The sequence below is a fragment of the Haemorhous mexicanus genome, chromosome 2 (assembly GCF_027477595.1).
Source record: "Haemorhous mexicanus isolate bHaeMex1 chromosome 2, bHaeMex1.pri, whole genome shotgun sequence".
In the NCBI taxonomy this organism is placed as follows: domain Eukaryota; kingdom Metazoa; phylum Chordata; class Aves; order Passeriformes; family Fringillidae; genus Haemorhous; species Haemorhous mexicanus.
Window position 1 is genome coordinate 14,135,723 of NC_082342.1, and position 72,089 is coordinate 14,207,811.

Sequence of the window (72,089 nt, forward strand, 5' to 3'; positions counted from 1 at the left end):
TGAGCATTCTCTTCTCAAGCCTGTGCTGCACAGTTTAAGACTAATTAAGACTGGAACCAATGTAGTTTTATCTACAGCACCATTTTACCATTTGTGTGTGGCAGGATATGTTCTTTTTTTTCCATGGCATTGTCTGTCGTGTGGGACATTCACTCCAGCACTGGACTCAAGATCCCTTCCAGCTCAGACTATTCTGTGGCTCTGTGTAGCACACACAAGGGCAGAGGGGAGAGGAAGAATGCAGTGTGCCTTGTAAAAAGCTGGCAGTCAAGTGACTCCATTACAAGTGAAGTAGATGTCCAGGATGTGTTGTCTGTATTGCTTATAAAAGAGGATGCAATACTAGCATAAACCCAAACTGATTCTGGCTTTATCCCCTGAAACCAAAATAATTGTTGTGGGGTTTCACCAATATTTAAAATACAACAATTTTTCAGATACACATTTGAAACTTAAGTGGTCCTAATTCTCTGATGATTTATCTTGGCATAATGCCCTTGCAGTCAATAGGCAGTTTGATGAGACCGGGCTCATTTGTTGTCTCTCTCAGTTTAAGATCACTTTGCGTATACTAGCAAGTAAAGTATCAAACACTGTTTATACCATGTTGAGCCTGGCTGGAAGTTCACAAATGCTATCTGAGTTTACACATATAAGTATACACATAAATGCATGCAGTTACAATTACCACTGTCTTACCTGGGGTGAAAAAAACCCCAACAATTAGGGATTCAAGTTTCAGGAACAGAACCAGTAAAACTGTTTCAGGAACAGAACCAGTAAAACTGTGAATTTTTTTGGTTTTTATTCATCTTGCTCTATGTCATATGACCTTCTTCTCCATTTCTTTCCATATTGGCTACCTACAGTCAGCATGCAGGATCTTGACCTGTTTTTGCAAAGATCCTGCTATCAAGCAAAAAAGTGTATATCTCTGAAAGGAAAGAAATGAAAATTATTAAAATCATTTAACAGAACATTGCAATGTAATATTCAAAAAGCTAAAATTATTTCCCTTTGCATTCTGCAGCTCTAGCAGTTCTCTCATTGACAGCCCTTGTATTTCTGCATTGGCCAGAGCAGCCAGGACTTTGTTGTCTCAGGTTTAATTTATGGGTAATCTTCCTTTCCCCAGAGGCATTTCCTTTGCTTTCAATATGGTTAAACCTGCAGATAAGCCTCCCATCATAGACAGCAGTTCCCAGAACAAGCAGTTGCTGCCACTGTGTTGCTCACAGTGTATCCATTAATTCATTGAGTAGTTCCTTTGTCTTTTGTTTTGGGGTTTTTTTTCATCTTGCAATAATATTGGGCAGAGACTGTTCATTACTGTGTATTCCTACTTCCAATACATTGCTGCACACTGGTCCTTATGCACATGTGTAATAACTGTAATTTATAATCATATTTAGCATTGTAAAGTAATCTCTACACCTTGCTGGTTTTTTTTTTTCCTAATTCTCCATTTTTCCTTCCGAGATACCATAGTTCTTGCTGTATTATATACCTTAAAACATGTTGCTCATAACCAAAACCATATAGAAAAAAAGTTGAACATTAATGTTCCCAAGAGTACAGTTACAATATTTCGCTAACTTTCATCAAATAAGCAATGTTCCAAGTAGCCTTCAGATCCATTGCTGAAGAGAAGTTACTTTTGTTTTCACTCCAGGAGAAATCAAATCGGTTAAATTAACCAAAACTCAATCATTTTGCTCTTTGAAAGTAAACAATCAGAAAATTAAGTATAAGAAGAGTTTATAAGATGGATTTTTCCTCACAAGGCCAGTGTATTCTTCATGAATGACCTGTATTACACATTATTTGCTTCTTAACAGGAATAATATCCTCAAAGCATTTCTACACGATTAGGAAATAACTTTTTGTGTCTTATATTGATTTCCACAAGAGTTCTCTTCCCTTGGTACAAGAAAAACTTACAACTTTGAGTGCTGTTATTTCATTATAAATACCTGTAATATTTTACCAAATCCTTATTATATTAACAGATGTCTAACTATTGAATGATAGAAGTACTTATATTGCCATCTGATAGATACATTCCAGACAGAGAAAACTTCTACCCCTGGTACAAAAGCACCACATTCAATAAGTATAGGAAATTAGTGAAGACACAGCAAAAAAGAACTCCAAAGAGACTCAAATTATAAATCCTTTGTGGGTATTGCCATGGTAGATAATTGTATATATTGTATATGATAAAACTACAGAAAAATTAATTTTCTTCTGTACTTTTATAGTAGTAAGAAGGCTGAGGATGAGGTTTTTACCTTTTGCACCTATTTTTTAATAGACAAAGTATGGAGAGATACTTGAGTAGTAAAACATACCTGTGAAGATAGGCAGGCCAGTAGTTTAAAATATGAAAGAACAAACAAAACTGAAAAGTACATGAGCTAAGAAAATACTGGAAATGGAGCTGAAATATAACAGTAAAATAAAATTTTTAAAAAGTAAAATAAAATAAAATTAAATTAAAAATCAAAACAAAAAAACCCAAAGCAAAACAAAAAAGACCACCAAAACAAGTAGTGAACCTAAAAGTAAACCACCAAATTATTTCAAAGGGTGAGAAAATCATTCCTCGTAAGAAAGAGACACACATATTTGGAAAGCTAAGAAAACCAGGATTTGACAGAAATCAAAGTAGAATAAAGGCAAAGATCAAAAAAAAACTTTTTACAGTGGTTAAGAAAGAAAATATAAGCCCATGAGTTTTGGAGAGATACTGAAACTTTGATGACAGCACAAAAAACTCCAGCTATAGAGAACTTTTTTTTGTCGAATAAGTCTGAAAAACCACATTTCACTGTTTTTTTAGAGTACATGATTATATATTATTATTCAATATATGGTATTTTTTTAGTTCCAAAAATCAAACAAACAGAAAAAGTGCGCAAAAGCAGTTGGGAAAGAAATCAAAACTGATTTTTTAGGTAGACTACTTCAGATCTTTCCTCTTTATCAATTCAGTTTCATAAATTATTACTTTTATTAGCTATTTTTAAAAAAAAATTTTTTTTTGTTTACAATAATTTAGAAACTACTTTCACCAATTAGAGATAGGAAATTAGCTGAAATTGTTTCATCCCCATGAAGAGTTTCAATGACTCAAAAAATTTCAGTAAGAGTTGTTAAGTCCCTATCAGCTCTCCTGCCAAACCTTAACAAATTATTCTCACTTCATGTTAAACTATTGATTCCCTTGCATTGAAAGGCTGGTAATGAACCCTATAATTATGGAGGAAGACTATCCTAGTATTTCTGCCCAAAGAAAATATTAAAATAGACCTTCAGAGAATAACCTGGCTTCTGTACAAATCATCATTATATTTGTGTGTATTCAGAACATATAATTTCTGAGAGTTTAAAGAATGATGCCTAAATTGCAAGAATAGGTCAACTTAGAATTGAACATTACAAAGTATATGCATAATTTTTATTATCTTTCTCATCTGAAGATGATGGGACTCACACAACACTCAGGAAAGAAAGTATATTAAATTTGTTCAGTTGGTATGACTGAAGCATGCTTGTTGGGGGTTTTTAAATGTTTTGGGGATAGCAGGATACAGTGTATTATGCCATGGAAAGTAAAAGACACAGGAACATCAACAACTCAATTAGATGACTCTTCTGTTCTAGACTAGTAACACAAATACTCTTGCCAAGAACAGTTATGGGGAAGACCCAATTCCCAGAGGTAAGCAGTGGAAAAAAAGAAATTGAGGTTAATTTTTGAAGCAATTGAAACATGGTAGATGTGTTTCTAGAACTGAAAGTTTTAAAGTTTTGGGGAAATAAAAAAAAAGAGGAAAACAGACCAACAAATTAATATTAATCTAGTTTCCCTTCAATCAATAGGACTCCTACCCTAGTAGGGAATTAGGTGAAACATGTTCTAAATTCCAGCACAGTGTACAGATCATTCCTGGGGAAAAATAAAAATCAAACAATCTTGCAACAAAACTCAGCTTCACCAAAAGCATCTCATCCCTCAACTTCAGTTTTTTAGTGATTGCCAAAGTCAAATCCCATCTATGCATATTCCCTTTAATAAAATATATAGTTAAACAAGAAGATACTGAAACCAAAAAACAGGTATTCATCAGCCTCAATAACTTTGAGTAAGATCTGTAAACAATGAGTTCTCCATTTGCTATTTAACAGCATTTCCAGTAGAATAAAGGGTTGTTGTTTGTTTTTCTTTTCCAGAAAAATAAATAATATTTTTATGAAGAGAAGACATATGAAAGACAATCATAACAAAATATTGTCAAAGGTTTTTTGCTGTTGCTGAACAAAAAGTTCACAATTCTGGGATGCAGTAAACAGGATTCCAGGTACTAAATCATCTTGGTATGTTACTTTTGATGGAAATACTTTATGCATTTTTTTACTCTATGAATATTTTTGTGCGTTTTTTTTCTCTTTCATAATGTCTTTTAGAACATTCTGTGAATATTGTTTGAATAACATTTGGCTTAATGAAAACTCTGAGAGATGAAAATGTGTACAAAACATTAACTTATTTTATGTTTAAGAAAAGACCAGAAGGTCATTTGCAAAAGCCACTAGGATTTTTTAGATTAGAGAAAGCTTATAGAGGTCATTCATTATGAATCCCCTGCATTTTAAGAGCAAAATATTTATTCAGCATTTCAAAAACCAAAAATGTTTATTATCTTTATAATATAAAATATTATATCAATTCATAATCTTATAATTATTTGAAGCTCAGTGTGGCTCTTACTAGAAAAATATCACAATTGGACAGATGCCAAAGAGGGAAAGGAATGTATAAACATACCAACTAATTGTCAAATAGATCAGAAGAGTGCCAATTAAAGTTAGGAGTACTTACAAACCCCTTTTATTATTTAATATTTTATTTTATTAACTAAAAAGAATTTTAAATTATTAAGCAGCATTATGGGTCTGAATCTATGGTGGGGAGCAGAGGACAGGAAAATCCCCATGATAAGGTGAAAAAATTGAGTGAAGCAGTAGGAACACTGACATTTCACTCAGAATACCTTCATAAAGATGATATTTTTTTTTCTTTTGTCACAAAGCTCTAAGCATTTGAAATAATAAATATTCAAATATCGTTTAGGATGCCAGAAATGCTTATTGGGATTTAAAGAGCGCTATTGATTTCCTTAATAGTCATTGAGCAATAGCTGTTGTGGAGACTGAGTTATTTTGTGACTTTGTTGTACATTACACTAGAAGAAAGACACTGAGGGGCTGGAGTAAGTCCAGAGAAAGGCGACGGAGCTGGGGGTGGGTTTGGAGCTGATGAGGGAGCAGCTGAGAGAGCTGAGCATGTTTAGCCTGCAGAAAAGGAGGCTCAGAGGAGATCTTGTCACTCTCTAAACCTCCCTACTCCTGGAGGGTGGAGCCAGGTGAGGGTTGAGCTATTCTGCCAAGTAGCAAAAGATAGGTCAGGAAAAATGGCCCCAAGTTGCACCAGAAGAGACTTAGATTGGACATTAGGAATATTTTTTTCACTGAAAGGACTGTCAAGCCCTGGAACAGGCTGCCCAGAGAATGCTGTAATCATTGTTCCTGGAGGTATTTAAAAGACTTATGGACGTGGCACTTGGGGACATTATTTCCCAGTGCTGGTGGGATGGTTACCCCTGATGGTCTTAACAGTCCTTTCCAACCTAAATCATTCTATGATAAGAAACAGGACTAGATCATCTTCTTTATCTATATATCAGTATATCTGTAGCTCTCTAAGATATCAAAGAAATTTAAGTGAGAGGGAGAGAGATAGAAGCAATGATGAAGAAAGAAAAATTCCAAGGAAAAGACAGGGCTTGACATGGTACAGGAATTCTTGGTTCTGAAGTTTGCAAATCATATTGCAAAAAAAGAACCTGACACAAGAAAGACATTCCAGATAATGGCAGTGCAAGCAGAGACAAAAAAATGTCAGTAAATATGAAGAGAGTTTGCTTTAGATGTGCCCCAGTGGAGATTTTACTTCAAGTACATTTCACAGCTGCAGTTTCAGTATTTAAAAACCCAGAACCAAAAGGAGAAGGAAGCATACTAGCCTTTCCTCAGCAATAAAAGCTGGACTAAAAGAATGTGCAGGTGCAACTAATTTGTAGATTTAACTTTTGGCTGTTTTGGTTTTGGGATTTTTTTTCCTGAAAGAAAATATCAGTATCTGGTGCCCAAAGCAAAATTATGTTAAGTTCTAGCACTCTGTTTCAAATTATCAGTATGGATGCTTTGATATTTTTCTACTACTTTAGATCTGAAAATCATGTTAATTTCTTTCTACCCCCAAAACAGTACAACAAACTCTTACAGACAGTTATTAAAAAAACCCCAAAAGCCAATTTACAGTCTTTTTACAAGACAGTATCAAATCCTACCTGACAGCAACAGAACAGAGTTACAGAACTCCTTCAGACACAGCTGGTTAGTGTAAAATATCAAGATGGTCTTGACAAAAATGCACAGTATATTACAATATTTTTATTTTAATTGTTGACTACCCCAAAATATTGCTATTAAATAATTACAGATATAAATAGCTGATATTAAAGTAAGGATGCTTCATGTTGTTCACAGGTTGACACACAACCTGAATAAAATCAAAAAGAATTTTTTCTTGTCAAGGACAGGTTAATTGAATGTACAGCTAACAACACTAGACATAAATTCCAGTTCTTTACATTAAACTTTGCTCGGCTACATACTCTTCAACACAGTTGTTTATAAAAGTCAACATCAAGATGGCTCCTTGATGTTTTTAACCAATGAGTCCTTCATAGCTTATGCACATTTTTTAGAAGTGGAAAAATATAGTACTGCAATTGTTTTTATAAAGCACCAATCTGGTTTGTAACAGAGCAGAACTGACTAACATGAATCCAGATTTCATTTTGAAACACACAGCAGGTCACCTAAACATTTAATTGATTCAGTTAAAGAGATTCATGAGTTAAAGTCATTACAACTGTATCCATACTTTTCTAATTAGTTTTATATATATACATTTTGGATTATCATTTCCTGCAGACTTCCTTTTTTTCATGGTGGAATTCACCTAAATGGCAATTAATTTTATAAGAGAATTGATAAATTAAACTTAGTTTTGAAAATAATTACAAGAATTAAAAAAAGGTAATTCGAAAGAATAAAAGACATTATCTTTTAGGGCTTTTCCCTCTCATTGTCATTCTCTATCTGTCAGAAATTGTATTCCAGATCTAGCCTTTGGTAGGTTGAGAGGAATCCCTAATAGTCTTGAACAAAGTTCAAGGAGGAAAGAAATGTTTTGCAAATGGCATATTCATAATAATCTCTATCAGTCAAATTTCTATAGATTGCTGTTGTCAGCTGCAGCTGAAAATGCACATATCTGCTTCACCTTTTGTCATGGTTTGAGCCTGGCACAATGCCAGTGCCCCCGTGAAAATGCCTCCTCCCTGGTGTCTGCTGTGAGATGTGATCAGAAATAGAGCAAAGCAGGCTCCAGCTTAGCAATAAAAGGGAAAAGAACCCTTTATTAACCTACAAATATAAAAGAAAACACACAGAACTCCTTCCAAAAACAGAAAACCCACAGAAACACACAGAAAACCTTCCAAAAACATTTCTCCTCCCCCCACCAAATTTCCAATACATTCACCCCTCAGATCACCAACTCTCATTCCATCAAGACCCTTCAGATAATCAATTCTCAGTTCATCAAGGGAGGAGTCCCTCTTGCACCATAGGCTTCCCCTGGAAACACAGTTGAAACCTCTTGTGTTTCCATGTCACGTGTGGCACCGCCCGGAGATCATTTTGCCATCATGACATCTTCCTTCCATGCCCAGTGCTCTCACCACTGTGCATGGACCAGAGCTGCTTCTAGGGTTTTCCTTTTTAAAGGGTGCCTTGCCCAGTTCCAAAAAGAGAGCACACTCTCTCACTTTTGGGACACCTGTCCCCCCCCCAGATTTCACCCCCTGGGGCCGAGGGGTCTCGAGAACAGAGATCATCTTCCTCTTCTTCCTCTCTGAAGATGGAGGGCATCACAACCACCCTCCTCACCCGTCGTCTCTGTTCACATACTCATTCACATCACATGACTGCACTCTCTTGGCTCCAAGCCATTGCCTCCCCGCTAAATGCAGTCTCTGTGTCACAGGAAAAATGGTTCTGTCCATGGCCATACAAGAAAAGTCCAGCCAAAGGCCACTCCATCACCTCCTCCCAGCCAAGATTCTTTTCAGCTTCTCTCGTGGCCCATTTCCTCTTGTCTCATGTCTGTCTCTCTTCTCATTCAACTCCAGGAGGCATCAGCATTTTCAAGGTTTCCAGCATCCAAGAAAAGGGTTAAAAGTCCCAGGCCCTGCCTGTCCAGAATTCCCAGGGCCGGGCACCTTCTCACAGCACCCCCCCTTCTCCTTCACACCGGCCGTGCTATCAAATTTCAAGGTGGCACAGGCACAGGCACCAGCTTGCTCGCTCTCTCTCCCTCGGGGGGTGGGGTGGGCTGCCCGAAGCCTCTCAGGGTTCCTCCACCCTTCCATCCTGCAGGGGCCTTCACCTCCCTTCTCTGTCCCAGGCCCGGCCTACCTCCTCCGGCCGCATGGCTCCCGTCCCCCACCCAGCTCGGAGCCGGGCAGGGGAGGGCTGATCTCTTTCACCTACGGAACCCAAGAGAGAGCTTCCCTCTGGAAGTTCTCAGCCTTTAACCCTCCTCTGTTCTCAGAGGCGTATCCATGTCCTCAGTGGCCATACCAGGTGCCAATATTCAAATCTGAGTACCTATTGGTCTGACCACAGCATCCCAAAAAATTGACTTCCTCTCAAACCACGACACCTTTATTTTAGGTGATCTACCAAGATTTTAGGTCATCTAAAATCTTGACAACAGAATGAAAAATTTCCCCACATTAAAATTCCCCCAACATTAAAATCAACTCCATAACTCTAAGAACAATTGAAAATCTTTAGTCATTTGAGGAGCTATCGAATTAATATCCTGGCCAGAATAAATAATTTATTTCAAGTTCCACTTGTCACTGTACTAATTACTTCCTTTAAATCATGGACAGCAAAAGTAATACAGCTATAAATGTCTCTGTGCTACAAAATACAAAGAATTTAATAAAAATCATGTAAACTTTAAAAGGAAGAAGAAGAAAATGCTTGACTTTCCACCTCAAATTTTTTGATAACGTAATTCATTTTATTATCATAAGCACAGCTTGGCTTCAGTTACAGCAAGGATTTGAATACCATGTAACATCTTCAATATAATACAGGGAAAAAACAGTAATTTGGCAAATACTTACCTTTTAAGTAAGTTTCTTTAAAAGTCATTGATTTATGAGGGAGAGAAAATAGAAGTTAAAGCAGTTGAAAGCACACAGTGCCCTAGTTTTGAAGCTTGTCTAAAAATCTTCACAAAATACTGTAGTCAAAGGAAAGGCATTACTGTGTACTGCATGCAATTATTATTTTTTTTATTTCTCCATTATCGATTTTAATAATGTGAAAATAAAAGTTTCGTATTTCAAAAAGGTTTTAAGAAACACCAACTAGTACATTAGTCCATAATAGATTTCTTTACTGTCAAAATAACCACCCACCCACAAACACTTTCTGGAAAGCAAATGATTCCTCTTTGTCTTCAAATTAGGATACACAGGTCTCCCTGAAATCTTATTCAAAATCAGCCTAACTATGTGCTCATGGATACAACATCCTGCCAGAGATTGCTTTCAAAAAGGTGCGTGAGGATGGCAGTAAAAAATGGCAACTGAAGCAACCTCTGCCTCATTAAAACACACATTTCCTGCTTCTCACAGGGGTGAGGTGACATAATTTTTTGTTGAAACTGCAGCCAGTTCAAGACTCTTCTCATACATTTATGAAAAGCAGAAGTCAGTACTGTGATATATAAGCACACCTTATGATATAGGCCAAAAAATATTAAAATAGAAATATTTCTTTCTGTACTGGACAAATTTCTAGTATTTCCCCCAGCAAAGGAGCATTAACATTTCTGTTGTGCTTTAGTTAACAATTTAACTTTACTATCTGTGATGAAACTGCATTTTCTGCTTTGCAAGGGGTGTCTTCTGGTTATTTAGCCAAGTATTTTGCTTCGTGGTTTTTGTATGAGAAGTGCAATTTTTAAGTAATGCAATAAAGTGATAACATTAGATTGATCTCTGTTCTCACCTCCAGCAAAAAACCACTGAAGATGTATTTTTCTTTGCCTTTCATCACAGTTTTCAGAGGCAAAGTTTTCAGGATTGCAAGCATCAGGTAAATGGCACAAGAGAACACAAAAAAATGTATCTTTTCAGTTGCTGTCTATTAAAATGGAATTTATTTATCTCCATAAACACACAGTATCTATAAAGTATTTTTTGCCTCAGTATTCACTACAAAGTATCTCCACAGCATTTTCTTTTATGTTCAATAATGATTATTATTTATCATTAATGTTAAGTATAGAACAAATGAATGGAAGAGGTAGAATTCTAAGCTTTCTATAGTCTACAGTTAACAAACATAAGAGGCCTATCCTTACAATTTTGCCATTCAACAAGTGTTTAAACTCTGAATTTATCCTGATAAATTTAAATTTGCAATATGTTCAATAATAAATAGCATTTTTAATTCCTCAAGATCCAACTTTGCTCCTAATTTTAGCCTCATTTAACTCTATTTACCATAGGTTATGTGGACTATCTGCAAACACAAAAATTCTTCAAGTCAGATTATATTCATATACAGAAGCAAAGTTAAAATCAGCTTGGATATCAGTCCAAAAAAGCCAGGATTAAGGCTTATATTAAGGATCTTATAGGGAAAAGAAAATAGTAACAATTTTGTAGCTTCATTTCAAGATAACAAATGCAGAAGATTGGTAAAACAGTACTTTCCCATTTTATCTGCACATGAATTAAACTGTATGAATCCAAAGAAGCCAAGTAATAAAAACAGAAACTGTAAAAACCAAACAAGCACGCAGAATGTACAATCAATGAAGTAAACTGCCATAAAACCAAAGGGCCTTATAAGCAAGAAAAAGAGCACTTTTATTCCTCAAAGTATTCAGAAGGGATCACCTGCAGGAATAGTGTATCTCATCTCATACTTGAGCTCCTGTATCTTTAGGCCTAGGGCCATATCAAGTGCCAGTGTTTAAGAATTTTATTCCAAATATGATTAATTATATTTAAAAATGCTTCATTTTATCAGTTTGCCTATTATCTTCTTTTCTGACTTCTTTGACAAGCATCTCCCTAACCAAGAATACTGACATTTGCAGAATAAGTATTAATCAGAAAACAAAAAATTGTTTCTTTGAGCAACATGCATCTCAAAGTAATTTTGTATTAGGACACATAGGCTTAAAGGAAAAGAGTTTTTCTGTGGAGCCTTGCTCTGAAGAGTCAGTTCACACCTATGAACATCTAAAGGGTAACAGCAGAAGATACTGGATCACTTAAAGAACACAGAAGCCAATCTCTCTCTTCACTGCTGCTGCCACAACCCCAAAAATGCCACCAGGCTTTAGAAAAGGCTTGTTTAGGCTTTTTATTATCAGTAGGATGTGGAATTTCTCCCTTCAGCTCATTGCTTCCCAAGGCATTCAAGATGTTGCTAAAATTCATATTCCACAAAATGTAAGGACTTTTCTGGTAGTGCACATTTACAGGCTTGATAGACTGTCTCCTGCTGCAAGTGAGCTGCAGCTTACACCTTGTATTTCTGTGAGCAGCAGAGGAAGGAAAGGCTGAATACTACAGCAGGATTTTTTTCACACAGTTGGAGTAGGCTGTGAGACTTGTACCACCATTTTCTGTGCTACTGCTTTTTCAGGAAAGTGTGTGTGGATTGCAGAACCACTTTCCCAGAACACTGAATTTAATCAATTTCTTAGAGAAATAGGCAGAGAAGGAAAGGAAACAGACCTATAAAACAAAAACAAGAAAAGAAATAACTTCTAAATGCCTTTTCCCACCTCAACTCCTTTGTTTTCATTAATAAGGTGTTTAATTAAGCTTTTGCTTTGTTCTCTGCAATTTTGTTCTGAGGACTCTTAGAATTAAGATTCACTTTGGACAAGAGGCTAATGAGGCTAGCAGCAATATTGTAATTCTGTGTGGAAATGACAGAAGACATTGCTTCCACCATTAAACAGAACAAATTTCAATACCTTTTTACACAATCACTTTCATTACACATTCGAGAAATTTGGTTTCCTATGTCCATATCAACAAATCTCATTTTCTGGATATGGAGAAATTCAGTCCTCCCCAAAGAGTAGCTATCAGGTTCATCCATCCCCTGTTGAAATAAAGTGCTCACAGACAAGAGCAAAGTGTTAATACAGGGAAGAAAGAGCTTTAGGGCAAAGGGAGAAACTTGACCCTGTAGTATTATTTTGGGCAGAAATAAATAAAACCACTCACGTAGGCACAGACTTGGAAAACATCACTATGCTAAAAGGCCAAAAAACCAAATAATTAGCTTGAAATCAGCCAGAACTTAGTCAGAGTCTTTAAAGTAAAAGATGTACTTAATTCTCTTATTCCTTTTATTAACTGTGATCATTTTTTTTTTAGTTTTCCTGATCTATAAGAGGGGATACTACAGAACCATGGACATCTTCTGACAAGTGAGATTACCCCTACTGATTCATGTGATTTACTGCAAAGCTATTTTTTTGATGCTAATATCCTTAATACATTCCAAAAACCAGTAGCATTAGGCTTAATTTTTTATCATTTTACCATTTTCAACCAAAGATGTTGTTTCATAGATTTCATCTTTGAACACAAAAATCAATCATCTATGTAGTATGTTAAAGGTTACATGCTGTTGCTGAGGTCAGAACAATTCTGACAACAATTAAGCAACAGTAATGTTGGCTTTGTCATTGCCTGTTATTTTTACTTAGTAGCATATTCAGAGGACATTACATTTAAATTCATTGGCCTAAAATACTCTCTAGAGACTGATTTTTGAAATAATGTGCATACTTCCCATGCACAATTGTAAAGAAACACTGCCCTCTTCTGCCAAACCAGGATGAATTTCCATAGAGACTTGCTTTGATCTGGAAAACCAAACTGGATTTAAACAGATTAAAAATGCCATGTTTTATAGAAATAAGGCTTTGTGATATGTTAAAATAATATGTATGAAAACATTAATTTCCATTTGTTGTTATTTCTACTCAATTGGTAAAATTTCTCTTTTCACCAGTTCAAAAAGATATTTAAGAACCCCTAAAATATGGAGATATATTTCAACAGTTTTGTTTCATAAACAAGCACATTAAATTCTACTGTTACTTTCTTATGTGATTAGATCTGCATATGATAGAAATCTCACAAATTCAAGTTCTAATTTTTCCTTCTTTAGAGATTTATGTATGGTGATTTCTGATTATTATTGTCATGTTATTTTGGCATCTTTATCCATTTACGAACATTTTTTAATATTTTGGTTTATTCAGAGTAGAAGAAGAGTACTTAATATAGTGTGCAAACCTAATAGCTTTACCAATATTTGAAAATTGAGCCATACTGATTTTTCAATAAAAAGCTATATTTAATTTTTAACACAGTATCCTTCACCCAGCCTGCCTTGAATATTCACTGTCTAAAGTGTGCTTCTGATATCAAAATAGAAAATATACTCTTTGGGACTACTAGATCATTTCACTAACGTAGTTATCATCAGTGATCAACAGAGAGTAAAAAAAATTCTCACTGCTTTTGCCAAAGAAAATAAATTTACAAAATAGCTTTACACATAAAATTCTGTACCTAAGATACCTCTTAAGAAATGTGTAAAAGATAAGATTTTAAGAAAAAAAAGTTTTTACAAGCATTTATAAACTTAAATCTAAGCCATCTTAAGGTATTTTTACATAAACATGTTCCTCTAAAGTGATTTCTTCACATTATTAAATTAAGAAATTTTTGATGACATATGTATACCATCCCTTCAAAGACTTTGAATTTAACTTTACTTATAAAAACCTTAGACACATAACTCTTTGGTTTAAGATATTCAAACAAAGCACCTCCAAAAGAGGGGGGATTTGCCTCCAAAACAGTTATTTCCCATGAACTGGACCTTTCTGCTGAAGTGCACAAATACTGCCAACTTCAGGATAAAATTTTTAAATTTTAAAAAAATGTGACAAACACCAAGTTCTGTGTTGAAAAATTTACAAATTATATAAAAGCATTGTAATTGAAATTTCAAAATAAACTCACGACAGTAGATCATATTTTCAGTAATGGTTAATATTCATGCTGTAATTATGAATTTGAACTCCTTTTCAAAAAATGATAAGCAAATGACATTATCTGAATATCCATTTAAGTACTTAGTTTCAAACTGGTCTAATATGAACCCACAGAAAAACTATTTCAAATGTGTTTGCCTTTTAGTGTTGTCATGTTTACTTCCCAAAGTTTTTAGAAAAGTAATTTCAACCTACCTAAAGTATATGAAAAAAAGTGACAAAATTTTCCTCCTACATTTTTGTCTCCCTGTAACAGTAAAAGGCTTTATCTCTTGGCTGCCTCCAAGCCCCCTTCAGACTGTAGATTACAGACTCTCAGACAACTCCACAAAGAATAAATAAAGGAAGAGGGTGTCTTAATTTTCTGGGTCTTTCTCTTGCTGTTCCCAGCAGGAAGGGAGACTGTATTTTACCTCTTGTAGTTTCATACTGGCCTTCAAAGCTGGATCTAAACATTCCTTCCTTCCCACTGCATCATAGGATTATAGTGTTACAGAGCATCATAAGGCTTTGGAAAATAATGCTGAAAATAATTGCATGTAATGTTTCAAGGTTTCTGAAGTAGAAAACCCAGAGTATTCCAGCCAATATTCCTGGGCAAAAAGTGCCATCTTTCACATAGTGCATGTCAGCATTTTTAAGCTTTAAAAATTCTAGAATTGTAATTTTATGAAAAGTTATTCTTTTAAAGATACTCCTTGAGGAATATATTTGGAGCCAGAAGAAACAGGGGAGGAGAACAAAAAAAACAAAGACTGGGAAGTCATATCAGAGAAAGAACAAATATATATCCTTTGCCAATGCAAATTTTTTAGACAAGCTTTTATGAATAAAGAATGTGGAATTGTAATACTTGCTAGTAATAATTAATAAATTAAATGGAGACAACCAGAAGAAGTATGTATACGGTCAGAGAAATAGGAAAAACTCATATTGAAACAGTGGGATGAGACAATGCCAGTAAATTCATAAAGCCTTACACTCCAAGATGAAAAATCTTTTAGGTATTTGCGGGGTTAAGAGAGCTATAACACTTTCAGTAGATATTTGGGGATTAAAAAAAAAAAAAACAATGACACCCAATGCAAAACCAAACAGAGGTTCCAGGTTAAAAAAGCAAGCAAACAAAGGTGTGTCCAAATTCCATTATTTAACCAAATCCTATTCATTGTAAGAAAGGCCAACAGGGTAAAAAAGTGTGTGAAAGTTAGGCAACAAAAAAAGAGATTAAAAAACCCCAAAACAAAACAAAAAACCAAACAAAGACAAAAAAAAATCCAATCCAGAAAAAGAGATCATGCCCTTGTCAGATTTAATAAAATGCCTGCTATGAGTCAGAAAAGTCACTCTCCAGTGTGATAAGATTTGAGGTGTGATTGAAGTTTTTGTTGTTTCCCTGCTCTTAAATGTCAAACTAAGGCAACAGAGAGGCCCACTTCTGACAAACAGGCAAACTGGAAGGCAGATGATTAGGCTGACAAAGCAACAAGGGAGAGTTTGCAATTGCAGTCCTTTCTCATCAATTACAAGCCTTTATGAAGTACAACATTCAGCACAATGGCAGCATGCAAATGTAAAGTCACTATTTTTAATAGGTCGCATTAAGTTATTGCATCAAAGCGATCATTCTTTTGGTGCTTATTAAATATCAACTTGCAAAATTAATTGAAATATCCATGTAAGTTTTTAAAATAACTTGAAGATACTGATACTGATACTAACTATGGATGATTTTCAACTATGTAATTTTTTTCTAGATTGCCACAGGGCTGCATATTTTTCCCCCCACTAGAATTTCTAATCCAGAACTACATTATGGCAAATGCATACAGCATTTTGCTCAGGAAAGCTCCTAACCATTGAGAGTAACTAGCAAGATATTTCTTGGTCAACAATATGTTAAAAGAAAATAAAATAGTACTTAGTCTGAAGGTTATACATAGAATATCATACACTTAAAATGTCTGTTTATCTTGATTTGATCAATGTATGGCTTTGTTGCTTAACTGGTTAAAGAGTTTAATTTTCCAGTTATAACTTGTAGTTTGAAAGACAGGTGTCTGCCAAGGATGGTGGGAACCTCCCTTTGAATGGAAAATGCAACCCTCTTCCCTCCAAATTATTGCAACTGACCGTTCTTTACAGAGATAAATATATATATACACAATGCAAGGCAGAAAAACAGCAGCAGCAGCAACAAGAAACACAAACCAGAAAACGAGTACCAGCCATCTCACGGCTGTTGAGCGCTTTCCCCTTCGGTGCAGTTCCGGTTGCGGCCAGCAGGGGCGTTGGTGGCTCCCGGCTGGGCAGGGCCGGTGCAATGATTCCCCCGCGCCTGCAGGGGGCACTGTGGCACGGGCTCAGCCATGCCTCCCTTTGGTAATGGCGGGCGGGCTGGCGGGAGAGAGAGAAAAGGGGATTCCTTTACAAACTCACCTCAGGAAGCCAATCCCTGTGCCCTTCCGATGGCGAAATGGGCTGTAGCAGGAACCTCACAGCGGTGGCTGGAATGGCAGAGGTGGGCACTCCTTGTTGACAGAATGCATCAGAAGCTCGGCAGCCCTGTCAGGGGCCCTGCAGTGTCCCGGTAGACGGGGTGCTGGATTAAAGTGTAGCAAAAAACCCAATGCAGCAGCAGAAAAAATTGGGGCTGGGCAGTGGTACCCAGGCTTCATAACCTAGTAAGTCTTTCCCTGTCTTTGATGATCAGATTTTTTTTCTCCTTAGAAAACTTGCACAGCTCTCCATAGGAGGAGCTGGACCACAGCAGCAGGTCACAGTGTCCTTGAGGCTCCCATTTGGAAGTGGGCATTTCCTGGTGACCATCAAGCAGAAAAAATTTTCTGGACTAAAATTTTCTAAGTAAATATGCAGTTTGGAAATAAACTCTTTTCTCTTGTGCTGTGAAGGGTTGGCTGAAAAGCTTCCTACTGTATTCAAAGTATTTTCTCATCAAAGATGATGAATGATGATAAAAAGAAAGCGAGACATGTCTCAGGTGTGACTGTGTCCTCCAGTTGCCTTTTGAGAGGGCTTTATTCCACCAAGATGCCTTTTAGACTATCACAATTAGGTTTAAAAGCAATTTGAATGCATAAGTTGAAAATATTACTTCAAATTAACTTCCAGAGGCACCATGGTGCAATCAACAGGGTACTAGACTGGGACACAGGAACCAGTTCAATTGTGGTTTTGCTATTGGCCTAATGGGTAACCTTGAGCAAGAGACTTCACATCTGTTTTCCTGTTAATCTTTTAATCTATTTAAACTGTAAGGACTTGAGGAGGGCATTGTGCCTTGCTCTGTGTTTGTATGGTGTTTAGCACAGTAGGACCTGCTGTAATCTGCTGCTGATGTAATTCATAAAACTAAACAGCTAATACAAAAAGCAAATAGATCTAAGAGACCAGACCCAAAGGATTGTCAAGTTTTATTATGCCATGAGATTCAAACCAGACATTTTATAGGCAAACTTAAAGCCATCTGCAAATTAATTTACAAATATGCAGTCTTCCAATGACCATACTATTAAGAAAATTTAAAAAAAGGAAATCATAAAAAGCAGTGTGATGCTTGTCCACTCCCCTTTTGTGCTCTTATCTAACAAACAAAGAGATTTGCTCTTCCTCCTGGTTCAGCCATCAACCTTGAAAAACAAAAGTGGAACCTGAAGATCAATTTAGATTCCCTGTGTTTAAAAAAGTATCAGTACAGTTAATGACTGTATTTTCAACACACTTGCATGCAGTCTACCACTGGTAATCATGCAAGAGCTAGAAAATAAATTGGGGATCCTGCCATAACAACCCTGTGCTACTGATTGAGAGGATCAATCATTCCTTTGCATACACACACTGCATCTCTGCAAGGGTATGCAAGGAAAGCTGTTGGCCCACATGACAGAAATATATTGGCAGTGACAGGCTGCCAATTTTTGTACATAGGCAAGTCACTTTTCTCACATATCCACAGACAAAATTAGTATGCTCAACACCATATAGCACAGGATGAATGTCAATGATTGCAGAGAAGCCCCTCAGGTTAGGCTTGCTTCAAGCGGAAAGCACGCAAATCATTTTCAACATATCTTTAAAGTCTGACTGCCTAATTGCAAGTATGAAGCCACCCTATGAAGCAAAGACAAAAAAAACTATATGTAGAACAATATAAATGTGCTTATTTACCACCAATTTTTCATTTTTGATATTTTTTCATCAGGGTACTGAAATGCTGCCAATTTATTCAATCCTGCAGTCTTCTCTGAAATATCTGCTCTTGCCCAAGACAACTAGTATTTCCACTCAATTTGTAACAAAACCAAAGATGAGCTTATCTGAACAGACTGAATGGCCCTGCTGAATGAAAAAGTACTTACTGAAAAACAAAATAACAAAAAGGATAAAAAATAACATATTTCAGGATTACAAAATCCATTTCTGGCAATCCAGCTCATTTTCTGCAAAGACACTTATCAGTCACTTGGCCCCAGCATATATATGGAGCTGTTCTTTAGAGTACAGGAAACTAAACACATTAAGAATTTTGTCATACATGGATTAAGTGCTCTGAATTTCTAATATATCTGATTTTAAACTAGATAAGTTTTGTCTTTTAAATGTAGCAAAATTTCAGAATCACAGAGTATGAAGATCATTGAGTCCAACTCCTGGCCCTGCACAGCACCATCCCCAAAAATGCCCCCATGTGCCTAAGATCATTGTCCAAAAACTTCTTGAACTTTATCAGGCTGGTGCTGTGACCACTGCCCTGGGGAGCCTTTTCCAATGCACAGCCACCCTCTGGGTGAAGAACCTTTTCTAATATTTAACTTAAACCTCAAATTTTCATGAATAGTGTAAAAAACTTTGCTGATATCCACCAGGTGACAAGTATGAGCAAACTTTGACAGCCAGAAGCAGAAAACATCATAGTAATCAAACCTCTATGAGATCCAAAGTGTCATTTCTTTCCAGGACAGAAAAATTATTTTCTTCACTGTGCTGGATACTTTGGGAGCTGATATCTATTAGAGTTTTTAAATCATTTTAGAGTTCCTGAAATTAATACCTACAATTTCATTATTGCCACTAGAAAACAGACTCTAAGTGCTGTTTTTACACAGCTGTAATTTTTTTAAAGGGTGAGTTTCTCTATTTCTTTTCTCTGGAGTTTCACATTTATCCACAGACAGCTTCTTTCAGCTTCCCCATGATCATTACAGCAATACCTAGTCACTTAATAAAGATAAGATTTGGTTTTTAGCCAAACAAATTATTTGTTACTGCTGGAAACTTTTCCCCAGAGGAAGAAAAATGAATGGCAGTTTTCACTTCTTTGCATGGCTAGTTTTGTGATTTTATTCATTCTCAAGCAGTAACTTTTTGAAGGAATAAATGCTATTCTGCTAAACTTTCTCAAGTATTCCTCCTTTCTCACTGCAATGTATCTTGCAAGTTAAGACTGGGATACATTTTATAAGTTTTATTTTAAATAATTTTGGACCCAAAACCTCTGCTTTATGTAAGTTTTATATGTATAAACAATATATTTACTGAAAAACCTTATAGGAAGAATATTAAAACATATTTTTCAACAAGGAAACAAGATCACCTCCAGGCAGAAGCATTACAACACAGTCTATATTTCTGTACTCTAATTTCATCAAATATAAGTGCACTAAGATCTGGCAAAAATCCTTTTGGATTAAATTCTGATCTTATTAGAGTTTACACTTTTTTTTCCCTGTGAAACTCAGATTTCATACATCTACTGCATGGACTTTATTTATTGCAGTAGATTTATGCATATACAAAATACTTTGAAGATCAGGCCATCGAGCAAGGATATACCACAACGTATTCAATTATTCGAGCTAGAAATTGATTCTGGTGCAATACTCTCAGCTTGTTGTTATTTTACATCAGGCAATTCAACTTGTGCAGGATCAGTATGAAATGAAAGGGAAAACACTCTCTGTTTAAACTTCAGTGATTCCAGATGTTCTAAGATCAAGGAGCACAAACACTTTGAAGTATTAGAAGCGTTATTATTGTGTAGCATGTGATCATAACCCTAAGGAAAAGTCACAAAAAAAGCATATTCATGGTAAAGAAAATTGACTCTCAGACTAAATTTTATATTTTTGAATTTGGGCTGGACTTTGAATTGAAAACATTACAATAACACTATAAGTACTATACTTTCTGATAGATAAATAATGAGTGCATCTTCAAATAAAAACAAAAAACAAAACAAAACAAAAAAAGCAACCAAAAAAAAAAACCACAGAACAACTACAACAAAAAAAAAGGTACTCTTTATGATAATAAAGCAATTTTGCAAACCCAAAAAGATTCCAAAAAGTCATGGGTAAAGTTCAGCATCTGAGTATTTGTGTACCTATGCACTCTAAGTATTTGACCTTTTACCTGTAATTAGTTTATTCCATCTTCCCCCACCATGGGAAACAGCAAGATGCCCGTAAAAATTTCCATCAGCAGCACGTAAGTCATTCCCTTCCCCTCCACCTCCCTCATGATGTCTCTGATTTAATAGCCATATAAAATTCCATAAGATCATTAAACCCCTGTAGTTCGTAGCATCCTTCATATGCCATAGAAACCAAGATTCTATGGACCAGTAAAATAGTAACCCATTATCCTCAGCTTCTCTTCTAGTCACATCTTGCTTTTGACATTTCTAGGGTGATGGAAAATATTTTTCCTGCCCAAAATAGCCTTTTTGTACCTGTCACTGAAAGTTTTATGAAGCCATCCATTGCCATCAGCTCATGGCAGAGAAAGAGAACGAACTCAAATAATGTGATTTGGGTCATGAAACATCTGCAAAATGGTCACATTATTCCCACTTCATGTTCAGAATTACATCAGCTTAATTTTCTAAGAAGAAATGGCAGGGAGCATTATTTGGTTGTTTTTACCACCATTACCTGTTTTGTGGAGACTATATAAACTTCAAACTGAACAACTAGGCTATAAAAGAGCAAGTCCAGTTCTTTTCATAGGCAGAGCTGTGAAGGAGAACTTTGTTCAGACTAAACTAGACAGAGAATAATTCCAGTTGTATAGGAATAACTTTTAACAGCTAAAACTGTACAACTTTGTCCCTCATCTCTGTATGATTACTTCCCATCACGCTTTTTATAAGGGGAATATTGTAGAGTTAATGTGAAATATTTTGCGAGGAATTTAGATCTGGAAGTTCTCCAGTGCCAAGAGAATTCCTTAGCCATACCACATTTACTTTCTTTTAAGTGAGATTGAAGAAATCTTGAAATCATAAGATGGAGCTCTATAAAATTCTTAGAAATATATATTCATGTAGATGAAAAATATAGAAATTTTCCATACATATATATGTATGTGTTCATGTGTGCAGATGCAAAAATTCTCATTTTCATTGGTCTTGAAAATGCATACATGTGGTGGGCAGTTGCTTTTAAAAGGGTTATTAACATAAAAGTATCAAATTTAGACCCTGACACAACAGGAACCCCCAAAACTATTTTGCTCAGCATCGTAGTGCTAAGCATTATTTATAAGAATTCACACAGAGAAAACGTGAGAACTGTCAAAAACAGGCTATCATTCCTCCTTTTAAAAGTGGACTTAAGCTGCAGAACCTGAATGTAAACAATTCAATAAATTTCAAAATGCTAGACATGAAAAGGCAAGGATGTCACTTCATTCATATGAATATTTTCTCAGGTGGGAAGATGAGACAGGCCTCATAAAACAGTGCTTTGTCAATCATCCCTTTGATAACATTATTAAAGAAAACATGTGGGTTTTCTTTAGCAAAAGCCAACAGCAATAAATTATCACTCTTATTTATAAAACTTCAAGCAGTTGTCTTATATCAGGAAGGAACAAAACTTTAGTACTAGATCAAAATATTTTAAAATATAATAATTAGAAATCAGGAAAAAATATGGTTTGCTGCTGCTGTCTTGTACTGGAGACTTTTTTCCCTCTCTTTTACAAGACCATCACCCTTGCTTCACCTTTCAGAAAATCAAAGGGGCAGCATGCACAAACATGTATAAGAATGGTTAGGTAAACTAGATAAATTATGCAAGTACCTTTAAAATGGTAGAAAAATTTAGATAAAACATTGTTTTCTCATTTCTTTAGTATGCCACATCAGGGTCCAATTCTCTCTGACCAGGTTCTTTGACATATTCTATGCAGGGAGCGTGTAACATTTCAAATCAAATTTAGTTATTTGAAGATGTTTGGTGTTCTGTGAGATTTCTGGTTTAGCAGAGATATTTAAAAAAATAAAAACACAATACAAATGTGAGTTACACAGAACAAAATATAGCAGTTCCAGCACAGAGTTCAATCACAATGCCAACATGATTCCCAGTAACATGCTCATTTGACATGACCCTGGCTGTTTCCAATCTCCAGGAAGGAATAAGAGGGTTGAAGCCAGCTCATGTCTGTTACATTCTTCCAAATGATTTTGCTAGTTATCTAGTTTTGGAGAGATTTTCTTGTCTCCAAACATAATAAAAAAACCCATCACAAACTGCATGGAGCTCTTTAGAGTAATAGGAAACACCGATCACAAGTCTGCATCTGAAAGCCAGATTTCCCTACAGAGTTTGTGAAGGACTGTGGAAGCCTAAGCCATATATTAAGAAAATAAATAGCTACACAGAGAAAGATAAGAGACTCAATACTAATGCCATAAAATAAGCTGGGTTTTGCTATGGATACGTGTTGCAAATACATCCTCTTACACAGCTGACTGAAAGATTTTTCTGTGATTTCCCTTTTCATAGACAAGCTTCAAATCCCTGTTTATTTTTGCTGCATTTAGTTTCTGTCACTATTACTTGTTCTGACAAAAATACATTAAAAATTAACATTGAGCAGCATAATATTAAGGAGGTCTGTGAAGGTCTTGGGGTCCTGGTGGGCAACAAGCTGTTCCTGTGCCATCAGTGCCCTGGGGACCAAGGAGGCCAATGGGATCCTGGGATGCATTGGGAAGAGCTTTGACAGCAGGTGAAAGGAGGTAATCCTGCTCCTCTACTCAGCCCTGGTAAGGCTGAGTCCAGTTTGGGGCTCCTCAGGGCAAGAGAGACAGGGAGCTCCTGGAGTGGGTCCAGTGGAGGTTACAAGATGATGAAGGAATGGAGCTTCTCTCTTGTGAGGAAAGGCTGAGGGAGGTGGGGCTGTTCAGCCTCAAAAAGAGACAAGTGAGAAGGGACTTTATCAGTGTCAGTGCCTGCAGGGAGGGGTCAGAGCAGGGACCAGGCTCTGCTCAGTGGTGCCCAGCAATGGGACAAGAGGCAGTGGGTAGAAATGGATGCACAGGAAGTTCCACCTGAACGCGAGGAAGAAATTTTTTCCTGTGCAGTGATCACAGCGGAACAGATTGCTCAGAGAGGGTGTGGAGTCTCTCTCACTGAAGATATTGAACTTTCTGGACACAGTCCTGTGCCATGTGATGACCCTGCTTGAACAGAGGATTAGGACTGGATGACCCACTGTGGTCCCTTCCAACCTGACCCATTCTGAGACCCTGTGATTCAAATTTCCTATTAGTACCTATTTGACCTTCTCTGATGGTCAGTACATTGGGAGAAGGTTTTATTCAGCCTTTATGAAACCATCAAAATTTTCTGATAATAGATTGCAAACACTTTGTTAAATAGAAGGAAAAATGCTCAGGGCTAAGTGGCTGTTAATATCGCCTGAGACATTGACATATCTTCAGTGGACAAAACACAGCAAAATATTAAAATTAGCTTGGGAACAACCCAAACCCAACCGAAAACCCCTCACAAGCTGTGTGGCAGTCTTATGTAAAAGTTGCTTATAAAAATAGATAATCCTATGAAACTGGCTGCCAAATTGCAAATACACAATTATTAAAAAGAAAATTAACATTTTTCATTAATTCCTAGGAGCAACAGATAATTTTTAAGACCTTCAGAATTAACAGACTGAGAGAAAAATTTCATGTTATAGAGAAATATCGATGTGTAAGTGACCTAGCAAAAGGCAAGAGACTGTATCCTGAACTCTCATCTTTCATTTCCATTAAAGTCTTGACATGCAGACAGATTTGCAAGACTGGTATAGTGACATAACAACATATTTCTCATTAGAGCACTTGTTCACCACTTAGCTTTTGTAAGTCTCCCAAGATGTTTTGCACAGGGCACATAATAAGCTTTAAAGTGCGCATAATATCCATAATTTTTATTTTACATGACACAATGATGGTAGAGCATTGTTGTTATGCATATTAAAGATTCAATATCATACTTGATGTCTTTAATGTTAAAAGAAATAGAGGGAAAGGCTACTTTACTGCAGCTTGGATAATAACTATTTTTTATTTCAAGCGCTTAAATTTGTCATCCTTATTCAAACACACATACCAGTCTTTCTTCCAATGGTGTAAGCTTCAGTTTGAGTAGATCCTGCAACACAGATTATTTTTTACATTTGAGAACTAAAAATCAGACAGAGTTAAACTCAAATAATAAACTCAAATAACTCAAACCTCAGCCCTGTTTTTCCTATGCAAAATTTATCACCATGATACTATTAGAAAGGTATACATTTCTGTGATATCAATAAATCCAGAAATATATATGCCAGTAGTGAAGGCATGTATCTTACTGTATCAGCCTGCCAGTCATTTAACAAAGCATAAATTATTAGTTACACTCTTCAATATGTTACTCCTTGGGGGCACTAAATACACGTTGGCTTTTTAAAATGAAAGAACATATACAAAAAATCATAAAAAATTTAAAAATACCCATTACACATCACTGTCTTGATATATCAAAATGCTGTTTATAGGGAAGCACTTTTGATTTACTCCTTTGTTTTTCTGCAGTCTTAGTGATTCTGGCCTTTAAGCATCTCTACCTCTTCTCATATACCAACCCACCTTCTATTTTCAAAAAACATGCAAGTGTCCCTTATTTGTTCTCTTAATGGTGAACACGGTAAGTGTCAAGGCATTCTTAGTAAAGGAAATATATAAATTCATCTTGTTCTTTTCCTCTCACATTTTTCCTGCAGTAGGACAGCAGTTAGAACCCCTAAGTAACAGCAGCCTGTATGGTTAAAATCAAAGTTCAAGGAGGCAAAGCTCCTCGTACTGATCAATTGAAGTTAATCTACCTCATCTCCATAGTGTTCACAACACATGCTATAACCAGCAAATACCTTTGTTGACATTCACTCAGCAATGCATTAAGATTATTGAACTGTTAGCTTTGAAGTTCAAACAAAAGATGGCACACACCTGTCATGACCACATTACCTCCCCTCCACTAAGAATTCCTAAACAAGCTGCTACAAAACTACAGGATATATAAATTAATATAGAAAACAAGCATTTTGTTTGAACCAGTTCACCAAGGGCAAGATCATGATGATGTTACACTCCTCAGCTTCTGGCAAAAATCCCACCCCCTCCCTGCAGCTTCAAGGGCCATTTGTCTCCCTTCCTTCCAGTGATGTGATCTAATATGGTTGGCTGAGAAGATCATTTAGCCTATCCAGTTTATTCACAGGTACATCAGACCAAGACAACCCTTCCTTTATGTACACCAGATTTTCTTTGCTTTATGGAAGGAGTTCACCATAATATGTCAGAGAGATGTTGTTTGTGGTAATAATCATCATCCTGCTCCTTTGGCTCACAGCTTTCTTATGCCATCATGCTCTCATGCTCTCAGGCAGCCCTGTGCTGGACAGCAGGAAATGCTGTTGGTTCCAATGCCCCCAGAAGCACATCAGAAAATGGAGCCCCCTGTCATTACATGCTCCTTTTGAAAGAGCCATTCCTTGCAAGTTTTCATGCTGTGTTGTGACTGACCGACACAAATTTCTTGACACTGCCATATCCACAAATTCTCAGAGGCAGTCCTGTGATTTACTGCCCCTTCCTTTGGACCAAGAAATATTCAATAAAAAAAATAGAATCATACAGTGAATCACAGAATTATTTGGGTGAAAGGGACATCTCATTCCATTCCCCTGCCTTAGGCAGATACACCTCCCACTAGACCAGGTTCCTCTGAGCCCTGTCCAACCTGGCCTTGAACACTTCCAGGGATGATGTCAGAGACTGAAATGATTATGGTTAATGTCTTAAACATTAGTCTTAAGCATTAATGTCTTAAACATTAATGTCTTAAACTGCTTCATAACAATGTCTTAAACATTGCTATGAAGCAGTTTTGCCCATTATGGCAAAACTGCATAACGAAGCTGTGACTACAGAAGCCCACCTTAAGATGCCTGACTGGAACTTTGGACTGTGAGTTAAGCTGCTGTCATGGTTTCAGCCTGGTGCAATGCCAGTGCTTTTATGAGAATACTTATTTTCTTGGTATTTACTGTGAGATGTGATTAGAGACAAAGCAGAGCAGTCTCTAAATTAAGATTGAAAGAAAAAAAAACTTTATTGACTTAAAACTACAAGGAGAAAAACACAGAACACAGGATGAAAATTTTCTAAATTTCTTTCTCCTCCCCCTACTAAATTTCTTAATTCTGTTACTACGTTTTAGATAATCAATTTTCAATTCTTTGAGAAGAGAGGAGTCTCTCTTGCACTACAGATTTCACTCAGGAAACAGTCGAAACTTTTCCTGTTTCTGTATCACGTGTGGCACCACCTGGAGAACATTTTGCTATTGTGACTTCTTCTTTCTATGTCTAGTGCTCTCACCACTGCACATGGACCAGAGCTGCTTCTAGGGTTTTTTTTTTAAGGATGCTTTGTCTTGTTCTAAAAAAGAGCACAGTCTCTCTCTTTTTGGGACACCTGTCTCTCCCAAATTTCATCCCCTGGGGCTGAGGGGTCTCTTGAACAGAGATCATCTTCCTCTTCTTCTTCTTCAAAGACGGAGAGCACTACTACTACTTTCTTCACTTGTCGTCTCTGTTCACACACTTTCACATCACCGCACTCTCCTGGCTCTGAGCCATTGCCTCCCTCTAGAATGCAGTCTCTGTGTTACAGGAACTCAAGGGTTCTGTCATGGCTATCTAAGAAAAGTCTAGCTAAAGGCTACTCTATCATCTCTTTTTACTTAGGATTCTTTTCAACTTCTCTCAATCTCACTAATTCTAGGAGGAATTAGCATTTGCAAGGTTTCTATCATCTCAAGAAGGGTTAAAAGTCTCAGGCTCTTCTGGTTTGGTTTATGAACTCTCACAGCTGCCTGCCTTGATGGGCACTCCCCCCTTCTCCTTCACTCCAGCCGTGCTATCACAAGCACAGGCTGCTCTCTCTTCTCTCCCTCCGGGGCAGGGGGTGGCGGGGGGTGAATGGGGGATGGCTGCCCGAAGCCTCGCAGTGCTTCTCCACCCTTCGGCCCAGGCCTGGCTTACCTCCCTCTGGCCGCATGGCTCCCCTCGTCCCGCACCGCCCAGCTCAGAGCCGGGCAGGGGGAGGTCTGCTCTCTTCCAAGACCGAAACCTAAAAAGAGTTTCCCCTGGGAGTTCTCAGCTTTTAACTCCCTGTGTTCTCAGAGGTGTATCCATGCCCTCAGTGGACAAACCAGGTGCCAATATTAAAATCTGAACACTGATTGGTGTGACTACACCATCTCAAAAAATCTTCATTTCTTCTTAAACCACGACAGCTGCCTAAGGGAACTTGTGATAAGATAAAGGTGACACTTATCTCAGGTCAAAGGTCCAATTATCTCAGGTCTAGGGAAAAGTAAACAAGGCTAAGGGAGAAGAATTCATCCATGAGAAAGCCAAACCCAGCAGCTGTCCTGAAAATCATCCCTGTCTGTGTTTGTGGTGAGGGGAGGCTACAGCCCACAGGCTCATCTGCTGAGGGTGGATTTGCAGCTTTGTACAGGTTCCCCCACAACCAAGGCAGGGGGAGGAGAGTTTTAGGTATATGGTGTAACCTCTGGTCAGAGACACTGAACACCCATCCTCCCTTATACAAACTGGCTCAGATCAAAAGCCCCTCACCCTGGGAAGGCCACATCCACAGGACTTCACATGAGAGGCAGCTGGGGGATGTCATCAAAGACCCCTGAAGCTCCCCTCAGAGTTCTTCCTGAGCCCTTGCATAAGAGCACTGCATGTGTTGCAAGTAATGCAACAAATTAAAACAGAGTCTGTTGCAAGACAGTGTCAAACTTGCCCACCCTCCAGGGGAGGCACCTGACCCAAATGTATATTAATCGATGGGACTCTATAATTTTTGGGAGACCCTCACAACAAGAAGACCTGATGGAGAGGATCAACAATTGGGAACCATGAAGTGGTGATATTTTCTCATTCCCAACCTCTTTTCTATTTATTTTCCTCTTTTTCTTTCTCTAGCTCTCTCATTTACTGTTAAATAAAATCCATACTATTGACTTTGGCATATGATCTTATTTGTACCTAGCTCAGGCAGAGACATTGCTCTTAAAATGTTAATAAAATTTTATGTTTATATGTTGGTTTTTCATATGCTTTTATTTTGTGTTTTTTCTGTTACTCAAGGGAGGATTGCAGTACTGAAGGGGTTAATTGTCACGATACAGCACGAAATGAGTGACACTCACATGCTGAGATGTTCAAGGCAAAAAAGAACACATTTATTTCCTGACCTCAATATTTATAGAATTGCAAAGGTGGCCATGGATTGGAGGATGAAATTGCCACCTCTCCAACCACACTGGTCAAACCAACAGTCCATCAATTCTTTCCTCCTCCAGAAAGGAATGCAAAAAAATCGTTATTTAAATGAAAAGTACATTACAAAAATGCAAACATCAGAAGGCTTAGAAGAATTTTAGAAGAGCAATTAATATGTTATTTGGGTTTCTTAAAGGGTTACCTGACCAGCCAGTTACTTATGGTGGGAGTTGAGGTTGGGGTTGTGTTAGGATTGGTTTTATGGTTGGTTTTTGGAGTTTTTTGTGTTTAATTTTAGCTATAGGGCCACTCTGCATGGGTTTTACTGTTTTTTCTGGTTTTAGTTGTGTTGGGGGAAGGGTACTTGATGGTAAGATCTTAACAATTGTGGTTAGTTATGTTCTGGTTAGGGTTCTGTAGCTATTCCTTTTTTCTTTCTTGGTAATTGTTGGGGTTTAGTTTAGTTAGAATGGTTTTTGGTGTCCCTGGAGAGGGGCTCGACCCCCCGCAGCAGAGTCTGCCTGGTCAGGTCCAGGATGGGGCTTGGTGGGCTTCCTGGAAAGGGGCTGGGCTGGCCTTGCAGCACTCTTTCTCTTGCCTGGTAGCCGATGGAGGGGCCAGCAGGTGCCCTGGAGGGAGAAAGGGCTGGCCCCCCACGGCATGGCCAAGACAAGGGGCCCGGGGTGAGTTATTTTTTTGTTGGTTAGGAAAGAAAGAGGAAGTTCTTGGGTTTCTTTTGTGTTTAACATGTGTTTTTCACAGAGGTGTTTCTAGTTTCTTAGTGGTTTAATAGATTGTTAGTTATATTAAAAGTTTCTGGTTTACTTCTCTAAATTTTTCTCGTGTTAAACTATGACACCTGATCATAAGGGATAGGGCAACCACAGCTTCTCTGGGCAACCCATTCCAGTGCCTCAGCACCCTCACAGTAAAGAATTTCTTCCATATAGCTAACCTTCATTTCTTGATAAAGAATCTGTCTCTGCCTTCCCTGTAGGCCCACTTCAGATATTGGAAGGTTCCTGTGAGGTCTCCATGCAGCTTTCTCTTCTTCAGGCTGAACAGCCCCAACTTTCTCTGCCCAGCCCCATTTTTTTTTTGTCCTGTATATAAACACCTTATATACACAGAAACATACACAGATCTGTGTGAAGGACTATACAAAGACATGTGAATTCATGTTTTTCTCTTTTATACATAGATACATTATTTAATCTATTAACATAACATCTGTATAATATATACTTTTTACACTTTATAGTATGATTAATGTGTGTAATTTATACAATACATAAATCCTTTAATCAGCATTATCCTGCTCTTGCACTTCACGGGTAGTCATGACTTTTGAAGGCAAATCTAATTTGCCTAATGTTTCACCCCTCAAGAAAATTTCATAGCTATAATAATTAATGACCTTGTTTTCAAAAGTGTGGTAGCTCCATTCCCTGTGAATGGCCACAGCCTTCCCAGCACAGTCAGCATTTCTCTTACCACCCTCACAAGTCTTTGTCATAACCCACTGTCAGCCCTTTAACCACTGGACTCCTGCTGGCTACAGAACTCCTCTGCACCAGATAATAACCGTGGTCTTTCTAGAGCTATAGCCTATTGCTTTTACTGATGTCATTCTTTATGCTTGAGGCACATGCAGCCTGTGCTCCAAAACCTGGGTCTTGCAGCTTTTGTAGCAATCAGGACAGTCTAACAGGACAGTCTTGATTTCGCACTCTGCAGCTAACTTTTGGCATTGACCTAAGAACAAAGAAACATATAGCATCAGCCTCTGCCAACAGGCTTAAAGGTAGCTCTAAGATTCCCCCAAAAACATGAGAAAGTGAATCTTTCAGCCCTGAAATTATTCTTTCCCATTTAGAAAGAAAGAATAATTTTCATTCTGCTGAGAAGCTATAAAGGGCTCTGTACAGAATTCTCTACTGGTCAGTTCCCACCACCTGCTATAAGTAAACGTCTTTCATCATATATTTAGACTATTAGCTTTCATGAGAGTGCAGATACACTAATCAAAACCCAAACCTGAGCAGCACTCAACTGCTCTAAAGGACTATGGAAAAACAATAGACTGCCTGAATATTTACAATAGTCTTCCTGAATATTTCCAATAAGTATTAAAATTCTTGAGGTCTTTAAACAGCATTCAAATAAAACCCTCCAAACAGTAAAATGATCTACACATTTTTAACTTCCCAGATGCTTCAGTATCACATTTCAAAGCCTTCTACAAAAACCCTAAAGACTTATGCAAAATAGGCCTAAAGAAATGAAAGGTAAGACTAAAGTCCTTGTCCAGGTAGAAAAGCAGAGATAACCTTCCCCAAGAAGAAATGATGAAACTACAGGATCTTGAAGATGTTTCTTGCTAGAGACATATGAAGAGGCTTTTGAATTTATTCGTCACTTGTACTCTGAAAAAAAATAGTGAAAGGAAAAAATAGACTGAGGGTCCATAATACTATAGAAGCAGAGTATGTAATCAGGTTGTCAGTTCTTTCCTCAAAAACCTGTTCCACAGCTCCAATGTATCTGCAATCAGATGTAAACTCTGGAATGTAACAAGAGGTCTTTCAAAGCCAGCAGACTTATTATATGATTCTTTTGACTCTCCCAAGAACTCCCTCCTCCCAAAAACATCCCTCATATTTTGTAGACAGAAAATCATAACTTTAGGAAAGGCACAATATATTTTAAAAAATCTGATTTAGCAAACTGTGGTCTCAAAAAGCTAGAGACAGCTATTTCTTCTGTCTCATGACTGTTATTTGAGTGGGTTTCTTTCAATACTTTTGCAGTTTCACAAGAAATGTGAAATTCTTCTCAAATATTTTTTTTGACAAATAAGTACACAGCATGCTTTCTTCAAAAGCTTCTTATTTCTAGGGTGCTATAGCTATCACTTTTTTCAGGACTTTTCAAAGCATCCAATGCCAACAGAGATAGCAATATCTAAGTCCTTACAGATACCGTACTGATGTTCCGGGTCACAGAGGCAACCAAGCCGACATAAAATTGCTGATCTTAACCTTTTGACTTCTTTGCAATTTCAAAATCTTTTGAACTCTGCAATTTTAGGGTTATTTTAGGGATTTTTGAGTTTTCTTCTCCCATCACTAACATTAAGAACTTTTCATACTACCTTTACAAGGCTCTTCTGTATGACTGCAGCAGTTTTACCGAGTGACATTCATATTGAAGGCACTAGCTTCAAAAAAAAGTCAGTTTCTAATCACACAGTTTAGTCTGTGTTTTCTCTTTTGTTTATCAGAATACTTCTAATACTTGTGGAACAGTAATAGCATCTCTTTAATTAAACATCTATTGGAAAAGCAGAAAAGAGACTTGGGTCCAAGCTTTGAGAGTGAGAATGGAAGCAGAGGGAGAAGATTAGTCACATTCTTACAAAGAGAGGTCATACCTGGGAATTAATTTCCTATTCCAATGAGTTTTGAAACATAACTTGCCTGCAGAATTCATCAGGACAAAAGCACATTTGTTGTAACTAAGTGCTATAAAATTATTTTTCAATCAGTTATTTCAATTTCTTCTCGACTACCTTGCATCAAAAAGTAAAACAATTTAACCAAAACCACTTCTATTTTAGTCTTATTTAAGCCCAAAATATGAAATGCTTATCTCCACAGAGAAATGAAGCTATTACTGTCCCCAAAGCCATATTTTTGTGAGAATTCAAATACAAGTCAGTTAACATTTGAAAACACAAAGGGGTTTTTCTAATTTTTTTTACTATTTACCTTCAAATTTCACATGGAGATTTTGTGAAAAGGTTTTTTATTGGCATAATAACACAGGGGTATTTTTCTAATGAAAACATGTATTTTTAGTCTTCAATTAAACACTGCTGTGTTTTATATTAACGCTATTTTTAATATCATCCTTGCTTATGTTTTTTTCTTGCCATCAGTATCCTAGATTGCCTTATTTGTCTACACATAAATTGTAATAATTATTGGGCATCACAGGTTTCAAATCTTGGCCAAAAGCCTCTGTATTTGATGAGGTTAAAGGCAATGCCCATGTCATAATTATATACTCTATTTATAACTGTACTTGATTGTTTCTTCCCTGCTAGGAAACTTCAGAGAAATAACCACCCAAACTATGGTGGGCTGACATTGGCCAGCTGGCTCCCACCCAGCCACCCTTTCACTCTTCCTCCTCAAACAGAGGGAGAAAATAAGATGAAAAAGCCTGTAGGTTGAGATAGACAGGGCAATCACTTAACAATTAGCCAGTACAAGAAAAACAGATTTGACCTAGGGGAAGTTAATTTGTTGCAAATTAAAAATAAAGTTGACTAGTGAGAAACAACATTCCTCACCCTTCCTTTTTCCAGGCTCAATTTCACTTGTTCATTCCTGACTTTACCTCCTCTTCTTAAGCCCTGAGGGGGCATGAACAATGGGGTCAGTCCATGACAGCTGCTATAACAGACTATGTGGTGATTGTATTTTGCGGGGAGGAACAATTCCTGTGCACAGGGATTATCTTTGGGGGGTTAAAATTTAATTTTTAAAATTAATAATCAATATAGTTGAACAATGTTTTTCTTTAAGTAGCTTATTTTTTTAAAATTTGCAGCTGTCGTTGGAACAGACTGTCTAATTCATTGTGCCAAAATTGTAAATTATGCCTAAACTGAGAGAAAGAAAACATTTAAAATGAACACTTTCTCCTCACCCCAGTACCCACATCTCTCCAAAATGAGCCGCTATGTTAATATTTCTTTTCTTTAAAGAAACTTGGTACCTCCTGTGTAGCTTTTCTAAAAAGCATGGCAGAGGAAATGGCATAGTGTCTTCCCACCCCCAGGCCTGTGAGCCTTAAGAATTTTCCTGAGATGCAGGAGGATCCATTCCTGTCTTTTCTCAATCCATTGCAAGCATCTGAATCTGTATCTTTCACGCCTAAAGAAAATATATCTACGGATCCCTTTTATATTTAATAATTTCACAACTTCTTATGATCCTAATGAAGTACCTTTAAAATCAAAAAGCCTAGAAAAAACCCAAGTATTTAATTCTCACTTACTTCCGCAACCTCAAAGATTTCTGGTTTGGGAAAACACGAAATGGATCCTTATTCTCACATGATTTCATATTCTTTGTTCTGTTAGAGTTTTGAGGTTTTCATTTATGGTCAAAATCTCTTGGGTATCTGATTCTCACAACAAAAATTTTTAGTTTTAAATTAGATTCTGAGGATACACCAAACAAATAAAAACTTCATTTTTTTTTCAGGAAACTTGCACCTTACCACAATTAAATATCAGTTTCAATCCACAAACACCTCCTCCAAAAAATACAGGTCAAATCCTTATGAGCAGGATCACTTTGCACTCAAATACTGAAATTTACTTCTTTCAAGCAGGTTTTATTTTTTTAATGAAAAATGGACCTTTAGCTTCTTTTTTTTTTATTCCCCACAAAACACAGCACAACACTTTCCTTCTCATACGCTTCTTGCTGGATATTGGAGACATAATGCCATGTTCCAGCAAGCTTCTACCATCTGCAAGAGATTTTTTCAAACATATTTTAGTCTTTGTTACTTTGGGGTGATTTGGTTGGATTTGATTATTCAAAAACCCTGGTAACTTAGTAAATTTGAAGATATCCACCACTGGTCATCTTCTTCCCCAGCACCTGTTTTTCCTCATCATTCACCACTTTCACACCAACATTGCTGGTGAGTTCAGACCTGGTTGCAGGGAGTTGATCATTTGCATAGCATCCCCTAAAGGGCAGCAAGAAAAACACGAGTCAGTTAGCACCTTGTCTCAAGCTGTCAGCCTCAAAGCCTAAGTGAAAATACTGAAACTGGCATATACAAGAAGTAAAATCCTTGCAATAATTGCTAGCAACTCAAGCTCCCTCACATTCAGAATCCTAGGCAAAAGTATTTATATACAAAAATATGTAGTCTGTACCAGGCAGATTGGTTGACATTGGAAGCTTCTTTATGTAGCATGAATAAAGAAGATTTAAAGAATTGCATTAAAAATCAGAATGGGTCTACTAGACTGTCACACTTAGTTTTGATCATGCATCTCTTCTGCTTACATATTCAGGGCAGCATTCATGGTCATAAGTATTTACTCAGTATAAACATTTTGTTTCAATACAACTTCTAGAGATGTGGGAAATGTCTAGAATCTAAAATTTTTATTAGAATTATTAGTAGTGCTTAGCATTTTCTGTCAAAATAGCATAAGAGAGTCACAAGGTTTGAGGTTCTGAACTTCCAGGTTACTGTTTTCTCTCCTGGGACTGAAATGTCTTCAGTAGTCATTAAAACAATCAAGATCTTACAATTGTATTCCTTAAACCCAGTGTAATTGCACTATAATATGAGCCATATGAGATCTAAACAAAAGTAACATTCTCATCCAAGTTATTCTTTAGGTTTCTATGTCTCTCCAACACACTCCCCCTCACCCCTTAAACTGAAGGTGGGAAAGATCTTGGGAGGAAACACAACCAGGACAGCTGACCCAAAACTGACCAAAGGTATTTCTCATACTATGCAACATTTACTCAGGTATAAAATCTAAATTAAAGGAGGAGGGGTGGCATTTGTTATTATGACATTTGTCTTCTGGAGAAATCAGTACACATACCAAAGCTCTGCTTCCCAGGAAATGGCCAGATATTGCCTGTTGATGAGAAGTAGAGAATAAATTCTCTGTTTTCTTTTGCTGTCATGTGCAAAAGCATTTCCTGTTGCTTTATTAAACTGCCCTTTCCTTGACACAATTTTTTTTTTCACCTTATTTTCTCTACTCTGTGTCCTGATGAAGAGAAATAGAGTGGCTTGGTGGCCAACTGGCATCCAGTCAAGGCCAATCCACGACACTCTGAACACACTATCTTCCTCCTTTATTACCTCTCCTCCATTTTAATACCTGGGTTTGATTACAAAGACAGGGTGAGAAAGAGCTTTCTGTCAGAGGAGAGCTAGTTCATTAACTTGGGGATTTCACTATTAATGGAAGATTAGGTGGATTAGTGAACATTTGAATGCATAGTTCAATAAAGAAAACAAAACAGTGTACACAAATAAACAGTACATTTTGTTACCTATGCTAAGACGTGAATGATGGGTAAAAAATAGACTAAAGTTTTTTATTCATTTACAGTGTCTACTTGTTTATCACTGGGCCATGATGCAAAGTTCATCTGTAAGAAATACTGAGTCAGACAATGAGAACTTTGCTTAAGAGGTATAGAAGCATCTCATCACAACTCTATTGATTCATACTGTCCAAACAAAATCAAACACACCCATGAACCCTAAACCCCAAAACAATCCTAAACCCTAAACCCCAAAGCCAGCCCCTCCAATTCTCCCCTCATCCACATTCTCCAACTACCCAAACCCTTGAAATAACCACTGGTTATTAAGATATTGGTAACCACTGGATACTAACTATTTCCTGAATTTTTCTTGACAACTGTGCAAACTAAATGAATTTTTGCTGATACTTTGTCATCATCAAATAAGTCTTGATTTCAAGCCCAGAGGTGGAGATTTATTTTCTAAAAAGAAACTTTGACACTAAAATCTTTCACACATAAGCCCCAAAAGACATTTAATTAATGATTCTGATAACTGATGAGGCAAACTATGAGCTCTGAAGCTAACTATCTTCTTCAGAATTTATGTAGGTGATCAGGAAAAAAAACCCTATGGGCAGAGGTGTTGCCAGTATGACTGGTGATAGGCTATTTATCATAAGCCTGAACACTGCAGACTGTAACACATGAGAGTTTAAAAAACATTGCACAGGGTTAAAGCTAATACAGTTTAAGCATGAATTCAAGGTGGGAAAAATTTCCAAAATGGAAAGAAATAAACGGCACCACTCATATTTGACAAAAACATGAGAAAGAATTTAATGTATTAAAAATGAAATTGTTGATGTGAATTTGCTATAAAACTTATGTATTATACATTATTGAATTGTTATGATGTGAAAGATAAGATAAATTATATTAAGCCAAAAAGGGGAAAAATATTAGAAGGGAAGACAAGAATTCAGCTTTCGTATGTATAGACAGAATTTCCAGTACAGGGCTGTTTATTTCTTTGAGCAATAAAAGCAGAAGATTTTTGAGAGTACTTAAAATAAGTTAACCAAAACTTAATGGCTTTTCAGGTAAAATTAATTCAGATCTGTTAGCATATTCTGAAATAGCAGAGAATCATCCTATAAAAACACCATATGCAAGCTCCTTGACGGTTGAAATTAATGGAAATTTTTAGAAAACAAATCAGATCAAGTAACTGGATGCACATACACAATATACCTTTATATATTTCTTTAAATGAGGACATTTTTCCCCATCTGACGTTTAGAATGAACACACAAGTGAACAGGCATGTATAAAAAGAAAAAATTCTAACTCATTGGACTTTGCTTGCCATGTGCTCTCTCTGGTAAAAGTAGAGGCATTCCCTGGAGGCATGCAAGACACAAACTACTGTTAGTTCTGCAAAGCATTCAAAGGAAAAAAAAAATCTTTGTTTTAGTAGGGGTTTGGTCCCTCACTCCAAGCAAGACATTGATGTGTTGGAGTGTGTCCAGAGAAGGGCAACAGAGCTGGGAAGGGGTCTGAAGTACAAGTCTGATGAGAAGCAGCTGAGTGTAAGGCCCTAGCCCACTTAGCAGTTTTTTTAGAGGATTTATTGTGGGTGGTGCATTGGAGAAACAACAAAATTCCCAGTAGGTTAAATAACAAACAACTTTTACTTGCAAACATTAGAACACCCAGATATAATAATACACTTTGCAAACTTCCACCTGTCAAACTTTAATAGGTCCAAACAAAACTTGGCACTTTTTGGTCTGGATTACAGATATTTCTAGAAGAAGAAGAGGAAGACTCCCTTCTATACTGAGGGAGCTGGGAGTCTTCAGCCTAGAGAAAAAGACACTCAGGGAGGACCTTATGCTCTCCACAACTCCCTGAACAGAGGATGTAGTCAGGTGAGAGTTGGTCTCTTCTCCCATCTAGCAAGTGAGAAAAAGAGGAAATGCTGTCAAGTTGTGACAGGGGAGATTTAGATTTGATATTAGGAAAAACTTAATCACTGAAAAGATTGTCAAGCCCTGGAACAGATTTCTTAGGGCAGTGGTGGAGTCAACATCCCTGGAGAAATTTAAAAGATGCACTTGGGGACATGGCCTTGGCAATGCTGGCTTAGTAGTTGGTCTGGATCTTAGGGATACTTTTCAACCTGAATGATTGTACAATTCTAATAAGAAATAAAAAAGCAATTCTTTGATACAGCACTGTACTCAAGCTATAAAATTTATTTTGTCAATAAATACCCACTAGTTATTTGCTACATTGGTGGACAAAATAGACATAGGAAGTGGTCATCAAAAACTTGCAGATTTTACAGCTATCAGTAGAGATTCCCTCCACAAATACCTTCAGCATACACAATTAGATTTCAAGTGAAAGCTAAGGAATATTTGGAGTTTTATAGAAATCAGCCTTTTATAATTAATAAACCAATTTATAACTTACTAAGACTACAAGAGCATTGCAAGTCTTCCATGATTTCCCATATGTGTATTGGAAAACAGATTTCCATACTGTCTATGTGAATAAAATATTATAGCTGGAGCATACTTTAGCAAGGATAATTTAAGGGGGCGTTTCTGAAGGGATAGGCTCTGTTACTACCAGTACCAGTTGAAACCAATGTAATGTGATAGAGTAACCATTAGCTTACAAAGAAAGATTTTAATAGCTCACCTAGAGTTTTCTTTAGCCTTTACAGTTTCTGGTGTTCATAATTTATGAAGTGGCCTTACTGTAGCAGGTAGTGAAGACTCAGAGCTTGAAAAACAATTTGGGAATTAATTATATTGCCTTAACTTCCACACACATCTTTCAAAAATGTAAACATATCTAGCTAAATCAATTGTTTGCTCCTCAATGCTGCACTGAGAGAATATTCATACTTCAAACATTGGCACAAATAACAACCACACTGTTTAGTGCTGGAGACACATTGCTACATTATCGGTCAATTATACTGATGTGTATACTCATGTGTTTCTCTCTCCAGAATTGATTGGCATTTCACAAGCATGCTGAAAGAAAGGTTTATGTTCACAACTTTAAATACATTTCCACCACCAAAACCCACATGAATAAAGATATTGATCACAATTAGACTGATAAAAACACACATGGTGCATTTGTTTTTCTCCTTGGAGAAAGAGTTATTGATTCGCTGTAAGGATGGTTGGCTTGGAATTTTTAAAATGTAGTGGAGCTTCCAAAGAATAAAAAACTAAAATTAATGTTCATATTTATGAACTACTTAAATTAACTACTAAACACTGCTTTTACTGTGACTGAATGCTTCATGTGAGGTGTTTGTTCTGGCTTCTAACATTAAAAAAGGGGAAAATTGTCATAGCATAAAATAAAATAATAGTTTAACATTTCACCTTAGCTAGTTAAGGTTCCGCATCTTCTCCCTGACCCCTATTCTGTCATTGTGCAGGTATTTTGACACAAATACAGGAGCTAATGAATCTCTTCAGTATCACAGAACACAGGATCTCTTTTGATCTTTCAAACTGAAAGAGCCATGCTGTGTGAAGATCTGAATAATAAAAATTTTAAACATACCTACCCTATGATTTGTAAAGAGGCTCCAAATAAAGAAAGTGTTCTAATAATATGTTTTTATAAAGGGAGACTTAATTTATACATGTTTTATCTCTCCATTGGCTAATTCTCATGAAAATAGAAAAAAACTAATTTGGATTACATGGCAAACAAAGATCAGGTCTAAGACACAGTGATATATGCAAAAATTAGCCTTATTGCTATTTAAAGTGATTGAAAATTATATTTGAATTGGTGAAATTTTATTCTTGTTCTGGTTATTCAAAAATACTTTTCTAGTATTTTAATGGGAAGTCATACTCAATAAACAAATTGAAAAAACTAATACACCCAGGCTTATACAATTAATGCAATAACTTTTATTAATTATGAAAAAACACTATATTATGAAGCACATCCTAAAAGTCTTTATAATTTTTTTTCCAGATGAATATTTTTTTTAATCTGTATTGATATAAAAATAAGCTCCTTGCATTGTAAAACTTTTCTTTGTTACTTATCACAGAACTGTACTTTTGGAACAGATAGAAAATCGACAGTAACAGATTAAGTTCTCTAGAGATATGTGGCATACTATCATTCTGAAGAACAGAGCAACAAATCCAGTCTTCTCTGCTGTGTTTCTGTACTGGTAGCATCAACTTTCTTCCAGGCTTCACAGAACATGGCAGTTGGCTGAGAAAGAGAGATTCAGTTTTGTTGCTGCTGCTGCTGAGAAATGGGTATTTCGAGAGTAAGCTTACCCTAGACCGTTAAATTGCAATATTTAGAGCCTTAGCAGTCATTTGGACACTCAGCTATTTTGTTTAGCAGATACCAAAGCCAAAGTGCTGTCTGTTTGCCTTCTGTCACCAAATAGCAAGCTAGTAAAAGAACAGCTGATGAAGAAATCGACACATTGATGAAAACATCAGCAGATGAAGAGAGAAAACAATTTATGACCCACACTTGGAAGAATTCTAGTATAAAGAAATATGCACTGTGTAAAAGGCCTACTAAACTTTTTCTGCTACAGTTAGGGACCACTTGCTAAATACCTAAACCAATGATGAACAAGTTTTCACAGTCTAAAAGAGAAGAAAGACATGTCCTGGAACAACAGCAAGGAGCTCTTCTTCTTTGTTTAGATAACTGCAGTATTTTATCTTCATGCATAATTAGTTGCATTTTAATTGAAATAGAAAAGTTAGCATACCCAAGTATTTCACAGAAAATCCCAAACTGTGAAAGTTCACAACCTTTATTACTACTACTTGCAATAGTTTGGGTTTATTCAGTTTCTAAAGTATGACAACAAAAATTCTGTTTTCAAGTTATTCTATTTCTCTCTCAGTCTTAGATTACAATAGGTGAGCTCCAACATTATACATTTTCTTTTCCACAAGGCATGTAAAATTAGATTATATACATCACCTTCTGAGCTTTTCTAGTTGCAATGTTGATTTAAATCTTTTGTAATATCTCCAGGAAAAAGGCATCATATGGAAATAGACTGGTTGGAACTTTTTTTAGCCCAAGGAAGAGATAAAACTTCTTTTAAAAGTGTTGAACTCACATTTCACTCAAATTTTTGTTTCCCTTGCTTATATAGCAAGGATTTCTAAGGTTTGGGGTGGAGGGGGGGGAGGATTGTTTGGTTTGGTTCAATTTTTTTTTGTTTGGAAATTCACTCAAGATTCTCTTGGGATAATGAACTGAAGATTTAGACAAACAAAACATTTACTTGCTGGACTTATATTTGAACCTTTACTAATACAAAAACAAGAACATTTGAATTTTAATCTGTGAAAAAAGGCTTTATACATGCAAGAGAGTTAAGCTGAAATTTTCTTGGTGCAGAGAAGAAAGAAACTTCCATAGAAATGGTTTTTTAATTGCATACTTTCAAAAGTAAAGGGTAATATTTTTTGTCCATAAAACAACAATGAAGTCCAGATATACTGTAATATATTGTAATATATTTTAATTTTTATGATGTTATAGCAACCTCGTACAGCCTTAAATGAACTTGCTGAATATTTTCAGTATCTTGGATAAGGTAGTTTTTGTTCACCCCAAATTGCATTAAAACCTAGACAATTTGAGTATAGACAGTCCTTTGTATCTCTTGCCTATATGAAAACCTAATTAGCATGTAACTTTCCTTGACAATCTCACAGAAAAAGTCAATTTCTATTTTGAGCTGTCTTACAAGAGTTATTTTCTAATTGTATATTTACATAATTTAACATCAAGATTTTAGGTCTTACTAGGACAAAAAAGGTATTTTCATTCTGCGTTGCAATTGCTGTACGGGAATAGAAATAGAAGGCAGCAACAGACAAAAGTAAGTTTATGTTATGAAAGACAGCCTAAAATGCAAAGATGTTGAGTATTACCATGGCTCCCCTGGTCCATTAAACATGATGTAATTTAAGTCTGCTTGAGTTTGCTTGGCTTTTAGGAAAGTTTAATCACTCAAAACTAAGTCGTTCTCAAAGATAAAATGATTGGCTCTTGTTTATGAGTCTAAAGAGAAAGTTTATGTCCTAGGTTTCCAGAAATTAATACATTAGGTATGGCAGGAAAGGAATTACAAGAGTTCTAATTAAAGACTACTTTTTTATCTAAAGAAGCCTACCAAGCACAAAATTCTTTGCTAATTTTACCACTTACCTATTCCATGCCTAGCCTTTGAGCTCACATTTCAAAGGTTCAAAAAACAATATGAAATAAATAATTGATGTCTTTCTAATCAGCATATCTCTACACCATCATTTTAACATAAGACATCATACATTACTTACAATTTTGTATCTTACTTTATCATGTAATGTAATTTCCCTCAAATTAAAAATAAAGAATACAGAATAGGTGAACAAAATGCTTCAAACTTCCAGCAACTACTGTATTTTCTCCCAGAACACAGTCACTCCTCCCAAGTTTCCAGAATTTTTTTGTATTCCAAAATAATAAAAAGACTTAATGGGACTTATGGTACTTTCAGTAATTTATTAATATTTACAGGGCAATGTGCAATTATACTCTTCAAGCATCATTTGCCTTAAAAATTCTATAAATGCAGAACTTTCAGTTTCTTTGTGATAAAATTTATATGACACTGTGTATTGATAGGCTCTTGGGGAAAAATATTTATTTTTCTGCTTATCTCATGCACAGTTTTGATATCAGTTCATGGTCTACATAAAATAGAAAATTCAGTCACACTGAAAAAGCTGTAAAGGATGAAATTTACTTAATGATTTGCAAAGAGTGACAAGGTGAACCATGGAAAAGATTAGTTGGGTAGAAATCACAGGGTCTACCTAGAAGCTAAGACATTAACCCAGTGGATTTACAGGTATCTATAATGATACCACTGAGGTAGTCTTTCCCACAGGGTCCACACCTGAATTTGTAGGTACACATAATAAATACCAGACTGAAACTGTCAATATGCCATTTGATACTTCCATTAGTATTCCAAAGACTAACAAGGTGTGGGCAAAGAAATATCACTGCCCTCTATGTGCTCTGAGGGGTAATCCCCACCACACTGCCATGTTTTCAAAGGATGTGATGCCACACCAAGAGTGAGGGCCTTCACAAGATTTGTTTTCCCAGAAACCTCTGTGGTTGAAGATGTTTGAACAGAACAGGTCATCTTAATAAGCATTTAAAAGGCAAAGCATCCTTTTTAAGACAGGAAGATCATGTCTGAGACTGCTAGTCTTTTATTACATAATTTATTCCCCATTGAACCACTCAATTGATGTAGAATCTTATGGGCTTTTGTTGAAGATAAAAATAAATGCTCATCTAAAAAACATATACATCAACCACTCTCAATGTACGTGGAAAGTGATGAAAAACTTTTTTATTTGAGTTACAGCTTGAACATTAAAGAGAAAAATAATTATGACTTAGAAGCCATGTTCACTTATTTTCATAATTACAGAAGACTCAAATAAAAAGTGAGGGGAAATGTTTCATTTTTATATAGTTTATAATGCACAAACCCTTCTCCATAAGTCTAGATGTTAAAGATATGAGTATGAATAGCAGGAAAAAAAATTGGAATATATCATATTTCAAATAGCAAATCGTTACATGATTGATGTAGTACTTAGTATTAGAGCAACAAATACTTGATTTTTTTTCTGCAGAAAATTAAGAAATGTGGAATAATTGCACTCATATACTATGAAAGGGAACAATTTATGAAACTGTTGCTCAAAGATAAGATGCTGAGAAATTGTTATAGTCTGCTTTTTGATGTGGTAGCATATGCCCCTCTTTTCTTTCATTAGCAGGAGAAAACTTCCCATCAAACACTTTTTGCCACTAATAAAATACTAATTTTCAGAATCTATCACATACAGGATAAAATCCCCAATACAGTGATGAGCGTCATATCATCATCACAATCACACTTGACTTAATCTTTAAGCTGAAATCAGCCTTGAATTACCTGATCACCTAATGAGATCTGCCTTTCTCTCTCATTGCTGCTAGCTACAGGCAGAGGTTTGCAGGTATGGACACTCAGACATTCAGCAGGAACCTGACCTATAATTCAGTTTTATGTTCAGGGATCATTTTGGCTATGCAGGGATAATCTGGTCTGGTTGTGGCCTTTGTCTTAAACATAGCTGCAAGGAACAGCCATCCCAGACAATAGAAGAGTAACCTGAAGACCCTGTGCTGCTTGACTTTTCTTTTGATTTTGGGGAGAAGACTAAAAGAAGTCCTAAAGTTGAAGTAAAAGCATGAGAAGAGTCTGTCAGAGGAGTGCACTTGCCTGATGTGGATAAAGAACTAGAGTTATCTCCTCACTCAAAGCAAGTTCTCAAAGGAAAACACCACCACTCATGGGAAGTTACGCTCATACTGCAGGTTCACTACAGGAACCAAATGGTAAATTGTTATATAAAGCAAACCCCAAGGGCTTGACATATTTTTCCTTTGAAGTTATTTACACATTCAGGTCTTCATTGCATCATTAAAATTCTAAAAGGCCCAAGATTTTTCATTTAAATATATTTAGGTGTTTAAATATTATATTTACAATTTTTTTTAAAGGAATTAACGATACAGGCACTGAGTATACCAAGAAATATATCATGTCCTCAAATGTTTGGTAAGACTGAAAGATGATTTGAAGCTTTCACCACACTACTGTTTTTACCTACCTGATTGCAATAGCAGCTTTAAACTTTTCTTTCTGTCTTTACTATAAAGGCACTGTAGTTTCAAGCTGAATGCATATATGAAATGTATAAACTGATAAACTGATTCTGACAGGATATGTAAGAATTCTATGGATCAGACCTTCAAGAGAAACACAAAGTAAGAAAGGCATACAGAGCAATAAATAGAAAATTAGAAAATGTTAATTAGGAGAAATTTTATCTTCCTTTCATGAGCATACTGAAATTGGTTTCCTTAAAGCTACAGTACAAAAAAGTGCTCAGTGTTGAATTTCCTTCCCCCAGCTGATCATTTCCACTCCAGGATCAAGGGAGGTGGAGAGAGGTTGAAGACAAAGGTTTTCAAAGTATGAACAGCACAAAAGGAAGACACACACAGAAGACAAAACCCCCAAAATTTTCCATAATTTCTATCCTGTTTTTCATATATGTGCAACAGAAAAAAAAAAAAAATGCAAGAGACTCCAATTTGGTTTCATTCCACCCAGAAAGAAACCTTATTGGTCCAGTTGCCCAGGACCATGTCCTGGCAGCTTTTGAGAATGTCCAAGGCAGAAGATTTTCTAATATTTTTCCCTTGGACTGTAAGCCCAGCTATCTTCAAATGTATGTTATCATTTTTTTCAGTGGGTGTAAAACCCCCCCATCCATAGGCACTGATGATTTTGGTGGTTTTTATATTTTTATTCTCATTAAATTAATTCCTGTGTAAGTTATGGTATGTAACAAGACTAAGCTAGAATATCTAAGCAGTGAATATACAATGAACAGCAACAAAACTGCCATGGTTTTTTTGCTCAGGTTTTCCAACACAAGAATCCATTTTAATTGCTTTATGCAATTTGTACCAAGAATTACTGTGCTGTATTTCTGAAACAAGAAGTCAGAAGAAACATAGGATAATAAAAATCTGAAAGCTGCATTATATGTAACTTCTCAACAATTATTTCTGAAAGTCAAAGGTCAGAATTGAATTTGCTTGCCTGATCTGAAGTTGTTCACTAGACAAGCTGTTTACATGAGAGAAGTTCTTAGTTTTTTGTTATACTCATCGGTTATGTGTACTGCAATAATTTTATGTGTAACTGCAGGTATTAACTTCAAAAATTTGAAAAATATAAGAATTACTGTATTATTGTCTACACACACCCATTTTCTGTATTTTTTTCTGATATTCTCTTGAAACAATTTTTCATAACATTTTTGTGTATGCATTATAAATTAATTTGGATTATTCGGCTCTCTTACTGAAAAATAAATTTTAAATAGTTATTAAAAGTTTTACCATACACACATCAGACAAAGGAGGTACTTAGAAAAGACAGATCAGAATTACTTGCTTGATGATGAAAACATGCCAGGAAACAAAGCCCTGACCTGTATCAGACACAAGTAGGAAAGAAAATTCAATGTCTCACATGTATATATAGGTATAATATTTACATATCACTCCCACAACTTATGTAACTTTCATTTTTTATGAGCATCCCCACAAAGTAATTTAATTTTTGCTTAATATTTTATTTCCTTTTTAAAAAAATCTGCATTAGAAAACATGCAACTACTTTTTTCTTCCCTCAAAAGGTAAAGTCTTACAGTAATAGTGTATTAATTAAATATGTAAAGGATCAACACAGTTAATAGGAATTCTGACTAGCCTTGGATTATTTTTAAGTGTTTTAATAAATGTTTAAAATTAAGTTACTAAGCAGCTACATGATTTAAAGATGTTTTCTGAACAGTTCTGCACTAGAGAAATATTAATCTCAGTTTTGTGATCAACTTGCTTTGAAGTTTCATGAAGATGAAGCTATGGCTTTTCTTATTCCTTTCTCTCCCCTCCTCCCAGACAGCAACATGGACCTAATTTGTAGATTTTCATGTCCTAAAGTTCATCAGCCTATGTGTAAAACAGACAATATTAAATACTATGAAAAATATTTTAAAAATTAGGATGCCAATATCAACTTGTATATGTGGAAAAGAATCACAGAAGACCATATGCTAATTTGCACAAGTAAACCTCTGTACCCAAAACTCACCCAAACAGTACTGTTTAGGGATCTGTTCTCAAAATGTTTCAACTTTAGTGAAATAAATTAAACAAAAATTAGAAACACCATAGCAGAAGTTCTACAACAATAGAAGCAACAGCATAAAAATTAGAGCTAACAAATTAATTTATTTAGAGCTAACAAATTAATTAATTAAACATTTACTAATAAAGTTATTTTGTCATATACATACAAAATGATTTTTAGGTTTTTTAAATAACATTCAGAAAAAAATAGAATCAATGAGAAATCAGCTTAACTTTCTTATAAAATTTTTAAAGAACAGAAATTTCAGGTTATAAAAGCTGCTGGTTTTCCTTCTGACATATCATACTTAGTTTCAAACAAATCCTTATTCAATTATACAGAATAAGAACTGCCTCCATTTCTCCCCCCATCTATTGAAAAGTTGGGTACATCTCTAATATATTTTTTCAGACTTTTCTGTGTAGTTTTACATGTTTTGCAGTAACATGAAATGAACCCATTTTAAAATGTCAGTTTCATTTTAAAAGCATTGAAAAATTGTTCAAAGTTATCAGAACATTTTTGTTTCCCTCAGAGTTGCATTCTAATTAAATGACCCAAAATTGGTAAAGCATTTTAATTTCTCTTAAAGAGTGAAGCACATGTCTACTTCCTCTGATAAATCTAGACTACCATTAGTAAACCAGTTCAATTTGTCATGTTCAATGACAAAACTGACAGGATCAATTTCCTATTCAGCAGTTTTGACTCCTGTTTTGATGGCATTAGGATGTAAAGATTTGGAGGATCGAGGTATAAAAATTTCAGCCTTTCCAAAACTCTAAGCTTTTGGAAAAACATGTTGTGTTCTTTCCTAGCCCCATTGCAGGTACTGAGGGCTCAGCAAAACAAACATCCAGGATTCTTGTGGCTCAGAGAGATCTTTGCAATCAGTGAGGTGGGTGATTGCTGACAAGACCCCACCAAAGTCCTCATTCCAATAAAAAAGGTGAGTTGGTAGCCAAAGCTGTAAAAAGCAGGAACATGGTGTCCAGTGCTCCAGCTGGATATCCAGACAGAGAGGAAGGCCACTGTGCTCTTTATGCCCATTACCAACTTAATTGAAATTTGCATTTTGACTTCTATCCATGGTCAATGAGAGATGCTCTTGGAACATATATGCTCATGCAAAACTTTGTATTTTGCAAGGAAGAATATCTCAGTAGAGAGGAAGAATTTTTTCTAGAGCCTGTTTCTGTCTGACCCATTGTTTACATTTTGACCCAGAAATGAAGCAGCTTTGCCAACATTCTTCATCTGCTTTGCAAACTAGCCAGAGTTCCTTATTCTTTTGTATATTCCTGCCAAATATATGCCACATAAAGATACAGATATGCTTGCTATCTGAAATGTTATTACATTCACAAGACCTAAAATTTCCACTGGCTACATGCCACAGCACATTACCTCTTTCAACAATATTTAACAGATAATTTTAAGTTACTTCAAACAGACAGAAAACCCAAAACATATTTTTGAATTAGGTAGTGTGTCATTCAGTCAAGTAATGCCATTTCACATAATAATGTCACTATGAGTCCTCATTTACCTTGGGGTTTTTTGCAAGTTTTTCCTTTAATAAATTCTCTTACTATTTTTTCATCTCCCCTTTATTTCCCTTATATTAAACACTTCTCCCTGTCTGCCATATGGAAATGTGAATCCTTCCCACAGTTCCATTTCTTTTTGGCATGAACATTTCAACAGTTTCTTGTGGGCAAAGTCTGGTTTGGTTTCCCTTGTGTCAAATTATCCCTACCTGAAGTTTATTTGAGACCTGACTGTTTTGGTTGTCCCCCTTGTTCTTTACCTGCTCAACAGTTCATTACATTCCATTCTGCAGCATCTTACTGAGGTTATGCATTCCAGAGACTTCCATTTTAATTCCAAGTCAAACAACATTTCACTGAGTAAAAAGATATAGCAAACATATTTTATTCCCTGCTTTTCTAGCTATTAGATATTCTTTTGCATATCTTAATATTCAGAAATGAAAATTTAAAATATGGGATCCAAATTGAAAATTTCAAGTCTAAAACTTGTGTTGAAGTGTTGAATTTTAATTTGAACAGTTTGCACATTTCCATTGAATTATTCTCCTAAGGCTGCAGTTACTTTAAGTGTGTCAACTCTGTTTTTCTTAGTTTGTTCTGAATGACTACTATTGTTGACATGTACCAGTGAATTGTTTTGTGATTAAAGGTTGTCCAGGAGCGATTCATAGAGTGCTTTCCACATCCAAGTGCATTTCTTACTAAAATTATGTGGGGTTTTTTGATCCTCACTGATCTAAATTTATATCCTTAAGCACAGTCTATTGCTGACTTAACTCTTAGTGTGATATTTAATTTCTCCAAAGCAGTCTTTCTAAAATGTTTAGATCTTTGCAGACAGATGTCAACCTGATGTGCTGAAGTCTTCATTTGTTGGGAAACTGGCTTCGGCCTACTAAGCTTAACACATTAATGCAATATTAATTTAAATTTAATAATAATGCATAGTATTATTAATATTTATTAATATTAATTATTAATAATAAAATATTTATTAGTTAATAATTTTAATAATTACTTTTAATGCAGAACATTAATCTGGCACAACATGATTGTCAGGAATCTACATAGACACACCATTATACAACATGAAAGCAGCTGAAAGGGTGGGCACTAAACTACTTATAATGAGAGAATTATGCATGACTTTGCTTATCTTTGAAGGGATAATATAAATACTTTCCTTAAGCCATCTTGTTTGGAAAAATGTCCAAAATTCCTTGGTTTCATTTTAAACCATGAAGTGTCTCCTGTTTTCCTTTCCTATCATCTTTGCTTTCGTCACTGGTGACTAGCTAGAAAGACAACTTTGGTGGTGGAATGACTCCAGCAACAGAATGACTCCAACATAATTTCAATATTTAATTATATTTTGTTTTTAAGTAAGTTAAAGAGTTATAAAAGTGAACTATTATACTTCATAATTGGGTTGCTTAGTCTCCTCTACAAGATTTTAAACTTGTCTTGTTTCCTGTTAAGACATTTAGCTGATAACTTCTGCCATCTTTTGGAACTTTCAAAGGCATGCATGGAATAACTGCAAGAATTAATGTCAATTTCTACATGGAACAGCTTCATATGATATTCTAAAGCACATTACACTCATATTTATCTGAGTTAGGTACCCACAGCATTCAGAAGTAAATGCCAGAAAAACTAATGATGTTCAACAGGCTATAACCAGTGTAAATCTTCAAGTAACAAACTGACAAGGTTTGGTATGCAGCAGTCTATGGACTGACCAGATAAAAGAGGAAGCCCAAGAAGTATACTACAATGGAAAAGGAAGAAGAAACAACCAGATTATATTTTTTAAACTTTTTATTTTAAAATCACGTATTCAAGTTTAAAGAGGAAAATTTATATGTGCTGGGTAAAAGGGTTAACATAATTTTATTCACAAGGCAGAAAAATTTCAGCTAGAAAAATATGATCAAAATATGCACACTGCTTTTGAAAAATAGTTCCAAAACTTCTTGAGCTCAAAGTGGAAAATCTGTGATTTTACACATTCATAGCTTTTGGTAAGTACTGCAGCTCTTAATAAGGTCTGAAAACAAGTGGCACTGAAACCACAGAATCTATTTCACACTTATATTAATGAAAATTAACATATATATTTCACAGGAGGAACAACAGGTAAGGATCAAGGGAAGCCAGTTCCTGAAGACTCTGGTTACTTTAATAGAAGGTCTCTAAAAGCTCAGAAAAGTGGATATCTCTTTCCCTTCTGAGTAAATTCATTACCATACATTTAGTGATCATTAAACAGTTCAACTGCTCAGACAGTGCCTATATAGAACTTCAGTAAATAAAAGGTTGCAGAAATAGTGGTAGTTTAATTTACAGTGAAGAATCAGATTTTAAAAACAACATAGTTCATCAGCGTCAGTACTACAGGACTATGATTTTATTTATTCTAGGTTGCAAAGTGTACTAGCTCCATTAAAAAAATAAAGATAGGTCGTTTAGTTTCTCCATGGAATGCAAAGTAAGAAACAAGTAAATGAGTCTGTAATGGGAATGCAATTTGTCTTTCAGGAGGACATTTTGTGGAGCAAGAGATGGGTGAGCAAGAGATGGATGAGCAAATACTGTTTGCAGAAAGAAGCATCAAAATAAATTTTAATAATCAAAATTATGTACAATTAGTGCTACACACTTTGCCTAAACTCACATCCTCCAAGTAGCCATTAACAGCTCAGATCAGTCAGACTTGGAAAAATATTTTTTCTTTCTTTAAATCAGAGACAAACAATAAATATGCAGGGATGCAAAGAAAAAAAAAGATTCCATAGGTGAAACATTTATTTTATTTTTACTTAATTTAATTTCTATTTTCATTCATCACTATGGATGTCATACTGTTTTCACTGCTACAAAAGATATCCCACCTCCACATGGAAGAAAATAATTTCTTTATGAGGAAGTGCTTTAGTAAATTAATGAGATTATGATCCCTCTGAACAATATAATACTTTTCTCAAGAGCAGGAAGATTCATATGTCAGAGATTACATAGATCCACAAGGGCTTAACAGCAAATGTATACAAGCTCTGCTTCTGATAAAAAGGAGAATGGACCTAGGAAGTGAATATTTATTTCATCACAATGTACAGCCTTTTTAACCATTCATCAGTCTTTAGTCAGTTTTGAAAGGGATACTTTGAATATTCAGTTCCTGAAATGACATTATTATTTGCTGCCAATATCTTTGTTCTGTGTGTTTGAAGTTGGTGTATACATACACATATATAAAGTTATGCATGCTATAGATACATGCGTGTATATATATATATAGAGAGAGAGAGAGAGACAGAGAAAGAGAAAGTATGTTTATACTTAACAAATTACAAATCTTTTAAAAAAATAAGCACAAGCCATCAGATTCACACTGACAAGTGTTATAAAAAAAAGTAGAACTTTGGTTTCTCATGATCTTAGGACAGCATAATTTATGAAAACATATGGCAAAAACATAAGGCCAAATTTCAAACTGGGTTGCAAAATGGAGCGCCACTTCAACTATCAAAGTTGCTAAGAGGTGTGGAATTTAGCCTGGTTTATGTCTAATTGTAGGGCAGGAATATAGAATGATAGAATGGGGGCAAGTGCATTTCTGAAGTAAAATACAAGAACAGATTTTTAGTGCACGTTCATGATAATTCCAAATTACTTTTAAAATAAGTCTTGTGAATTTCAAGATGAGCATCATATTTCACCTGCCATTCATTTTCTCCCCTAGCATTTTCCTCTTTCTGTTATCTATGGCCTAATTAGAGGTAGAATGCACTGGAGTGTGAAAAAACACAGATGGTAAATCAAGTGCAACAAAAACTTGAAAGACTGCCCATGCAAAGCAAGCTGTATTAGCTCATTTTTACAAATTTTAAAAGAGCAACTACATAAATAGTGCTTTTCCCCCTACTCATATCTCCATAACTAACTCAGTAAAACGAAGTTCTATCAATATTCTAGACTATAAGTAAGAAAATTTGAAGATTATAGAGAGGACTTATACAAAGACAAGGTTTATAAAGCAAGTTCTTTCTCTACAAGAGAATTCTTGAAAAAACCCTGGAGAATATTCAGAAGTGATGGGGCCCAAAAATTATTTAATATTTGCTTTAGGAATCTATGGTTCAGTTCCAGTACAGACCAATGTCGCATATGAAATGCAGGTGGTTTTCTCTTGAGTTAGAGTAAAACAAAAAAGTTTTCACTAGGGTATTATTTGCCAAAGTAGAGCACTGTTTAAGAAAGGATACAGCTGGAGGCATTGAAAAGGACGGTTCTGGCTCAAAGGCCAACCTTCAACTCTAATGATCTAGAGAAAAGTAGGCTGATATTTTTCAGTAGTGTTTAATTTCAGTAAAGGTCAGAGATGCTGCAAGGAGCCAACAGGTGTTTGCAGCAACAGCACATGAGTGATCTTTGTGCTTAGCTCTGCTAGGCATGGTTTTAGTTGTGAATGTCAGGAATGATACCTGGACCTGACACATCTGAGATTTCTCTCTTGGTTAAAAAAGAGAGTAGGCAAGTCCTTAGGTCCCTTTGAGAAAACAGAAAACTTAATCAATGTGTCCAAATCTGAGATGATGAAGAAGCAGAATTTTAATTAAAAGTCCTTTTATGATGTTAACTCAGTTTTTAATTCAGATTGCTATAGTTGAAATGAGTTTGCAAAAGTAAAAGCTGACAAGATTAGAGAGATGCAAAAATGTGCTTGGGAATACCCAGTTCCTTTAAGTTCTTCCTCTGTATACTGTAGGCTGTCACACAGACCTCAGCAGTTCATGAAAAGCAGGACTGTAAAGAAATCTTGAAAATGCTGGAGCTTTTCCAAAGCACATCCCCAATGTTTTCTGTTTCTACTCTTAAACCATGCACCTGTTTAGACTAATGCTCTGTGGAAACAAAGCTAAACTGGTTGTTCCATATCCACATGGTAGGTAGGATGCAAAAAGCTGCCAAAGTTATGACCTCCAAGACCTACAGTAAACAAACAAAAGTAAGACATCCCACAAAAATAATTTTTATAGGGTTTCCCTTAAGAATGCATTCTAATCCTTGTTGAGATGGTGTAAAAACACATATAAACATGACAGAAACTGCCTAGATAATTAATGATTTTATATTTAATGATTATAACATAAAAATGACTCCTACACAAAGTCTTTCATATCCAATTTGTATGGCATAGGACAAGTTCATTAGCCCCTCAATTTTTTTAAGGATAACAAATTATGAACTTGCATTAATGACAGGAGCAATAGACCCTTCTGTAACTTTTTTTTTCATGCTCCTGAAGTGCCACATTTCTTCCTTGCTTAATGCATAGATCAGCCACTGATATTCATGTTATTTCGAAACATAACCTTCAAAGAGGCTACAAGCTTTCATGGCCTAAATGTCACTGATTGCATTTAGCAGCTGTACTGTCAGCTGCTTCCTCAGACAGATTTCAATTAATAGAAATAAAGAATTCTACAATCTCTCATGAAATTAAGTTCATGTTGTCAATACTTCTGCCTAACTGCTATTGCCATTAGCATTCCCTTATTCTGCACCAGGTCGCTGATATCCCAACACAGAATGATCAAAAAACCCCTTCAGGAGTCCCTTTCATCCACTGTACTTAGTACAAGTTTTTTATGGTTAGCTCACCTTCAAGATAATAAAAAAGTTTAGAATACTCATTGCATGAAGTTTATACAAAAGAAAAGTAAATTAACTCGGACCCTATGGAGGAGATCATGTGCTTGTCAATGTGAAATTTATCTACCTCATAGTAAAAAATTGAGCAAGCATACAGTACATGCAAAATAACAAGAAAATTAGTAACATCTTTTCCAATTTAAATGGTACAAAGTCAGAAGGATTGATAGCCTATTTGTTTTATGTACCATAACCTGGGCTGCAGAATGTCATAGTTCTGTGACCAGAAAAGTCATAACCCCAGAGAAGACAGCAAATTGTACTTAGTAAAGATTATATAAGCATAAGATAAGTTTAATTCATCTAAATACTTTTAAAAAATATGACTTTTCCCTCAAACTCCAGCAGGAAGTGCTGGGAGACTGGAAGGGGAACAGGTTGACCAGGAGGCAGCAGGGATGGGGCCAAAACCATAATACCAATTTATCTAGACACAATTTATAAAGTTATTCACATATCTACTCTACAGTATTTAAGAACACACAAACTGAACTGGAATCTTTTATGAACATTATGACAATATTGAAAATTATCATCTCATCCCCAATTAAAAAAAATGGTTGAGAATCTGCATGGAATAAAATCAAAGGTTAAAGAAGTAGAATGAGTAGATATTTTCTAATACAACTCTCAGGCTTCAAAATATTTAAATAACTGCAGGGGAGCAGAGAAGAATAGTTCAAAATTTCCTTTGCTGTGCTCAAATCCTTATAACACCCACGTGCAGCTTAGAAGTATGCTGGTAAAAGTAGCAACCACTTATATGGCAGATTAAGAAAGGAAAATTGTCCATACTTCCCTCCGAGATGAGGGCAGAAAAAAGACCTATTTAATTTTTTCAAAAATTGTAGGCCTTCTTGCTAAAGTTTCAATCCCCCAATACAAGCTTGCAGGTCCTTTAAATACTTTGATTTTCTTCTTGGTCTATAAATAAAACCATTTTCTACCTACACTTCTCCTGTCATTTTCTTTCCTGAAGTAGCTAAACTCCATATAACATAAAACAAGAGCATGATTTGTGAAATTTTGAGTTTATTTATTACTTATTTGTCACTTGTAACTCTTAGTGATAAGGGGACCCCAACTGCTGTCTGGGCTGCAAACAGGGAAATCTCAAGAGTGGACAAGTGGCAGAAGCCATTGTGCTCACCTTGAAGGCACTGTGTCTCCTTGGTGACAGATTACACCATACTCACCACACAGCTAGACTAAGATAGCCTGAAATTAAGGTTTTAGCTAGAAGACTCTTCCTATGGGGGAAAAAAAAAGTATCCAATGAAACAAAAGAAACTGCTCTATGGAAAAGGTAGCAGAAATTGATGAGGTCTCTGGTGTTGAGATAACTCCAAGGTGTTAGAAAATCTCTTTTTCCCAGCCCTGAGACCAAAAAAGAAGTTGGGATTCTTCGGCTCTGGTTCTCAAGGTTGTTTTTTTGCTCTTATCTAATACATTGTCTTCCTGACCAGCTGAGATCTGTCTAGCAGGTCAGGTTGAGGCACACTAGCCACCCTCCAGGGCAGTGCTATCTTTTTATACTGAAAACTATGTGTACTTTATTTACAATAATTTTCCAATACCTATCACCTATGTTACACAGTCTGTCTATACTCTAAACCAATCCAGAAGTGCCACCATCACAGCAGAAGATGGAGGACAAGAAGGAGAAGGAGAAAGACAGGACACACCCAGATTCCTCCATCTTGTCTCTTGAACTCCCATTCTTAATCCCCAAAATTCTACTTTCCCACCCTGTGGTAAATTCCCTGTCATTCTATTCAAACCCTTGCGGCTTGTAACACTTCACACAAAGCTGGTAATGGTTTCCATGGGCTAAAATTGAAGGCACAGGTGTCTTTGACTTCATGCCAAGGTCTCTGAGCCCCCTGCCAGGGTCCCGAGTCCTCCAGGACAGCCAGAGGGATGTCCTGGGTTCCGACAAGAAATCTTGTATAAACTGAGGCAATTTAGCCTTCATATGTAGTATTATGCTCTCCCTGTAAAAAAACAACACCTGTGCATGCAAACACAGTCCCTTGAGCTGCTTTTTGAGGTGATTCACTTCAGTTTTGTTCTTGATGCACATGTGCTTACAATTGAGTTCTAAAATATACTTGGTTGTTTTATCAGTTTCCTAAACAAATGCTCCTAGGAAAACACAGAATTATTTTCTGCCACAAAACAGCTTTTCAATACTGCTAGGCATCTATATATTTTAGAAGGTGTTTTGATCCTTTACCAGTCCCCCAAAGCAGTTTGAATCCCACTGTCAAACTTTCTGATATTAACTTTTTCTATTTTAAATACTTAAGTGTTCTGAAGACTTTGAAAAGTGGAGTTTAACATCAAAGGAAAGTATTTTTATTTAACTGAAGGCAAGTGAATGTTTTCTCCACAATCGTCTCATTTACTGTATCTGTTACTATGCTCTTACTATATTATCTATTAAAAATATTAAATAAATCAAGTGGAAATAAATAAATAAATAAATAAATAAATAAATGTTCTCCATCAGTCTTTGATAGTATTCTGTGCCACACCAATAGAACATTCCTACTTCAGTGGTAAGATATTCCTAGATGCTTTTGTTGCCAAGCTCATCTTCCATAAAAGAGCATTGACAGAAAGTCTTTCAGGAATGCAGTGGTCCAAAACCAAAGCCAAGAACACCATTTCAGCACTTGTACCTGACTTGAGAGGATCTTCCTTGACAGCTCCTTCACTCACATCATTGAAGATATTTCAAGTTTCTCTTTTTCTTTAAACCTTCCAGGTTTGGAAGAAAAACTGTAGAGCGAAGCCAAAACAGCTGTTCCAGCAGTAACAAATTGAGGGATTGGCAGAGAGAAGTAAGTTTTTTCTTGCGTATCTGATTTCTTTCTGACCCCTTGTTTGCTCTCATCTTCCCCTACTCCTGGCACTTTTTTGCTCTACAATGACTTTTTTTTTAAACTCACTGTCTTCCCTTCCCAAAAGTAAAAAGAAGAATTCTGCAGATATATTGTCCATGTTTCTTGGCAAAACACCATCTTAATATAAGTTGATATTTTCCTTTCTTTACTTGTAGAATACTTGGATTCAAAGGGCTCTTGTGTTGATCTGGAGGTTACCCTTAGCACTATGGCTATTCTCTATTTTCCAGCAGTTCTCAACCCATCAGAATTAATCAAGCTCTGCCTTCATTGTATAATTTAAAGTTGCCTTCAAACTCTGAAATATCTGTTGAATGAGTGTATTGAAGATTGGACTCCAGATATGTATAACTTAGACCAAGTTTTTCAATTACATTTTACAGATTTTATCTTCAGTTACTGACACAGACATTAATGCTATGAAGTTTGAAATACTAAAGGGTTTTAAGTAAGCTTTTAGAAAGTCAAAAGGAAGTTCAGAACCTCATGAAGTCTACATACTGAGAAATAAGGATAATAACTGTTTTAAAACTAAATAATTACTAAGTAATCCAAGGAAAGCCAGTAAGACACCAAAAGCCTCTGCATTCCAACATGTCATATTCTGTCCAAAGAGTTTTCATCAGACTTTTAGAAAATATTTCCTTATGCATACATTTTCAAAGCTCAGGCAATGTAAAGGCATTTTTAATTCACCAGAAATAACTGACTGAAGACTGTTTAGTGACCATATTATATATCAGTACTAGCAGAAGTTTCCTGGATAAAGCATACTTGAGATATGACAAAGTTAGCCATTAAGAGTGCATAAACAAGAACTTTCTCCTTGTTGTTGCATTTCTTATTTTTCTCCTTTGCCAGTACTTTCAGGCATCCAAGCCATTGTCACAGCTAGCTTTTGCATGTAATTTACTACTTACACAGATAAAACAGCTTACAGCTAGAGGAATTAACAGAATTCTGTTTTACTGGGAGAAGTAAATATGCAGAATCTTCACTGTCATTCAACACACACCTGGACAAGATTGATTAGTCTTCCCATAAATACATCTGCAAGTACCTTTAGATATAATAGCATAATTGCATGTTTAATGAGAGCAGAGGAAGCAAAACTATTGTGGTTTACACTCCTATTTAGATTCATCAGCAATGTGCTCAGTCTCTGAGAGCATTAAACAAGATGCACAAAACCACATGCATTTTTTTTCCCTTGAGAAGTTGTTAACATTTCAGGGAGAAGTTGGTCTCAGATTGCTTATGCTGATGTTAACCTTATGAAAGCTGCTGCCTTTTGCATATTGAGAATAGCCATCTCTAATGACTGTTTAAATGCAGCATGCTCTTTTTTCTGGCTGTTATTTTACGACCAGAATACAGAGATGTGCATGTGTATTCTTAGAGGGCTACTAAAAGCCAGCCCAAGGTTTTATGCCTGGAAACAACTAATTACCAAGCTCACTAGAAACATTTGGAGATGTATGAGCAACTTCAATTATTTTCGAAATCAAAGAACTCTTTCCATTATTTACCATTACACTAAGATAATCTTGTCTCTAGAAACACATGAAATGTCAGCATTGAGAAAATTTTATTTTTACAGTCAATATTTTTGTGGTTGTAGCAAAATTATTATATAATTTTTAACATAAGCTCTGCTTAATCTGAATTTGTTTTATTGTTTGCTGTAATATCATAAAGTTATGTATTTATATTAGGAATTGCAGTTGCATACCCTTGTCATCCATACACAGTATATGCATTGTCTAACTAACGGAGCAATCTTTTGGAAAATCTGGGAAAACTGCTGATTTAAAATACTTTTGCAGCAGTCAGAGCACAATTTTTCGAACAACTTAAATTCCCTGCCACAGCAGTCGGGTTGGACAAAAGATACATATGAACATATGGAAAATACCACTAACATAACAATCCCAAATTATGGAGAAGGGAAAAAGTGTTTTGAGTGGTTTTGTGACAGCTTTGGGGGTGAGAGGAGAAAGTTAGAGTCAGCTGTGTTGCACACAGAACAAAACAGAAACACTGAATCAATCACAGCACTCTACTCCTGAGTGCAAAGTGACTGTCACATCAAACTAGACACCAAGAGAAAGTCAAAGATTAGACTGCACTTTGGTGCTAGAAAAAAATTAGAACTGTGCAGGGGGTGGTACAAAACTCTTCCCACAAGTATAGACATTAAGGAATTCAAAATTAAAGTGTTGAATTCAGTGAGGACTGAATTCATCCACACCACAAGAATCCTGGGGTTTGGGTCCTGCTTAATCCACTGGTGATGACATTGGTCTCTCTCACATCCTGTATTAATCTGAAGATTAATTGATCCATAAAGAAAGGACCAGAAAGATACAATCCTAAACATTATACACAATTAAGTATAAGGATGTTGTGGATTCTATTCTCTGCTTCATGAAGTATTTATAGGTTTTGCACAAAAAAAGTATTTGGATGAAAAACATGCAAATACTGAACGGCTGGAAAACCTGCAATAGCTTTAGCTGATAACCAAAAAAAACATTCTGCATTGTAACAATCCTCACACATAAGATGAAATTTAAGCCCATGATATGCAACACAATGGCTATTTTAGAAAACATATTTGATTATTTTTAAGTATGAAGGAACATAAAAACTGTTGCCATGATTTCTGACTGCAGTTGAAGCAGGATGGTAAAAGATATACTATATGCCCACTCACTTTTTCCTGCTCCTCAATAGGACAGGAAGAGAAAATAAAACTAAGCTCGTGGTCTGACACAAAGACAGGGAGAACATACACCAGTTACTGTCATGGGCAAAACAGACCCAGTTGTAAAAGTAACTAAATTTATTGCCAATTAAGATATATCTGAATGGAATGAAGAAAATTAATCAAAACACCACCTTCCCCTAGTCACCTTCTTCCCAGGAGTGCTGAGATCTGCTCTGCTGCAATCGCTCCATGGACTACCTGTTTCAAACTGACCTCCTGCACAGATTGCAAAGAAATCCCTGCTGGGACAGATGGAGCACGTCCTTGCCTACTCCTCCTTGTCCCCTCACAGAATCACAGAATCAATTAGGCTGGAAAGACCTCTGAGATCATCGAGTCCAACCTGTGACCAATCACCACCCTGTCAACCAGACCACAGCACTGAGTGCCACATCTCTCCTAAAACCCCTCCAGGGATGGTGACTCCTGTCACCACCTCCCTGGGCAGCTCAGTCCAATGTCTAATCATCTCAGTGATCTCAGGGCTGTCTCTCACACTGTTCCCCTCACCGTGTGTTGTGGTTGGACACAGGCCAAATGCCAGGCAACACCAGGCTGCTCACTGACCCTTCCCCTGCTACAGATGGACAGGGGAGAGAAAAATTTAATGAAAGGCACATTTGTTGAAATAAGAACCAGGAAAAAACACTCCAAGGGAAAAACAGGCTCAATTTAGAGATACAAGGTGAGTTTATTACTAACAAAATCAGAGGAGTATAATGAAAAGCAAAATAAGCCCTAAAAACATCTTTTCTTCACTCAGCCCCTCCCTCCATCCCATGGACAGCACAGGGAAACAGGGGGTGGGGGTTTCGGTCAGTTCATAATCCAAGGTTTTCTTCCATTTGGCTCAGGGAAAGGAATCCTTCCCTTGCAAAGCCGTGGGGTCCCTTCCCACAGGAGACAGTTCTCTGTGAACTTCTCCAGTGTGGTTCCAATCTCATGAGCAGCAGTCCTTCCAAAGCTGCTGCAGCATGGGCCACTCTTCCACAGGGTGCATTCCTCCAAGGACAGGCTGCTCCAGCCTGGAAGCAGGAGTCCCCTCTCTCCACCAGGGCTGCCTGGATCAGAGCCTCCTCCAGGCATCCACCCACTCTGGTGTGGGCATCTCTCCCACGGGCTGTGGGTGGATCTCTGCATCCCCCATGGGTCCCCATGGGCTGCAGGGTGCAGCTGCTTCACCATGGACATCACCATGGCCTGCAGAGGAGGCTGGGCTCTGGCATCTCGAGCTCCCTCCTTCTCCGCTGACCTTGGTGCCTCCATGTTGTTTCTCTCACATGTTTACACCTCCTTCTCTTCTCTAGCTCTAATTAAAACTGTGTGCCCCACTTTGTTTTGATTTTCTTCTTAGATATGTTATCACAGAGGTGTTACCATCATCTGTAATTGGCCCAGCCTTGGCCAGTGACATGATGGGGTTGGCTCTGCCAGACATCATGGAAGCTTCCAGCAGCTTCTCACAGAAGCCACCTCTGTGGCTCCCCTCTACCAAAAACCAGGCTGTGCAAAACCAGCACACCACCCTGCCCTCCCTCACCCCAGCTGTCCCCAGGGCATGTCCATCGCAGATGTGGGGTCAGCCCGCAGTGAGTCACTCGGAGACAGCTGGAACCTGGTGAGGCTGGCCCGGGGCAGCCCTGGCTGATCCCAACCAGGGCTCCCCAGCAACACTGCCACTGCCAAAACCTGGACACCTACACACAATGCAGGTAACCAACACCTTCCCTGTCTGTAAATGGAAATTGGAATGTCTACCCTCACTGAACTGAAGGGGTGCAACAACAAATTGGTTTTTGATTCAGACTGGAAAAGTGCTGTGATTGGGCAATTTTTTTTCCTCAGTATCCATATCTTTGATATTAAGAGAAAGTAAGAGAAAAAATTGGTTTCTACTGGGAATAGATCCAGTAAATGATTGGAGAATTCTTTTGTTCCCCTTTTTGTCTTCCTTCCTTTTAAGAGAGACATTGTATCTTATGTTTATTACTACAGTCATCAACACTTTCACCTTGGTTTCTAAATTAATCATGTGATGCTTCCATTTTCAGAGTCATTGGGACAACCTTATCTCCTGAATGAAATGAAAATCCACCTTAAGTGATTAATTTTAAAGAGCACATTAAATACTTCCTTATACTTCTGTTGTAATGAGTGAATAAAACTCTTCTGTAGTTTAGATGCTAATACACACAACATCTTCAGAATGAGACATATGTGAAAAAAATAGTTGTAAAAGCTTAGGGAAGACACTCTGGCACTAGCTGAGAAAGACCTGAGTTGCAGCGAACCCCTCTAAATTAAATTAAGCTCATCAATTCAGAAGAGTCAAAAGACCAAAAAAGAGTTTTGTTATTAAAATAGGATACAACAATATAATTTATCTTTCACCTTAGGCTGTACAAGTTACTCAGACTACTAGAATAAGTCCAGATTTGCTATTTGAAGGTGTAATGTAATTTCCAGACATACGCTCTATTTTTAAATTTTTTTTTATTTTGTTTTAAAATTTATATTAAACCAATGTAATTTTTTATTTAAGAGGTTTAAGAGTGGGGAATCATTAATTCTCTTGTAGTCAGCTTTTTGGCACTGCAACTGGATTTTTTCCTTGGTGTGGTGAAGTTTTATGACCTCACTGCAATAATTTCTCTCTAGATGACTGTAACTGATACCCCTTTTATTTTCTCAGTGTAATAAACTAAAAGTAATATGATGTTGTCCTTTTCTCCTTTCCACAAACCAAGAAAAATTCTAATTTCTTTTACAATTTGCACATCTTAGAAAATACAAAATGTGTTGGTCTGTTTAAAGTGATTTAGTATATTTTCTAGCCATTTCCATTCTTATAATTCCAGACTCCAGTTCACCTCATGTGATTTTTTTTCTCTTGAGTAATCAGCTTTCCAACTAAATAAGTCTGATTTTTCTTTTCCAAATCCACCCATGTTAGATATCTCTCTCCCAATTTTTTTAAAGTTTTAGTGGAAAATTTTTATTACTTTGTTAGAGCTTATTATTCTTCTACCATATTTTTATTGTGAGATTATAATCACGTTCCACTTAAAAGTAATGGAAAAATAAATCTTTCCACACAGTAAAAAGCTCAAAAATTATGATAAAACTGAAATTAATTTAATGACTTAAAAGCAACATTCCGGCAGCTTTGTAGGCAGGAATAGCTAGCACATCATTAAAATTATTCTTCATCTTCTGTTTTTACTCAGGAGGCTCCACCTATAAAACCATAAAGCTCTCATCCCTCAGTTATTTAAGTTTCTACAGTACTCAATGTAATCTGATTCAAATGATATCATATTGTCTCATGGAAATTACAGATCCAATGGAATAGAAAAGTAGAGGACTAGAAATTTACTATTATTTCATTGAGCTCATCATCTGATCATAAATGTTGGAATCAGTCTTCTAACTATTCAATTTCTTGTCCTAGACATTCTTCTTAAAAAAAATCTTTTGTCTTCCAATTTCAGTGGGGCTCCCACTGAAAAATTGGTCCATTTCTTCTTATGCCAATAATGTAATTCTGTTCTTATCTGCTAGATGAATTGCAATCCCACAAGTAAACTGCAATCACATCCTCCTCAGATGAAATTATTTCGTGTGAGAGAGAAAGACATAAAGATGCCAAAACTAGCTCTGAGTGATCTGGAACATTTATACAATATTATATGGAAAGCTGGCACCCTCTAACTCTCAGTATAACCAATCTTGCTTGTCATCAGAAAATAGAAATGTTAATAGATGTTAAATGTTAAATGGAAAGGGTACAAATGAATCCCACAGTCTGTGACATGTAACTACATCTCGTTCCTCCTGTCACTTTCAGAAAAAGAACACAGCACTGGACATGAAAAATTTGCGGCTTTGGTGTCTATGATTTCTACTTTTTAAATTTTATTCCCTTCTTTGAATTTCTTTAACATATTTTTGTCATCTGCTAAATTCTTTTTTTCAGCTTGTGTGCCAAATTTTTGAATAAAATATTAAATACAGTTGAGGAGCAGTCTGTGGTACTCCACTTAAAAAGCTCTCTATGTTGTTTGTCTTTCAGTACAAATATTATTCTCTGTCTTGCAGTTAAACCAGTTTAGTCAGTTTATAAATCTGTTTCATTCACCCCACCCTTCTAAAACTGTATCACATTGTCCTCCATTTTGATTTAATAATTTCACATGAGGTCTCAAGGAAAATATAGTTTGGGTAAATTTGAGCTACTTTATGTTCTTTTCTACCGAGAATTTGTTGTATATTTTTAGGTAATATGTTTCTTTGGGATGATATACTCTTTTTAAAATCAAGTTGCATTTTTTTCCCTGCTTTCAAGTATATAAAATGAAAGATAAATGTAAGGCAGTGTCGTAGAAATTGAGTGAGACACTGTTAAAACAGAAGCTGTGCTCTTTTAGGAATATTTGTGGAAACATGTAGGATGTTTTAAACCTTTAGCATTGTAGTGACAAAACTAACAGTATTTTTTGAAATAGTATCAAAACTAGGAAGAATAATGGGAATAAGAATTTATCTCAAATGTTTCACAAGATTTTCCCATCATTTCATAATGCAAAAGGGCTGTTCTGACCCAGGATGAAAACCTCTTTTTTAAACCATATCTTGAGTTTTCCTGTTCTGGTTTTCTAAGACTTTGATTTCTGGTTCAAGAATTTGGATTAGGCCTTTTTTACCAATTTAGGAAATAGCATATCCTCTTCTTGTTTCTAAAAGTCTAGAATAGATTTTGCCTTCAAGATAAATATAAATAATCAAAAGCATTACAATAAATTTTTTAAACTCTTTAATTTATTAATTGAGAAAATGGAAACAGATTTCTGAATTCTTGAAGCCACTTTTTCAACTTATTGTGTTTTGCATTAATTCATATCAATGTGGACTAAAAAGTGTTAAGAGTACAAGAAGATTAATTTTCAGAATCAAATATTTTGTTCCAGAGAACCAAAAATAGGAAATGGATAACCAATCCCTCCAGTATGCTGTTGTGAGTTTTTAAAAAATTTGAATGTATTCTATCCACAATTATTTTTATTAGTTCCTATAAGTTGGCATACTAAAAAAAATCGACACAGTGCAAATATAAGTGAAATTCAGCAGTTTTTCAGTGACTAGAAGATAGACAAGACATGCTGTAAGAGCAGCAACTACCTGATCTTCAAAAGCTTCTTGTAAGACCTATGTTTTGACACCTGGTATCTAGTTATACTATGTCAGAAGTTACATTCCCTGCAGAGTTAAGTAGGTCGTCCAATGTCTTACTGTCAGTCCTTCCTGGCACCAAAGGCTGCTCTGGCTTCTGGTGCTGCAGCCATACTAGAAAGATGGGTGATTAAGTGTTTGAAACATCTCAGTTAGTTGCTGTTCTTGGCACAAACCCAGACTCATAAATCAAGAAGACCTGAAAAAGTCTTTTTTTTTTGGAAGTTTCTTTATCATCCGTGAATTTCGAAACTTTACACATTTTTCTACTGTTCCACATGAATAGCACACAGCGCAAAATAAAAATTCATCAAGATGCTGCCTTTATGGCCTTTGTGCTCCTACCAAAGCTATTTCAAATAGTTCAGCATATTTTGAACAAATACATAATAAAGAAAAGCATCTGGGCATACACACTGAAGGATCTTGAAAAGATGGAAGGAAAAGTAATTTCTTTTTCGAGTGATTGACAGTGAAATGTATGCTTGCTTGTTTTTCTAGCAATCCAAAGAACTCAGCAGGGAAAAGAGGAATGAGAATTATACCCTACCCTTGTCCCTCTTGGATTTGCTGCTTGATCAGAATGTTATTTCCATTTTGAAAGCTTGTAGAAATATGTCTAAGAAATCAATACCTTGTATTTTAGGAGTGGAGCAATAGTTACAATACCAAGGAAAAGTCCAAGACTTCTGTTTTTCAGGACTGAATGCTACTTATTTTACTGCTGAAACTTTATGTCCAGGCACAGAATATCATGGGTCTTTACCTGGATATAGGACTCCTCTAAGGCTTAGTTATCTTTGTTCTAGATTTATCTATCAAATAAGCCCAAAGGTAAGAATTTCATCATAAAGACTGATTTGATACCTCACAAGGTTTGAAGCCCTTCTCTGCATTAAATAGGAAAAAAAAAGTAAAGGTCATCTAGGTCTTAAATTATATTTTTCAGGTCTTAATTTATATTTTTATAACATATGTATATTATAAACATATTATAAAAATAAATTTTAAATTTTATTTTATGATATAGTTATAATCTAAACATATTACAAAAATATAATTTTATTAGGTCTTATAATATATTTAAATATATTATAAAACCTTATAATTTATAATATATTATAAATTATAATAATTAAATTAGTATAATTAAACCCTATAATTTAAATGTATTATAAAACCTTAATTAGGTTTTATATTTAAATTATTTTTAAATTATATATTTAAAGCAGATTTGCCCATATATCTCCTATAGCATATAGAAATTACTTTTTTCAAAATTTTCAGCACTGTTATTGCTAGTATACTGCAGCATTATACTCTCTGCTGTAAGCAGGTAAGAGCTGAAGAGGTAACAGTAGCTTGCAGTACTTCATAAGGCACAGGAAAAACAGGTTTAAGGAATTGCCATTAATTTCCATTGAAAAACATATTGGGAAAATGATCAAAATTATGATATCAGTAAGCGCTGGCTCTCACTGTTGAAAATCTAGTTAATGAAGGACACTGAAATATTAAATTTCAGGAAGTCCTAGTTGCTGAAAATTAATATATCATTAAATATTGAATTTTTCTCCTTTATTTGTACGATGACAAAATTTCAGCTCAGATGAAGCCAACCAACAAAGTTCAACAACCTTTCAGAGAAAATTGGTATTTTCTTTCCATTTTCACTGAAATAGAAAAGAGAAGTCAACCAGAATGGCCCTTGGGGTTTGCACATATGTCTGTGTAAAGGTAACTGGAAACTAAAAATTAGCTCAGTAGGAAAGGCGAGTGCAGCTCTTTTATCCAAAAGTTGTAAAGTAAAAATTTGAAGTGAAAACTTCCATCTTGGGAGTTACTTAATTTCCTGGGAGATGTGAACTCTGCAAGGAATAATGGCCTAAAGGCCATGATTAAGGGTACATTTAAGTGCAGCACTACCTTTTGATGCCCTACAAAATTATATAAACTATTAATCAAACCCTAAAGTAGTGGATGGATATCAGCATCCCACATCAAAAGGTTTTCTTGGTTTTGACACTGCAAGAAGATAGAAATCCATGAAGAATAGATAAGCTTGATTCATATGATTTCAAAAGGAAAGAAAAAGGGGGTTGAATTAGGACTTCAAAATTTTGTGTGTGACCAGCAAAAACAATGGGTAGAAAAATTCTCAATGTTACTTCAGAAAAAAATTAGATCATAAAGAATTTATTTTCAGGTCAAATTATTTAACTAATTTGCTTCGCATTGACAAACAACCTTAGAGCTATCACCTTTTTGGGGAATACCTGACTGTCAGAGACTGAGATATTGTTTATGACAAACATTTTTATGAAAGACTTTTAAAAAGGACTTTTAAAACTGTGTTACAAAAGAAGCAAAGACCACCATACCCTGAATAGGCCCCCTGACTGAGACCTTACACAGCTCCACGATGAAGATAACGTAAAACACAACTCCAGGCTGGGGGAGAAGAGTAGCACAAGCTTAACACCTTCAGGGTAGAGACCACAGCCCCAGGGCTATCAGCTGCCAGGCTCAGCTCACACAGACCATGAAAAACATGTTCACCCTCCCGTGAAAATGTAAAAAGTTTAATAAAGGACAAAAGGAGACAAAGACAGTAAAGCAAAGATGGCAGTAGGGTGCATCTTGGCACTCAGCCAAGAGCACACCATCACCTTTGGGGATACCCTTTAAATACCTTTTCTATTACATCAGTCTGTTGCATATTCATAGACCCTTATGCCTATCCGTATTTTTCCATAAACTAGTTTATGTATTCCAGGAACTATTTTACACGGCCCTTCCTTGGGTCTGCCCTTTTAGAGCATGTGTGTTTCTTGGCTGTGGTTTTGGATCCTTCTGTTTATTGCTTCCACACCTGGCCCTCGGTGTGTACTTCATTCAGACAGCAGGTGCTGATGGTTGGCATATCAACAGCAGGGTCCTCACTGCACGTGCACTGGATGCTATCCTGACCAAACAGACAGCTCACTCATAACTATATCAGCTACCACTACTACTTTGTCTAAGGTTTTGTTAGCAGCAGAAATAAAAGCAAAGTTATTTTAACTTTATACATATGGCATTCATCCTAGGATTTGCAAAAAGCTAACAATATATTATGTATTTATAACACAGACCATCACACCAAAGGGTGGGGAGGAAAAAGTTTGGGGTGTGTGTTGGAAGGCCTCTGGTCAGAGGTGCAGTGACTGTCCATCCTCCACTGTGCAGAGGAGCCCAGTGAGGGCCCCCTCACCTGAGGGAAAGCTTATCCACAGCAGAGGGCTGTCATGGCCCATCAAAGGCACCCCCAAAGGGGTCCCCAGACCCTGCCCCAGAGCACGGCAGATGATGCAGCAGACCCTCAGTGTTGTAAGGAACGGTGTCAAACTGGCCCCCTGCAAGGGAGGCACATGGGCATTCCCACCTGGCCCATGGTAAATTTATCAATGGGATTCCATACTCTTTGGCATGGCATGGTGTGGCATGTGGTGGTGGCAGCAGTGACAGGGGACCCTCACCACCAAGAAGACCAGATGGAGGGGTGCAACGAGACATTGTTGGAACACTTGGATGAGCAATATACTTCCACCTAACCCCTGTCACTGTCCTCTTGTCCCCCCACCCCTGCATATACTTATTTTTCTATTTCTTTCTTGCTTAATTTTCTCTCTCTTTGCCTCTTTTACTTCTAAATAAAATGTATCAATTTTTTGGCACCGACATCTAACCTCATTTGCTTTCCATCATTTTTGGGTATGTTTTGAACCTTCAAAGTTCTTTCCATTTGATACACAGAGACTCAGTTTTCTTTGCTCCTCTGGGTTTAAACCGGATCGTAACACCTGACCTATCTAAGAAATTTCTAATAACACAAGTACAGGTTCCTATTTAATCATACTGCTGTGTTGTGGGTTTCATTATGTAAGGGTCTTGGTTTCAACACAGAGTCAAATTAGACTACTGTCCAAGTTTGAGACAAATTTAGGAGGAAATGCACAAATGGGGAATCTCTTATCAAAGAAGGCAGATTCTGGCAACCCCTCCCCACCGGTTTAGAAAAGGTTCCTATGGAGAAAGTGAAAAAATAACTGTTTATTTAACAAATAATTAAACCTCTCACTGCTCTGCTCTGGAGAGATGGAAAATTCAGAGTCCTTCTGTAGGTGTGGCTCAGTTTCTCCAAGTCCTGAGCTGGCCTCTAGGCCATGGGGGTGCCCCCTGGTGATATTCTGGTCCCTCGGATCAGAGAAAAGCTGAACAGCTCCAGAAGAAGCCACAGCAGTCCCAGGAAAAACTTCTTGGCCTCGCTTACAAAAAGAAGCTACTAAAAAGCAAGGAAAAACCCTCTGCCTCTCTCCCAAGAAGCAGAGAAAAAAAAAACAACAACTGAGTGTTGCAAAGAAACCTTATTTCTGTGGTTTTGAACACAGGCTGTGAAAAATTCCTCCACTTCACCCCTTTTCAGGGCCTAATTTAAAGCCACGGGACCCACTTCTGGACATAAAACATGATTTTTTTAAAAATTTTTTTAATATTATTTTTGTTTTTCTGGATGAATCTTGCCTGTGTTGGATGCAAAAGTTGATGGAGGTTTTTACCCTCTAAATCATTCTTATTATAATCATCAGTACACCCGCTGACCCTGGACACCACAATATTCTAGTTACCTCAGCAGTTTCCTGGTGTTTTGGCAGTCACTGACAAATCTTCCCCATTTCTTTGTCTATCCCTCCATTTCCTCTCACCACAGCACTCAGGAACTGTAAGGGCAGAGAATTGCAGTCGTGGGATACAGGCACACATTACTGCTGTGTTTTGCCCAGGTAACAGTAAGGAAGCACTAAGAAGTGACCTTCCTGTTCTTTTTGAATTGTGCTGTTTTTTCTGAGATGTCTCAAGAGCGTACTTTTTTGGAAGATGACTCAATTTCTTCCAGTGCCTAGTCAAGAGTTTTGGTTTAGTTTTGCATTCTTCAGCCTTTAAAGAATAAAATTTTTCATTTTGCATGAGAGAAATCTACATTTCTGCTTAAATTTTAACAGAGTTTTTTTCTCACTATGGAAAAAAATAGTATTCAACTTGCTTAATGTCATGTTGTATGTCCCTCTATACTTTGCAAAAGGAAGAGACCACGAATATGTATTTCAAAGTGGTGTATGTTCTGAGAGGTACAAACAGAGACTGAGATAGCTTATAAAATTTCTTATCTGGCATTATAAAAACATACTCTTGGAGATCAGCAATCTTCATGCTTAGCATTCATAACCTTTCAGAAACTTCCAGAGAAGATTTTAGATGCAAGTAATACTGATATCAAGCATTTCTCACTTGGTCTACCTACACTGCATTTCCTTCGAAGAATTCTTTGGAGTTTCAACTCTTGTGATGAGAATTATCAAACTGAAAAAACCCCAACCTGTTTTGTTAAAATGCTTAATTCAAGTAAAAGAGTACTTATTTGTAAAAGTGACCTTTAAGCAAAAACACTTCAAAGTGTTAAATGTCAGTGGCAACTTTATTTCTACAATGAATTATGAAACATGAATTATGAATCATGATAAATTCTAGAGTTTTATGAGCTAAATCAATCTATTGCACATGAAAATTTGAGAGATGTAGGAGGCTGTTCAGGTGAAGAAGAAAGAATGCACTGTGCAATGCACCTTAGAAGTTCATCTACTTATCTAGGGCCCAAGCCTATTGTTGAATCAACCAGGCAGGGCCCATCCTTGTGGACATACATGGTAAGAGTCTCTCCACATCCTTAGTTTTAATCAGGGTGGAGTCCTGCTTATGGGAATATTCATGGATAATTACTGGGGTTTTCCTTCTCAACATTAAAAATCACTATGTATTTCTATGCTTATAAATGCTGCCAAAACCTACCAATGTATCCCTACAAATTAATAATATTCCCTGCTTTACTTTAGCCCATTAGATGGGCCAAAAGTGGTTAATCATGATCTAAATAGTGTTGTTCAAATTTCCTGGAGTACTGTCATAAATTTGTCCTTTCCATACGTTCCGTGAAAGTAACTTCTCATCAGGTTTTCATGTCCCCTGTTTCACAGGTCAAGAACTGCAGCACGAGGTAAAGTTTCTGATTGCACCAATCTCCCTAATGAAAATCACTTGAAGCAAGCCCTCAAAAACCCTTTATCTCCAGTGAAAACATTGATCAACATCAAAGACAAATTTCTGAAACAAGTCAGCATGTATTACCCACCTAAAATTGCTTTTAAGGTGCAAAGCAAGAGAGCTCAATTATCACTTCCTAAAGCCAGAAGGCCACAACCTTCCCTTCTAGTTATTGCAATTGTTCCATGTTTGTCACTTTCTTAATTACCACATTTCTGACTGCTAATGGGTTTCTTCATTTCATGGTGAGACAATTTTAATCATATGCATATATTCCTCTAAGCCACAAATAAGCAAATTATTCTGGTTTTTGGCACCACAGTTAAAGTTTTTTCAATCCAAGCAAACAAACAAAGGTTGCATTGGTAAACCAAGCCAAGCATGTTTTAGTGAAAATAGAGAATTTCTAATGTCATGTATCTAATGTTCTCTCCTCAATGAAATAGTGTTTCAAGCTCATTAAAATAATGAGAAATATTTCAAAAATACCAAAAAGCTGTAATGGCTTCTTAATGAACTGTTAAAAAAAAATTCATTTTTTTATTACTGACATTATGACTTCCTCTCCTTGCTGAAAGCAAAACAAGTTTTAAGGTAGAAGAATTTTTTACAGAGTGGCTATTCATTTAATCAGTTAAGAATTTTTGTCTTTGTTAATATTATTGTCAGATCAAAGGTAGCTAAGATAATCTTTTAAATGCTCCTAGAATAGAAAGTCATATCTTAAACAGAAGCTTTCTAAATAGCATATCAGTAATCAGACTATGTCTGTAACTACTGCCAAGGTAACTCCCTTTGTTTTATTTAAACAAAATCATTCACTATTT